The 72,089-nt window shown below is 37.0% G+C and overlaps 4 protein-coding genes and 1 long non-coding RNA gene across 5 annotated transcripts; all 5 read right to left on the reverse strand.

Moving 5' to 3' along the window:
• Positions 1-9,974: 9,974 nt before the first annotated feature.
• LOC112420143 (ATP-dependent DNA helicase pif1-like) lies at positions 9,975-12,249 on the reverse strand. Its single transcript, XM_039831974.1, has 2 exons — positions 11,775-12,249; positions 9,975-11,638 (listed from the first exon to the last, which is right to left on the reverse strand). Exons 1-2 carry the CDS (start codon positions 12,247-12,249, stop codon positions 9,975-9,977), a joined length of 2,139 nt encoding a protein of 712 aa, XP_039687908.1.
• Positions 12,250-14,814: 2,565 nt separating this feature from the next.
• On the reverse strand, positions 14,815-15,240 carry LOC120579440 (uncharacterized). The gene is made up of 3 exons (XR_005645270.1): positions 15,199-15,240; positions 14,947-15,069; positions 14,815-14,856 (listed from the first exon to the last, which is right to left on the reverse strand). It is a non-coding gene; the product is annotated as an uncharacterized lncRNA (long non-coding RNA).
• Positions 15,241-20,959: 5,719 nt separating this feature from the next.
• Positions 20,960-21,603, reverse strand: LOC120579550 (uncharacterized). Its single transcript, XM_039831975.1, has 2 exons — positions 21,303-21,603; positions 20,960-21,214 (listed from the first exon to the last, which is right to left on the reverse strand). The coding sequence occupies exons 1-2, from the start codon at positions 21,528-21,530 to the stop codon at positions 20,960-20,962; spliced, it is 483 nt and encodes a 160-aa protein (XP_039687909.1). The 5' UTR covers positions 21,531-21,603.
• Positions 21,604-23,086: 1,483 nt separating this feature from the next.
• Positions 23,087-23,730, reverse strand: LOC25490648 (uncharacterized). Its single transcript, XM_013604268.3, has 2 exons — positions 23,430-23,730; positions 23,087-23,341 (listed from the first exon to the last, which is right to left on the reverse strand). Exons 1-2 carry the CDS (start codon positions 23,655-23,657, stop codon positions 23,087-23,089), a joined length of 483 nt encoding a protein of 160 aa, XP_013459722.2. The 5' UTR covers positions 23,658-23,730.
• A 1,483-nt stretch (positions 23,731-25,213) lies between these two features.
• On the reverse strand, positions 25,214-25,857 carry LOC120579551 (uncharacterized). Its single transcript, XM_039831976.1, has 2 exons — positions 25,557-25,857; positions 25,214-25,468 (listed from the first exon to the last, which is right to left on the reverse strand). Exons 1-2 carry the CDS (start codon positions 25,782-25,784, stop codon positions 25,214-25,216), a joined length of 483 nt encoding a protein of 160 aa, XP_039687910.1. The 5' UTR covers positions 25,785-25,857.
• Between the last annotated feature and the right edge of the window lie 46,232 nt (positions 25,858-72,089).

Here is a 72,089-nt window from a genome sequence, read left to right on the forward strand (position 1 = left end):
TTCTTGTGATTATTTTGTCAATTCTATCATTGATTTATGAATATGTGATAAATGCCATTTGACACGTTAATGTGAGGTGCTCATGCCTACAATTCTATGTTTACTTTGCTGTTTTAGATTGATTCATGAAACCTTGATTGTATGAGCAATGTATGCATATTCTAAAAAAGTAATAAAATGATAATTCTATCTCAAAATTGGTATGGAGCTAAGCTTGTTTGTTTCTAATGATCCCATGTTTATAGCTTGAGATAAAAGAAACTATTTCAGACTTGCTATAGCATGAGAATTAGAAGCTACAAATGCCTTGGGTTTCATATCAAAATTTTAGGTTTATTACCATTTTATTACTATCTTTATGGCATTTTATGCGTTCTTGCCTCTTGCTACTCTTTATGCTTTATTTCACTAACAAGTTTATTTCCATGTTTCATGCATCTCATTTAGCATTCCCTCCACTTTTTAGCCTAGCATTTATTTTTTGCAAGTTTTAATTCATTTGGTAATGTAATTTGTTATCATTGGTTTGTAGCTTGGCAAAGAGGCCATAGAATGTATTTAGGCAATTTTTGTAATATGGACTATGGACACTATGACGCACCGACACGCACACACTCACCTTAGATGTATGCATAGGATTGTATGGTTAGATAAGCGCTTAGGTTTTAAACACTTAGAGAAAATCCATCTTTTTTTCAAAAAAAAAACAATTGAACTTCACTTCAAAAATTTTCATAATAAATATGAAGTCAACACTTCATTTTTTTTCCTTTCTTTTTTCTTAAGAAAAATTCAATTCATCTTAATCATTTAGACTTTCTTTTCAATCACTAATCAAACCTCACTTTTTTGCTAAATCTCATGCTCATGAAGCCTCCCAATCTCCTTCTTCAAAACCATTTTCAAAACTAAAAATCAAACAATTAAAACGAAAAAGCAAGTCTTTTTAGCAAGAACTACGCCGGTTTTGATCCCGTAAAACGGTACGTAGGCAATGAGCCAAAACTCATCCAAGCCGAAATAAAATCAAATTCTACTTCTTCTCACCCCCATTCTTAACTAATCACGCCTTCCTTTTTTACAAATAAGCAATAAAACTAAAGCGTAGAAATAAACTTAGGAAAGCGGTTCTTATGGAATACCATAATCGCTCCGGGTGCCTAACACCTTCCCGTAGCGAAAACGACCCCCGAATCTAGAACTTTTTAAGGGTTTTTCTCCTTTTACCCTTTCCAAGAAAAAAGAGAGATATCAACGGTCGAAAGGTTCAAGTCCAATTAATGGCTTGGCACCCCAAAACCATGATAACAGCTTGGTTTAATTAGGATTATGTCATTCAGACTTATCCAACAATCCCAAGACAAGGAGAAGTCTACTCACTAATGTTCATCGTAGACAAGGAGAAGAAGAGAGAAAGCATAAAAGTAAATAACAAGAAAGTAAAAGAACTTTTATTAGAAAGACAATTGTCACATATTGCATTCCAAGAAAAGATGAATATTTGTGATGGATAGCTACTCTATTTATAGCATACATCCGACTTAAAATCTAAGCAATTACATTACTAGAATGTTCCACAAGAAACTGCGGGCTAAAATAGAGTAGCTTAAAATTTAAGCAAAAGCACCAAAATTGACTCTAGAGGGTGGCACGGCCGTTCCAATGCTAGCACGGGCCGTGCCAAGCTTCTGACTTTGGGGAAACATATTTTTGTCTCTGAATCTTCGTAATTTCGTACTAAATCAGCTCCAAGTCCCTTTCTTTTGCTCCAAGACTCAATCCATCCAATATTCGTTCTTGAAAGATAATAAAATGCAATTTGTAGTAAACTAACTCAAAAAGGAAATAATACTAATATAAAATAAAATAAAATCTATTTAAAACTAAACTAAATAACATATAAAAATAGATATTAAATGACTCATCAAACTCCCCCACACTTGAATCTTTGCTTGTCCTCAAGCAAAATGCATAAACATGGTAGCATAAAACAACATTATCATATGACAATTAAATCAAAGCACATGTCTCCTCAAAGGCTTTTATTTCAAAGAGTACACTAATCCCAAACTCAAGCATTACTTGTAATCCTTTTTCAACTCAACAATCAAGTCTTAAGTAAGTGTGTGTGTGTAGTCCAACCCTTCTCTTGCTCCTGTAAAAGATAGATATAATAAGGAATATGTTCTAATCCTAGTACTAAATCAACCAAGAAAAATTCTTTCTTCATTTCATATAAGAGTTTTTGTGACCTTTTGATCTTTTGCCAATTACATATTTTGGGTACTTTATTTAAGCAACAACACCTTCACGTAGGAGGTTGGAGGGCCTACCCCCTTCCCCAATCTAGATTCAATGGTGCCCCTTAAAACATCATCTTCACGTAGGAAGTCGGAGGGCCTACCCCCTTCCCCAATCTAGATTCAATGATGCCTTTTAAAGTTTCTCAAGATAACATTACCTTCACGTAGGAAGTCGGAGGGCCTACCTCCTTCCCCAATCTAGATTTAATAATGCAACCTTGAAATAAATTTTAGCTTGGCTTTTTATAAACTCCTTTATACTAACTTATACTATTTTTACTTTGAGAATTTTTAAAGGTTAACGTACCACTAAAATTAGAACGCATTTCCTTAGAATACCTATTCATACATTTACTCAAGGGAAGCAACTTGTGCATATCTCATTGGAGGTTTTATTCACTTTAAAACAAGATGTGGGTATATTAGGAGAACTTAAAACACAAGAGTTTACTTTCATGTACAAGAATTAACCAATTAAGAGGAGACAATAAAAAATTTATTTCATGATATTTTTCAATAAAAATAAGCTACTTAACCATGCCTTTCACAATAAAACAGAACAAAAGAATAAAGTTCAAGGGAGTTTGGAAACACTACGACTAAAGACACTTTATTAGGCTCCCCCCACACTTAGGAGAAGCATTGTCCTCAATGATTCAAAATAAGAGAAATAAAGAAGAAGAAGAAGAAGAAGAAGAAGAAGAAGAAGAAGAAGAAGAAGAAGAAGAAGAAGAAGAAGGAGGAGGAGGAGTAAGAGAAGAGAGGAAGAGGAAAGCTCACATTTTTCATTGAGGTCTATAGGGAGGACCTCGGAGGTGAAAATGGTGCATCATATTCCGAAGCATTTGATGCTCGGTGCTTATCCTCTCGACCTCGATGTGCATCCATGCCCATCTTGCATTTTCATTGGTTTCTCCGGCATCATGGTCATGGTGCTCCTCATCATGGTGCAATTGTTCACCTTCCTCTTCTTGGTGCAAATGTGCATCTTCCTCGCCTTCATCATCGTGTTCTTCATGTACCTGTAGATCATCATTAACATACAACAAATTTTCTTCCACCTCGGTGTTAGTCCGAGATGGGTTAGAAAGTATAATCAAAATAGGCACATTGAGTTTGAGTGTGTAGGACATGGGTGGACGGGGCTTAATGAAGTTCATAAAGATAAGGGTCTCTATGTTAACCCTATTGTTTCCCTCAATTTTGTTAATCCCTTGGTCCTCACCAACTCGCAATTGCCTAGCTATGTATGTGATGATACCACCCACAACTATCTCTCCCCTACTATCAGACCTATTACCGACATGGGAAAGGTAATCAAGCAAGTAAAAGCATGTGTTAACGGGGTGGTTGTTAAGCATGGCCCATGACATGAAGAGTTCATCCGTCCTAGTGTTCCCCAATTCGGTCCTACCCCAAATAGTGCAAGTCATTACCCTTTGAAGGTACCTAAGCACCGAGTTGTGAATATTGCTTAGCTTTGTTTGAACGTGTGTTAAATTGCCTAAGGTCGGTGATATGTTCCCAAAAGGTGGCGGGTTGATAGTCCACCGACTTAAGACTTTGATCCCAAGAGTCGTGGATGAACTCCGCGTTACCGAAGCCTATCTCATCACAAAAGTGTTGAAGAGACATCTCGTAATCAATGTTCATAAGCCGGAAAGAGTTCTATGATTAGGGTTATCAAAATTCATCCTATCCTTTGTAAAAACAATTGAACTTAAAAACTCATAGGTGAAATTTTCATAACCCCGCATAGGTCGTAACTTAGCAACCCACCCTAATCGTCCTAGAAATTTAAACACATTGTCTCTAAGGCCTAATGTAACCAAGTCATAATTATCAAGGTACCTGCAAGGATGTAAAAGGTTTAGAGATGAGATTTTTATACCTATCCCTTTGCTTGTTGTCCTTGAATATTATGCCACGATTCTTTGCCGGGACTTGCTTCTTTGGGGGAGGTCCTCTTGAAGATGTTGCCACTTCTTTTGAAAGCCATAGCCTTGACCTTGGTTGGACTTGGTGTGGTTTTGGTGAAGGTTGGGTTTAGTGAATGTTTTTGGTGGAAGAGGTTGGTTTAGTGATGGGGAGAAGGTTTAAGTGAGTTTTAGGGATTGAGTTGTGGAAATTGGTGATGAATTTGTGGGTTTTGGGTGAGGTTAATGTGGGCTATGAATTTGGATGATTTTTGGATTGGGTGGATGAAAGTTGTTTTTGAAAGAAAGGTTGTGGTTGGAATGGTTTTCGTGGTTATGAAGGTTTTAGAGAGAAGATGGAAGGATGAGAGATGTTTGGTTTGGTGAATGAGGGAAGAAAAATGAGGTTTAACATTACCTGGGGTCGGGCACGGCGTGCTGAGCTTGGCACGGGCTGTGCTAAGTTCCTGGGTTTGGCTTGGTTTTCGAGAGGCAAGGTCTGGCACGCCCGTGCCAGTGTGAGCACGGGCCGTGCCAATGTTCTGGGCTCCGGGGCTTCAAAATTTTTCATTTTCTTGAATCGTTCTTGGACAATTGCCTAAAAAATAACCTAAAACAACAAAAAACAAATAAAACAAAAGCAATTAAATGCGTGGGTTGCCTCCCACGAAGCGCTCGTTTAAAGTCATTAGCTTGACGATCAAAGGGTTTCTCTATCCTATACCCAATCTTTCACAAAGGGACAGTGGCATCAAACTGACATTCTCCCCCAAATCACACATTGCTCTTTCTATAATCTCGGATCCTATGACAAATGGTTTGGAAAAACTCTTTGGATCCTTAAGTTTAGATGGCAATTTGTCTTAAATGATTTCAATAAGTTTCCTAAACTGCTCATCTAGTTTGGACTCATCAAACCCTTGTGGAAAAGGAATTTTTGACTCATATTTAGGCTTTTCACTCTCCATCACAACTTTCTCACTTTGTGGCTTTTCACTCTCTACCTCAACTTCATTAGTCTTGGTTTCCACAACGGGGTCCTTTAATTGTTTACCATCCCTAAGTGTAACATCATTCGGTTGACCCTTTGGGTTAGCCTTAGGTTGGCTCGGAAGGATTCCGGAGGTTTGGGAGGGAGATGCTACTTGAGGGATTTGAATCTCTAGAATTTTGTTGTGAGTACAAAGAGAATCTGCTTTTGAGGAAAGCCTATCGAGAGAGTCCTTCAAATTTCTAGCTTGGATTTCAAATACTTTGTTATCTAATACAAGATTTTCTAGCAAAAGTTCCAAGTTGGATCTTTTAGGGACTCCTTGGTTATTTTCAAAACCAGGTGGTGTTGTTTGTTGTCCAAAAAGATTTTGAGGGGTTTGAAAAAATTGATCGTTCCTAAACCCTTGATTATAATGAACATAGTTTACTTGCTCAGGACTTCTAACGACACTACCTAGTTGACCAGTATGACCAAATATTCCATAACAAGGAGGCAAAACAGGGGAAGGAGTCCAAGGATAATAGTTTTGAGTCATGCCGAGATCAGAACAGTTAAGGATAAAAAAAAATAAATAAATAAATAAAAATAAAATAAGGAGAAAGGGAGGGAGAGAGGGAGAGAGAGATATATATAAATAAAAAATAAAAAAATAAAAAAATAAAAAAAGATAAGAAAAGGAAATAAAATGTTATATATATATATATATATATATATATATATATATATATATATTTATATATATATTAGACTAACCACTATTAAAAAGTTAATCAAATTACAATAACTTCCCGGCAGCGGTGCCAAAAACTTGATGGGATAAAACCGCAAGTCCACGGTTCTATTGAAGTAGTAAAATAAGAGTATCGTTCCGACAGGGAGTTATGAATTCAATTATCTTTTAACAATGATTAGAATTAAAGTATAGAAAGTAGAAAGTTGTATTTTTGTATATTTAAAATAAAATTATAATAAAAGATAAAAGCCTTGGGATTATTGGTTCATCCTAACGACAAGCCCTTCTCAAACCAAACTATTAAACTTATAACCTTATGTTAGACCTAACTTCTAAAGACAGTTTCTCTTTTGTTTCTCTAGCAATCAAGCCTATTTCGCTAACTTGATTACTATTAGATTTTGGTCCTAAGTTGCAACCAAGCCTAAAAGTAAACAACAAGAAAGTAAAAGAACTTTTATTAGAAAGACAATTGTCACATATTGCATTCCAAGAAAAGATGAATATTTGTGATGGATAGCTACTCTATTTATAGCATACATTCGACTTAAAATCTAAGCAATTACATTACTAGAATGTTCCATAAGAAACTGCGGGCTAAAATAGAGTAGCTTAAAATCTAAGCAAAAGCAGCAAAAGTGACTCTGGAGGGTGGCACGGCCGTGCCAATGCTAGCACGGCCCGTGCCAAGCTTCTGACTTTGGGGAGACATATTTTTGTCTCTGAATCTTCGTATTTTCGTACTAAATCAGCTCCAAGTCCCTTTCTTTTGCTCCAAGACTCAATCCATCCAATATTCGTTCCTGAAATATAATAAAATGCAATTTGTAGTAAACTAACTCAAAAAGAAAATAATACTAATATAAAATAAAATAATATCTATTTAAAACTAAACTAAATAACATATAAAAATAGATATTAAATGACTCATCACTGTTCCATCCTTTTTTCGTCTTCGAATTTGGCATCGGGATAATGGTGGGCCGAGTTTGTATGGGTTTAGATGTGTGCTCTGGTGGGTTGTGAGTTGAGTGGTGCCTTATTGATCTGTGTCGAGAGTCTGATGGACCGATCAATTATGATTCGAGATCGGAGCTAGTTTTTTTAACGCAAATTCTTTTAGGCTTTTTTGGTGGCTCCTTCGACACATCGGAAGTTGAGTGGTGGGCGAATCTTATCGTTTGTCGCAACAATTCATTGTCGCAACAATCCATTGATGGTGATGGAAAATTGACTATTGTTAATTTTTCGCTGGGTGTTTTAGTGTATTTTTATTTTTATTTTGGTGTATTACTTGGGATCTAATCCCCTATTTATATATAATATATTTTTCCATTAAAAAAAATATATCCTTATTGTTAGGACTTTTTGTTGAGCTAAGGGGACCATGGGACTATAGGTCCCAAGCGGTTTCTCAGGCGTTCGGATCCTCTCCATTTCCCAAGGAAATGTGGATCGACATTTCGTTGCATTGCGGAACGATATGTGGCGTAAGTTGTAACCAACGGCAGAGATTTATTCTTTCTTTAAAACCAATTAAATTAATCTATACCTATTAATAAAGGCAATACTTTTCTTTTGGTGTAGCCTTTTTTTTAAAATATTAAAATGCCCCTTTTAATTATGGTTTTCTATACCTTTAACTTCTCACCACACACTCAATCAGTTTAATTCAAGTTACTTCCCATTAGGGTTGGGAATAAGTCAGGCCGGCCTACAAGGGCCTATGGCCTGGCCTGGTCTGGCCTGTTTATTAAAAATGCTCGGCTTAGGCTTTTTAAAAAGCCTATTTAAGTAAATAGGTCAGGCTTAGGCTATCAAAAAAGCTTATGAAGCCTAATAGGCCGGCCTATTTATGCATGTTAGGCTTCATAGTGAACTTTTTAAATAACTTTAAAGCTTTATAGTGAAATAGGCTTTTAAGGTCTTATAGTAGTGATAAAATGGAATGTTTAGGGACTTTAATAGTAAGTAGGTCTGTAAATAGGCTTTCAGGCCAGACCAAAAAAAATAGGCCTATGAAAGGCCATAGGCCTGCAAAAAATTTCGTAGGCCAGACTCAGGCATACCAAAGCCTGGCCTGGCCTATTCCCAACCCTACTTCCCATTAATTTCTCATCTCACACGTCCTCTACAAACATTCATTAATTCTACCATTTTTTTTCCATTAACATGTTCTTTCCATTTATATTCTTGATCTTCCACACGCGTTCTCACTCAAATTAGTGATGAGTCAATAATGAGTTATTTTAATATAATATTTAAGTCCGTTTTATTTATATTTAATTGGCTTTTATTCTTTATTTCATTTTGGTTTTTACTACTTTTGCTTATATGTTTTCATCTTCCACATTTTTGTGGTGGTGATGGTGACTAAGCTGTAGGGATAAACATAATACTTTAGCAGTTTCTACTCTTTCTCTTAATCAATTGATCGGTTTCATTGAAGCAAAAAACATTGAGCGACTTCATTATTTTTTTGTCAAGAAATAAAAATCAGACGAGGAGAGCAGGGAGATGACAATTGCAATGCAATTTATCATTTTTGCAACTTTTTAAATGCAAGTCTTATTTTCAATTTCATTGAATCAATGATCATGGTTCAAGGTTGCCTTTTCTTCTTTCAGGGGCAGTTTTGGATGAAGAGTAGACGGTGGAGGAGGTGTCGAGAGGGGAAGAGGTGAAATGGGTCTTAAAGTTTGAAGGCAAATGTTGATTATTTATTTATTTATTTATTAGAAAATGAACAAAGTTAATTAAGATGAAGTCGTTTTGGTCATTGGAATCATGTACTACCTAGGACAATGAAGTGGTGCAATGGAAATATATTTAGCATTAATGGGCAACAACTATTACTTGCGTTGGAAACAAACAATATGGTGGGAGGCAACAATTCAAAATCAATGGTTAGATGTTTTGATTGAAATCAATGGTCAACATTAATTGGTGCCTAAATCATTAGGTTTAGGGTTGGAGTGTTTGCTAGGATTAGATATAGAGATACTAGACGTCTACCCGTGCTGCCGCACGGGTCAGATAAAGTTAAAAATATAACTTGAAACAATATAAAATTGTCAATGTGGTGATTGTTTGATTTTGCTAAAATGCACTTGAATTGATGAATACATGTTAGTACATATCAGTAATATTTGGTTGACTACGCCACTGTTTTTCTAATGTAACTCATTGTGGAAGATCCATAATTAAATATAATAACCTCGGTAACCTGCAGCGGCAATTAATAATCCTAAAGATGTGTATGTGACAATATAGCATAAGAACTAAGAATCACAATTTAATTCCATATAGTTGGAATACCATTATAAAACGATTTGGAGGAAATATAATTGATGTGAAAGCAAGGTGAATTAACATTGAAGATAATAGAATTAGTTAAATTAGTAATTGTTTACCAACGAAATTACAAAGACCGAATCATCAAATAATGCAGTAATAGTCCAATCCATATAAAATTGCAACATATATAGTAAGTTCATCAGTATACATAAAAGCAACTTAAAACTTGCCACTAAATCCACGAAGTCGTGGACAATTGTGAACACGCAACGGCCGACGAAATTGTCATTTAAAAAATATGAAAAAGATAGCAAAAAGTTAAATAGGGTGAACAGTTTTTCAATTGAAATGGATTGAAAAACCCAGCATTAAGTTATCACCAAAAAGTACCTTGCAAAGCTATGAAAAAAATGCAATCAATTTTCACCTGCAAACAAATGATTTAAATGTGATTAGTGGTTATGGTGTCTACATGAGCACAACTAAATAATCATTTATATGCTTTATTATAATATTTCAGTATTTACCTTGAACTCAACATTAACTTGACATATGTGTATAAGAGAAGGGGTAAAATGGGAAGCAAAGAGGAGAAATAATGCCCTGGACAAAACCACAAACAACCTAATATATCAGCTGCAAGTGTGAGAGAAAAAAAAGAATGTTAATTTCTATTACTTATTAGATTAGCAGCTACCTGTTCATGTGTAAAGTTATCGTCTGGTTCATCATTACAAATTGCGAAAGACTTCCTTATACACCACATTTGATGTAGTGCTCATACAATTGCCATCTTCATCTGTGCATAATATCTTCAATCCTTTTCTTGATGTAACTCTTGACACCGCAACATATAGTTGTCCGTGGGAAAAAACCGGTTGAGGAAGGTATACTCCAACTTCTTTCAATGATTGCCCTTGACTTTTGTTGATCGTCATTGCAAATGAAACCGATATAGGGAACTGTCGACGCTGAAACTTAAATGGAATTCTTGTATCCGATGGACTCAACGACAATCTCGGTATATAAACTATATCTCCAATGTTGCTGCCTGTTATTACCTTGCCCTCAAGCACATATCTGCCCATCTTCGTTATTATTAATCGAGTACCGTTGCATAGACCAGCCGTAGCGTCTAAATTGCGTAGAAGCATGACAGGAACGCCAACCTTCAATTTTATCTTGTGGTTAGGGATACCTGAGGCATTAATTGTGTTCAAAAACTCAGGTGTGTGTATGTCATCCGGCCTGGTAGCTGATGCATTTTTACCAAGGGGACTATCGCAACTCAAATAGGTTTTTTCTTCTCTAGGTATAAGAGACATTACATACTCATTTATTTCTTCAACCGTGACATTTTTTGGAGTTAGTATAGCTCTATTTTGGAAAAACGAATGATCATACATGTTATCTAGCAACGATGGATAAATGTGATCAACAATGGCAGCAATATGATCTCCTGAACTATGTATAAGTAGGTCTTCTGGAATTTGTATCTGAATATTTTCATCGTTCTCTTCTCCAATAGTACCATCTCCGATGCCTAAAACCCACTCACTAAACTCTTTCCTCTCTTGAATATCAGAATTTGAAGAACCATGTAAAAGGCGCATGTTGGTTGACAATGTTAACACCTCGCAGAAACGCCACAAATGTGAAGAATTTATTGATGAGTTACACACCTCTTGTCTATTGGCTTTCGCTATCACTGGAAGAACTTGTCTGAAATCACCACCTAGCACGACAACTTTGCCACCGAACGGGATATCCGTCCTTCCATTATTTTGAACACGAAGAATATCCCTCAAACTTCGGTCAAGTGCTTCAAAACAGTGTTTATGCATCATTGGCGCTTCATCCCAAATAATTAGGCTTGCCTTACATATCAACTCAGCCAACGGGCTTTTAGGATGTATGCCGCAAGTTGAAATTTCATCAACGATTATAGGAATACCAAACCTAGAATGTGCTGTTCTTCCTCCAGGTATAAGTAGGGTTGCGATACCGCTGGACGCAACTGTCAATACAATTTCTTTCCTTGACCGAATGGCAGATGACAATGCTCTCCATATAAATGTTTTTCCGGTACCGCCGTAACCGTATAGGAAGAAAATTGCAGGCTGTTTGGCATCAACCCTCGCCATTATTTTGTCATACACCTGTTTTTGTTCAAATGTCATTGTGGACATTAACCGCTCGTTCTCTTGTTCAAGAATATGTTGGTTATAATTCATCTCGTCATATATCAACCTATTACGTGACTCATGGATAAGGGACACATCAGTCACAGGCATAGTTGGGTAATCATCCTTCATTTTCTTGCCGTGACTCTGCAACAATCTCTCGATCTCTGCAAGCGTATAGCTTTTTAATTGATCGTCGTCCAATACTAAATCTGCATGTAATAGATAATATAGAAAATGGTCATAGAGTTTTCTTATAACATAATGTCACCCTACTGACATCAGTTGGTCCATAACATAAAATAAGGGAAAAAACAATAATAATAATTCAATAATAAATGTGTTTACCTGGCACACGCAATGCCAATCTTTGACGATGCAACATATCATCACTCAAATGCAGCCAAGTCTTCTCCCAAACAACTTCTGGTCGAGAAAATTGGTTTGATACTAACAACATGACAAATAGACGACGCATATATTCGGCAGTCCCCCAAAAAGATACTTGGTTGATAGCATTTATGAATTCATTGTCATCGTCTAACAGGCCCAAAGCAAAGCATGCCTCCTTGAAACTGTTGTATTTAACTCCTCCAACTGTTTTGATATCATCGTAAGAAACAGGACCTTTTACATAATTCAGCAGGGTCCTTAGATAAAATTTCTCACCGCTTCCAGGCGGCACAAAATGAATTCGACCAATAGAAAGCCCTCGTTGCCTTGGTGTCCATCTATGCTCTGTTTGCTTCCAAACAAACTTTAATGGAAACTCGCCATATGTTAGATCCTTAGCCTCGGGATACTTTTGGTTGCCTCCATCCATGCACGAAACTTAGTGTCACGAATGTGTGGTTTTTTTACTACATTTTCCAAGTCCTCATGATCTTCGAAAACAACTGGTTCCTCGCCTTCCAAGTGGAAATTTAAGCGCTCAACCGATGGTTCTCTATAATTAATATCAAAGGAAAAAATCCGCCACACCGCTTCACATGCCGAGAGGTACCTACAATCGTAGTACATCTTTATTTCGTCGTAACATTCATTACCGCCTTGGTAAAATGTTGCAGTTACCCGATCGTGTCCTTTGTTAACGTACTTGAACAGATATTTTATAGACCGGGACTGATTACACCATTCAACGTTTATATGTGCATTATACTTTAACAGTAATTTACGGTTGTAGGGCACAACATATCTGTTATCTACAAAAGATTCACCTTTCTTTAATGATACACCATTGTTCCTTCTTCTATACACAGGGTAACCGTCTGAATCAATCACCGTTATGTCAACAAATTTTTTCGGGAAATATTTAGTGCACTTACCATTCAGCATACATGGCGAATTATTATTCTGCTTTCCGCAAGGTCCATGTATCATGAGAGATGTAACAATGCTATAGAGTTGAGGATCCTGGTCTTTATTAGGGATCTCTGCCGATATAATCTTATCAATGTTGTTAGGATGAAGAATCCGAAATTCTGGCCGTAGAAAAACCAAGATGTGAGCGTGCGGGAGACCTCGTTTTTGGAACTCAATAGTATAAATGACTGAAAAGGACAAAAATAAATGTGATCAGGTATATATTAATCATATAAATAAATAGAACATTTTAAAATGCAATAACAATTAACATTGTGAGTTCCATTAAAAAAATGTGATTTTTTTTTTGTGGTAACATCTTTTCTCGGATGTTGAATTGTGATTACATTCAAAATATAGAAGATATATGATATTTGTACTACAAAAACGCAAAACCACATTAAAAAAAAAAAAATTACCTGCTTTAACCTTCCCAAAAATTTTGCCCTTTTTAATCTCCTTTATTAGATGATCAAGCTTTATTTTGAAAATACGACTGACTAAATCTGGTCGATCCTCTGGCTTGAGATTATGTTTCTTTAGAAAATCAACTAACTCCGTCCACTTATGGTTACATGTGAAAGTTATAAACAAATCAGGATAGCCCACCCATCCACATATTGCCATGGCATCCTGGTAATTTTGTATCATATATCGTGCCCCTCCGACAAACGAAGAAGGCAACACCACTCGCTTTCCTGCACTGGCCGGATCTGTTTCTCCTCTAAGAACTGCTTCTCTCAAACCCTTGTACATGTCAGCTCTGACTTCTTTCTGATGATCTCTGTACCACTTTAATCGCCATGACTCTATCATACTATACCCGTCACAACAAAACTGTTGCAACAAACGTCTAGAAAACAACAATTGTGAATGTTGAATATCTCTCTGCTGGATCTTATATGCGAACCACTCTTTCATTGAAACGTATGTTCGATTAATAGGCTTCTTCTTAGGTCTGTCGCTAAACCTGATATCCCTACGAAAACCATCTTCACCTCTTGAAAATATCAAAGGATACTGCAATGGCAAGTAAGATGTTTCAAATACTGATATACGCTTAAGCAAACCTGATCGTTCTTCGACCACAACGTCTCGTTCGAAATCAGCGGCATCGTAATCCCCAACAACCAAAGCTGCCACCTCGGAAGCGGTGGGCAAATTGTAACGTCTACCATCGTAACCCCTCTTGCCGAGAATTCGCAGCTTTATGGTCGGAGCATTGTTTTCCAATAACTTATCACGGACCATCCTATAAGATTGGACATATGAATTTGATCGGTCGAGGATATGTCGTATCTCTTTGACTAAATCTCTTTTTAATGAGTTTTTATCATCTTCCATGCTGCATTAAAATAACGAAAATGTTAGTAGGAGCAAAATAAAATATAACAATGTCTTGTAGCATGACAAACACGTGTTAACCAAACATAAAATCCTGTAGTAAGTTACCTAACACACGACATTCTATTCTGAATCTCATTATCTGTATCGTAGATATACAGCTGAGCAAACTTTGGTTGGTCACCGTCTTTTGGGAGCAAACTTCCGATACGGTGGTAGTTCTCTCCATTTAGGACGAATACAGGCGGAGCTTTACCATTATTCCTTGTTGTATCTATAGTCCCCCCCATAGAAGTAAATGCAAACATGGAATTGAATGATCGTATATTTTCTAGGAAAAACTTGCTTTTTCTGTCATTGTTATGATATAAATCATACAGTGGTTGAGGCAGTCTTTTAAACGGTGCAATTTCTATCCTTCCCTGCATACAGCACATTGTAAACTCCGGATTTGATGTATCACGTTGCTTGTTTACCCTCTCTTCGTACCACATTAATGCCCCACAAAATTCGCATGTAAAACGCGGCTCTCCAATTTGAAAGTACACTACAAATGGTACAGCAACTTTTAATAGAATGATAACAAAACAATGTCAAATTTATAGAGGTCCCCTTGGAAAGAATAAGCTTGTACTAATGAACAACTCTATATAATGTGTTTCCCAATTACACTTACATGTATCGTCTGCATCAGCTTCTGCATCCATGATGTCGACATCATCCGCTGGTTAAACATTCATTAAGTTATTATTCGTTAGTAGTAATTCGTTAGAAGTCCTGCCATTGAGAATAGCAAACAATATAGAGAAAATACCAATATCATTGAAAGGGATGTCGTCGCGTTCATAGTTCTCATCGCAGTCTTCGTCACAATCTTGATTCCCATATTCATTGAAATCACGATTAAAAGCTATGGATGTGCTTCCTAGATATTTGTCTGTGATAGAAATGGTTATATTGGAAACAAAAATGTCAGAACAAAATTCACAAAAAGTATGCTATAAACACTTCGATAATAAGGTAGTTTAACTTATTAAATTTGAGGTTGAAGGTGTAAATTAATTACCACAATCATTGTCAGGTATCTCAAATATTTTGCCATTCTCATTGCATTTTGTTTCCATTGGATGTATTCCAAAGTTGTTGATTGTATCCTGTAGGGAAACTGCTATATGAAAAAAATGTGCATCAGAGTAATTTCAACGCCTAAACCAATGTACTCTATAAGAAGTAATCTGTTTATTATCCAATATGTTGGATATTAACTGAAAGATGATTCTCAGATATTGACATGTAACCATACCGTGTGTGTTGTTTGGAACATCAGGATCTTCCCCATTTTCGCTGCATTCCATCTGGAGTATTTCTTTTTTCTTTTGTGCTCCATAAATATCATTAGATACATTTGAACTTGGTAAATGCCTGAGTGTGTATTTTCCAGATTTGACAGGTGCTAGTCTTCGAATTGTAGATTGTCCCATCAAATGTGGTTTATTAGATGAAGCAACAACTGTAATCGATAGGAGAAAAGATTTCACATTACAAATTAGCTCTTACACACGCATAATAATAAAGCAAAGAGTTCAGAATGATCACCGTTAGTAATGTCAGACAATGGATTATTGAGAACCTTTTGCCTTTTCTTAGGCACCAATTCGCCAGCATCTCTTTCAGACATGATTGCAGAGTCATATGTTGTTGAGGTCATTCAATGGGAAGTAATATCAGGTTAAATGGTAAATATGTATAAACCAGAAGTTTTACTGCATAATTCAACTGGAAAGATTATAGCAGATTTGTCCCAATGTATTGAGAAACGCAAAAGACAACATGAAAAAAGGCATAATCTGGTTGATTTTGCTTGTAATTGATAACCACAACAATAAATGACAGGTTGGCAGTGGGAAACTCAATAGACGCCTAATTATCTAATAACAATGATGTTATTTTCTATGGTAAAAACTCAAGAGTCTGCTTCATAATGCTTGCACATGACATCATAGACCAATCCGGTATTTATTTATTTTGTAGAAATCATAACAAATTAGACCTTAAAAAAAGGAAGAGCATGCATCTTCAATTCTAATTAGTCGTGGAAATTATATGGTTACCATATATATTGTTTTGTTTTTTCTTCCTTAAAAAAATATAAAATTGTGAATGCCCGTGGTCAATCAATTGTGTAGCCCATAAAATTAGGAAACAATATATTAAATTGTTATTTTATTGAAAGTATAACAAATTAGACCTTAAAAAAAGGAAGAGCATGCTTCTTAGTTCTAATTATTAGTGGAAATTAACTATTTTTTTTTTTTTTGAGCAAGGTAACTAATTGTTGTGAACCGCCTAATTAGCATAAAAGCATGCATACGTACATTCATTTTTTGACTCCCCAATTAGTGATAATTTTTTATTTTTAAGAGGACTCCCCAATTAGTTCTATATTAATTGAAGGATTATTTTTATATATTGACATTTAGTGAATTTGGTAACAAAAAAAAAAATTAAACACTAAAAATGGTAATCAATTTATGCACCACTGTAATTACGTCCAAAATTTTCCATGTTTATTCCTATTTTTATGGTATTATGGTATAATTGGTTGTATTTTGACTTAAATAATAATTTCAGATTTTGACTTAAACAAAGTTTAAAGCAACCATATCAATTGTTTTTCTTTGCTACTTATTTGCACGGGTAGACTCAAAGAAAATATAAAGAATTTTAATTTTATTGGGTAAGATTGCTCAACTGATTTAAAACAAAAATACATACTACTTCGTCCAACATTTTTATTCTCTCGGTTTTTAAGCTACTAATCAGTTACGATTCCATGTGCAACATTATTTGAAAATTATAGAGCATAGGTAAATTACGATTCCATGTACTCATAGGACTTCTATAATTTTCATTCTCTTAATACTTCATATATGTTCCCCTAGGACTTAACATACAGACAAAGGTTTCAATTATAGAAGCATGGCATACATAGCAGAATCTCATATAGCAAAGTGCTAAAGAAACGTAAAACTGAATAACCTGGTTTGATTTAAGTACATAAACATATGAGTTGTTGCATTGGCATCACTCACAAAAATCAAAGTTGAAGGCAACAATTACCTTCAAACATAATCAGAAGCTAAATGGAAATAAAAATGTGACAGACATAATTGAAATGCGATATTTGAATAGATCCACAACAAACCAAATTCATAAAACATAAAGATAAAAAGGCCATATATGGCACCAGTACTTGATTCGAACAACATGAGACTTAAAAAAGGGAATTGAGCAAAAAGAAACTAATTAAATTAAATTGATCCAGAATGACGACAAAATCTGGATTCAATTAAACAGTACATAATCAGTTAAACTGTCACGTTCCTCATCAAGCCGCTTTCTCAATCTTAACACTTTTGAGCTTACGTGGTTTGTTGATTGACCTTTCTCCAAGAATATCAATTCCCACCTCAACAGATACATCAGCATCAGCAGATCTTTTTTCTCCAGACTTGCTACATGGTGTTTTCTCACATTCTTTCTGGTCTAGCTCAGTTTTGTTTGAGTCACCACCTTCAATCATCTTAACCTGTTTGCTCAAAACATTAAGAGATTCATTGATGAGTTAATCGTCACTATGCAAAAAAGAAGGACCATGATAAAAAACACAGCATGGGTTAAGAGTGTATACATTTTCGGACAGAACAGCAGCCTGGGTTAATGCAACATCTTCACCGCAATCTTCATCATCATCAATGGTTATCTGCACTTGAACAATGCTATGAGAAATACAGGTTTACCAATAAAACACATTAAAAGGGAAATTTCTTTTTTATAGAAAGAAAGTATACCTTGAGATTATGACGCTTAGAAAACTGGCTTATTAGATCAGGATCATCTGTTGTCCTCTTCACACCATAATTACGCCAGCTATGTATTTAACGAGTTGAAGAAATAATTACTTACTACTTACCTAGGAACAGCATTCCTGCTCTGGTTACACCTTGGGCAAAACATTCTTCCAGCAATAATTTTGATCCTACCAGCACATTTAGTACATGCATCATAATACCAGCTATATTCTGCTTCAATATCAATTATAGAGGCAAGCACTATTACCACACATTGCTGCTCACAAACAATAAAACAGCCAATGAATTATACAGAGTAAACAATCAGAATTGTGTATTTATAGATGGTGGAAATTAAAATAAATAAGCAGATTGTGTATTATACATAAGACGACTCGATTAAGTCCTCGATAGTCATCATTCTTGACTGAAGCATATCTTCAGCTAATGGAACAATCATTGATCCGGTAATTTGACTTACACCCTGTGTAACCTCAACATCAGCACCATCAATCCTGATAATTCACAAATAAAGTATAAATGCACATACAATTTGCAGTGATGATTAAATTGATAAATATTTTACATCAACAATATTAGATCCTTACTTAGAAAGAAATTCTTTAACAACAGGATGATCATCATCCAAAATTAGTTTCGTTCCATAAAAAGCATTTGAAATACCCATTGTGGTATAATATTTTTTAAGCTTGCATAAATGGATTACAACAATGACTGGAGAATTCGGATCATGGACGGTGAGATATGCATCCATCCTAATAGCGTAGGTGTCCCACAAAGAACAGTGGATCCTATTGCCCCTGAATGTTTGACATATACATTTGTTTATATATTTAGGAGCGCATTTAATCTATGAAACAAAATTTAAGTGTGAAAATATATATTAGAAATGGACATAGATATATACACTTACTCAGGATCCTCCAAAGTTATGTCAAGTACCATGGATTTTTTTCCAAGAACTTCCTTCTCCTTCAAGGAATCTCTCTCCACCACACGTCCTATGACATCTGAACATAAGCATTAGAGCATTAGATAAACAGTCAAAGGTAAAGATACATACACTTTTTTTTATCATATGTAGGGAGGCCATATTTCCCTACCAACATGTCTATCTTCCTTGGTTGATTCAAGTATCTCCTTGAAAGGCACAAATTCAAAATGGTACGCAGGTATTGTGTTGCAATCAATCTTTGTGAATTTTGTTTGATCTATCATATTCAATTTCCACCTGTGGCCAGTGCATCTATACCTAATCTCATTGTGAGCAACCAACACATTCTGAATCTCATATGCTTCCCCATCTTGAACCAATGATCGTATCTTAGGAATGAGGGTTTTCTTGGCGGTTGCTTGAATCTTTCCAAGCTGCATGTTTCAACAAACAATAAGTTACATGCCCAAATTAATTTTTATACGAATTTCTATTGTAGATATAAATTTTTCATCATAGTTTACCTTTTCATCAATTAGAAGCAAATGAATGAAGTTGTCCTCAGTTGGCCTTGAAAAATCTGGAACCGTCCAAAGGTTGATAACACGCACATGAAGCTTGATGTTAATTTTTCCAGCAACAATTGAGGATACCGGAGTGATGATAGGAGCCATTGTTAAACAGTCTGTCAAACTTGAGATTAGAAACTGCTACTTTGTAATTGTAAAAGTAATACGTGTATGTCAAAGAAAGGAATGAATCCTTTATATATAGAAAATGCAAGCACTGGAAACAACACACTACATTTAATGCGACCTTAAAACTTCTCATAGATTATCCCCATTCCACACAAAACAGTTAATGTAAAATAGGCACAGATACACAGGAAAGAAATTTTTTTGCACGACATCCAAAATTATTGTTGTGGCTTATGATATCCTCAATGCTTTCCATAATAAATATTGTCTGCATTTACATTTTCATGATCACGTTTAAAACAATTTGTGTTGGAAACAGTTTGAATGAGTACTAACTCTGCCTGCTGAATAGAAAAGATTATTGTTGTGGCTTATGATATCCTCAATGCTTTCCATAATAAATATTGGCTGCATATACATTTTCATGATCACGTTTAAAACAATTTGTGTTGAAAACAGTTTGAATGAGCACTAACTCTGCCTACTGCATAGGAAAGATTAATTTCGCAATTTTTTTTTTTAAGGAAGAAAAAACAAAACAATATATATGGTAATGGTAATCATTTAATTTCTTGACCAAAAAAAAAATCATTTAATTTCCACTGATAATTAGAACTGAAGAAGCATGCTCTTCCTATTTTTAAGGTCTAATTTGTTATACTTTCAATAAAATAAAAATTTAATATATTGTTTCCTATTTTTTTGGGCTACACAATTGATTGACCACGGCCATTCACAATTTTATATTTTTTTAAGGAAGAAAAAACAAAACAATATATATGGTAATCATATAATTTCCACGACTAATTAGAACTGAAGATGCATGATCTTCCTTTTTTGAAGGTCTAATTTGTTATGATTTCTACAAAATAACTATATTAATATATTGTTTCCTTTTTTTTTTTGGCTACACAATTAATTGACCACGGCCATTCAGGAAGCAAATCCAATCCTGCATATTTTGTATAATTTCTTTCTTTTTTTTTTTAACTGAAAGAATACTCTTGCTTATTTTTCTTTTTTCTATTTTCCAGATTTGGTCAATTGATTTACAACAAAAACAAAAACCGATAAACAACATATCAACTATAAGGAGCAAATCTTAAATTGCCAAAACACAATGAAAACATAATCTCCATATGACATTAAATTAAAGCAGATGTTCAAGAACTACAATAAAGCCAAATCTCATGGCATAGTACAAAAAACTAATAACTGAACGAAAAGGGCTAGCAACCGTTAAGAAACACTAATGTTTTACAAAACTCAAACAAAAACTGCCAAAGTTAACTGTATCTCCCAAGCACCGTCTTCACTGTAACACTAATGACGAATAACCTTAAAATATAATTTCTGGTTGCTCCCATCAGCAGGTGCACCAAGCTTAACAATGCAGCCTATACCAAGTCCGCGTGCATCCACCATCCGCTTCCATCCACCACCTATCTTAAAGTGTTTATAAGGCCTGGTACCGTAAACCACCGTGCACATCCATTTGTTCCCACACTCGTCCACCAAATTGATTGAAGTAGTACCCTTGCACAAAGTCAGCTTGCAAAACCCGAAAAAAGCAAGAACCTAAAAATAATACAAATAATTTTAGTTTTCACAATATGACCATAGAGGCTATTTAACATCAGGCAAAAAGGAAGGTTAATGCACCCACCATCCAGCCAGAATCCAACTCAGTAGCAGACAACTTCTTCTCATATGAATATAGGAAGCTAATATCAGAATGCACATAAGCAGTTGGAACAGCATCCATCATTTGGAAAGGCAGCCATGAACGATCAATAACGAAGTTCATTGGTGGATTAAATATGGGACTTTGTATCTTGTCCCCAACCCTATCCTCCAAGCTTATCTCAAACCTGCCATTTCCAACAAATACCATTGTTACCCAAGCACCAAGTTTGATTTTGTAGAAATCACGCAGTGCACACCATCCCCTTGTAAGGTATATGCCACTGGTGTAGTTCATTTGAATTTGTTAGCCTCACCAGTCAGAGAAAGGTATAATACAATTAATTGTGGATGGGAAGTTCAATAATAATTTTAAACCAATGTCCTTTAATCAAGGTAGTCTAGGAGGGATAAAATGATCTAACGGCTGATGTGCTAATCTTCCTAACTAAAATGATCTAACGGTCACGATAAAATGGAGCCAAAAAAGTAGGGTTAGAGGTTGGGAATTAGGGTTTGCATGTTTGCAAACATTAGAAACAACACAACAGTTAATGCGACCTTAAAACTTCTCATAGATTATCCCCATTCCACACAAAACAGTTAATGTAAAATAGGCACAGATACACAGGAAAGAAATTTTTTGCACGACATCCAAAATTATTGTTGTGGCTTATGATATCCTTAATGCTTTCCATAATAAATATTGTCTGCATTTACATTTTCATGATCACGTTTAAAACAATTTGTGTTGGAAACAGTTTGAATGAGTACTAACTCTGCCTGCTGAATAGAAAAGATTATTGTTGTGGCTTATGATATCCTCAATGCTTTCCATAATAAATATTGGCTGCATATACATTTTCATGATCACGTTTAAAATAATTTGTGTTGAAAACAGTTTGAATGAGCACTAACTCTGCCTACTGCATAGGAAAGATTAATTTCACAATTTTTTTTTTTAAGGAAGAAAAAACAAAACAATATATATGGTAATGGTAATCATTTAATTTCTTGACCAAAAAAAAAATCATTTAATTTCCACTGATAATTAGAACTGGAGAAGCATGCTCTTCCTATTTTTAAGGTCTAATTTGTTATACTTTCAATAAAATAAAAATTTAATATATTGTTTCCTATTTTTTTGGGCTACACAATTGATTGACCACGGCCATTCACAATTTTATATTTTTTTAAGGAAGAAAAAACAAAACAATATATATGGTAATCATATAATTTCCACGACTAATTAGAACTGAAGATGCATGATCTTCCTTTTTTGAAGGTCTAATTTGTTATGATTTCTACAAAATAACTATATTAATATATTGTTTCCTTTTTTTTTTTTGGCTACACAATTAATTGACCACGGCCATTCAGGAAGCAAATCCAATCCTGCATATTTTGTATAATTTCTTTCTTTTTTTTTTTTAACTGAAAGAATACTCTTGCTTATTTTTCTTTTTTCTATTTTCCAGATTTGGTCAATTGATTTACAACAAAAACAAAAACCGATAAACAACATATCAACTATAAGGAGCAAATCTTAAATTGCCAAAACACAATGAAAACATAATCTCCATATGACATTAAATTAAAGCAGATGTTCAAGAACTACAATAAAGCCAAATCTCATGGCATAGTACAAAAAACTAATAACTGAACGAAAAGGGCTAGCAACCGTTAAGAAACACTAATGTTTTACAAAACTCAAACAAAAACTGCCAAAGTTAACTGTATCTCCCAAGCACCGTCTTCACTGTAACACTAATGACGAATAACCTTAAAATATAATTTCTGGTTGCTCCCATCAGCAGGTGCACCAAGCTTAACAATGCAGCCTATACCAAGTCCGCGTGCATCCACCATCCGCTTCCATCCACCACCTATCTTAAAGTGTTTATAAGGCCTGGTACCGTAAACCACCGTGCACATCCATTTGTTCCCACACTCGTCCACCAAATTGATTGAAGTAGTACCCTTGCACAAAGTCAGCTTGCAAAACCCGAAAAAAGCAAGAACCTAAAAATAATACAAATAATTTTAGTTTTCACAATATGACCATAGAGGCTATTTAACATCAGGCAAAAAGGAAGGTTAATGCACCCACCATCCAGCCAGAATCCAACTCAGTAGCAGACAACTTCTTCTCATATGAATATAGGAAGCTAATATCAGAATGCACATAAGCAGTTGGAACAGCATCCATCATTTGGAAAGGCAGCCATGAACGATCAATAACGAAGTTCATTGGTGGATTAAATATGGGACTTTGTATCTTGTCCCCAACCCTATCCTCCAAGCTTATCTCAAACCTGCCATTTCCAACAAATACCATTGTTACCCAAGCACCAAGTTTGATTTTGTAGAAATCACGCAGTGCACACCATCCCCTTGTAAGGTATATGCCACTGGTGTAGTTCATTTGAATTTGTTAGCCTCACCAGTCAGAGAAAGGTATAATACAATTAATTGTGGATGGGAAGTTCAATAATAATTTTAAACCAATGTCCTTTAATCAAGGTAGTCTAGGAGGGATAAAATGATCTAACGGCTGATGTGCTAATCTTCCTAACTAAAATGATCTAACGGTCACGATAAAATGGAGCCAAAAAAGTAGGGTTAGAGGTTGGGAATTAGGGTTTGCATGTTTGCAAACATTAGAAACAACACAACAGTTAATGCGACCTTAAAACTTCTCATAGATTATCCCCATTCCACACAAAACAGTTAATGTAAAATAGGCACAGATACACAGGAAAGAAATTTTTTTGCACGACATCCAAAATTATTGTTGTGGCTTATGATATCCTTAATGCTTTCCATAATAAATATTGTCTGCATTTACATTTTCATGATCACGTTTAAAACAATTTGTGTTGGAAACAGTTTGAATGAGTACTAACTCTGCCTGCTGAATAGAAAAGATTATTGTTGTGGCTTATGATATCCTCAATGCTTTCCATAATAAATATTGGCTGCATATACATTTTCATGATCACGTTTAAAATAATTTGTGTTGAAAACAGTTTGAATGAGCACTAACTCTGCCTACTGCATAGGAAAGATTAATTTCACAATTTTTTTTTTTAAGGAAGAAAAAACAAAACAATATATATGGTAATGGTAATCATTTAATTTCTTGACCAAAAAAAAAATCATTTAATTTCCACTGATAATTAGAACTGGAGAAGCATGCTCTTCCTATTTTTAAGGTCTAATTTGTTATACTTTCAATAAAATAAAAATTTAATATATTGTTTCCTATTTTTTTGGGCTACACAATTGATTGACCACGGCCATTCACAATTTTATATTTTTTTAAGGAAGAAAAAACAAAACAATATATATGGTAATCATATAATTTCCACGACTAATTAGAACTGAAGATGCATGATCTTCCTTTTTTGAAGGTCTAATTTGTTATGATTTCTACAAAATAACTATATTAATATATTGTTTCCTTTTTTTTTTTGGCTACACAATTAATTGACCACGGCCATTCAGGAAGCAAATCCAATCCTGCATATTTTGTATAATTTCTTTCTTTTTTTTTTTTAACTGAAAGAATACTCTTGCTTATTTTTCTTTTTTCTATTTTCCAGATTTGGTCAATTGATTTACAACAAAAACAAAAACCGATAAACAACATATCAACTATAAGGAGCAAATCTTAAATTGCCAAAACACAATGAAAACATAATCTCCATATGACATTAAATTAAAGCAGATGTTCAAGAACTACAATAAAGCCAAATCTCATGGCATAGTACAAAAAACTAATAACTGAACGAAAAGGGCTAGCAACCGTTAAGAAACACTAATGTTTTACAAAACTCAAACAAAAACTGCCAAAGTTAACTGTATCTCCCAAGCACCGTCTTCACTGTAACACTAATGACGAATAACCTTAAAATATAATTTCTGGTTGCTCCCATCAGCAGGTGCACCAAGCTTAACAATGCAGCCTATACCAAGTCCGCGTGCATCCACCATCCGCTTCCATCCACCACCTATCTTAAAGTGTTTATAAGGCCTGGTACCGTAAACCACCGTGCACATCCATTTGTTCCCACACTCGTCCACCAAATTGATTGAAGTAGTACCCTTGCACAAAGTCAGCTTGCAAAACCCGAAAAAAGCAAGAACCTAAAAATAATACAAATAATTTTAGTTTTCACAATATGACCATAGAGGCTATTTAACATCAGGCAAAAAGGAAGGTTAATGCACCCACCATCCAGCCAGAATCCAACTCAGTAGCAGACAACTTCTTCTCATATGAATATAGGAAGCTAATATCAGAATGCACATAAGCAGTTGGAACAGCATCCATCATTTGGAAAGGCAGCCATGAACGATCAATAACGAAGTTCATTGGTGGATTAAATATGGGACTTTGTATCTTGTCCCCAACCCTATCCTCCAAGCTTATCTCAAACCTGCCATTTCCAACAAATACCATTGTTACCCAAGCACCAAGTTTGATTTTGTAGAAATCACGCAGTGCACACCATCCCCTTGTAAGGTATATGCCACTGGTGTAGTTCATTTGAATTTGTTAGCCTCACCAGTCAGAGAAAGGTATAATACAATTAATTGTGGATGGGAAGTTCAATAATAATTTTAAACCAATGTCCTTTAATCAAGGTAGTCTAGGAGGGATAAAATGATCTAACGGCTGATGTGCTAATCTTCCTAACTAAAATGATCTAACGGTCACGATAAAATGGAGCCAAAAAAGTAGGGTTAGAGGTTGGGAATTAGGGTTTGCATGTTTGCAAACATTAGATATAAAGGATGAGATTGAATGGCACTAGATCTCTCACCCGTGCTGCTGCACGGGACATATATAGTTCAAGAAACTACTTGAAATTCATTAAAATATTCTGTTGCGATACATTACGAAGATTATTTCTTCAACTCGTTAAATACATATGCGCGTTAATTTGTTATATTAATTAAGCCTTTTCCCTTTCCGTAATTTGTAGCTAAGGAACCATATCAAAATCTTTAGGGGGCGTTTGTTTTTGGGAAACACAAATTATTCCTAGGAATAACATACCCGAGAATGAAAATATGAAAATTTGATTCTTGGGTATTTGTTAAAAAAAGTGTTTGGTAAATAACTTGACATTCCTGGAAAAATTGGAAGTTACAATTTTTTTTAAAAATTTATGCATAATATCATGGGAATGCACATTTCCATCCCTTTACATGGGAATAAATTCATGGGAATAATGGAAGTTATGGGAAGTTACTCCATTCCCAGGAACCTTTATACCCAGGAATATTTTTTTCCTCAACCTCATAACAACATGGGTATAATCATTCCCTAGCCATGTATTCCCGGGAATGTCATTCTTAACCTTGAAACAAACACCAGTGTTTATTGCACCTTGAAACATACTACTCCCTCCATTCCTTTTCTTTTGATGTTTTAGAACTTCAACTATATTCCAAAACTTTTGATGTTTTAGTGAATTTATTATTGTTTTCTCAAGTTTACCCTTGTTGGAAAACACAATAAACTATTAAAGTAGTTGTGACTTTTGGTTTATCACATGTGAATTTAATGATAAATAAGGACATTTAAGTAAAAAACGCACAAATGTTTATATACTTTAATTACTCCTTAAAACTTGTGTCAAGAGCTAAAACATCAAAAGAAAAGGAATGGAGGGAGTAATGGTTTGTAGATTTTGCTTAAACAACGCTATTGAAATGAAAAGGCAATTACATTTGTTCCAAATCTCAAAAAGTGGATTAGGAAGTAATAACAACAGATAAATTATTGAATACTGCTTTATTATGCAAATCAACCTTGAAAGTTATCAAGCAGAATATCAGTTTTCATGTTTTAGTTATGTGTCAACATGGTTCCATTAGGAAACAGCAAGTTATAGTTCAACGCACTAATATACATATACCATGGCCCGACTGGTATGAGTTTCAGCTGAACTTATACAGCAACATGACAGAAATATAACAAAAATTATACTGTAACATGACAGAAGCCATTCAGAGAAGAATGAACCACCATGGTTAAGAGAGAAAAAGCTCCAAATGAAGAAAACTTGTAACTGATTTTCATTAACTTGTAAAGGTTCATTACATTCAGTTATATACACATTAGTGCCAGCTCATCACTATTCTAACTAACTAGATGCAAATGAAATTACAGTTAGAAATGAAATGCAAATGCAAATACTTCTAATTAGTTAACTTGCTCTTTTTCTTCATATGTTGATAGCCATTCCACGCATATATAAGAAATTATACGGCAGCTGATGTATAAGAAAACACAAAACATGTCTTCAAGGAGAAAATAGAATGCAAACCTTAATAATCATGTACTATTTCAATGTTTAAATAGCTGCTACCAAAAAAGGTTCAATACATAATACAGATTAATAGTCATAAAATATAAGACTTTCAACGAGATAATGAATCTTATATATGTTAGTAATTATCTAAAGTATAAGACTTTATCTTTAGCAAAAGCAGCCTAAGTTTGGAATAGTTTTTGCTGGATGCTGTAATAGGAAAATTGCTGACCGATTAATCACTACTTGATCATTTTTTATACTTTTTGCAGAAATCTTAACTTATACATATTTAAGGTTCTCCACAAATTTGATTGTTTTCTCCGTGATCCAAGTCATTTCACTGTCTATAGAGCCAATAGCTTGTCACCAAGGTGGAAATTTTATACCTTCCTTCCTTCATGCTTTATATGAAAATGGCATGTTTAGGACTGGAATTCTAATTTCACATAAATAGAGAGCATTACACAGACACATCCATTATTCCTGCCTCAAAATAGACATGAAACCCAACCTAATTGCAACAAAAAACATTGCAAAATTGGACATCGCTTACTATTGAAAACCAGCAAAATACTGCACCAGAAAAGCATAAAAGTCAAGCTGAAGAACCAACTCTCAAACAAAATAGACAACAACTACATTAGACAAAATGGAACGATGCACTATCTGCAGTCAAACCAGCAAAAGGAATGACGTGTAACAGATACTAAATTAGACAAAATGGTAGATGCACTATCTGCATAGCATGGAATCTCTCTCATACTCACTTTCAGTGCAGTCAAACAACACCATAAAGCAATCAAATTTGATATCATACAATTTCACAATTGTCAAAATCAAAGAAAAATAAACTATTTAGTTGTTCTCAAATTCAGAGAATGATTTCATCCCATATGATAAGCACATCCGAGAATTACCTCAATGGAGTGAATCATCACTAAGATGCTTTCCAAGGTGTAGAAGAACCTATATGGTAACAACTATGCACACAAAGCAGACATAGAAACTGTGTGAATGCAATGAAAGGCGTAGAAACAGTCATGAAAAATTTGTCGATGCACTGTGAATCAGCCTTCACAGATCAGTATTAATCTGATCTGGCCTGAACACAGCTTGCACAGACTGCATAATTTGCAGCAGTTGCACTTACATGTTGCAAGCAATACACCAAATGTGATAGTGCAGTAGTAGCACTTACATACAGCAGCAGAACTTCGTTTCACTAATCCGTTTATCATCTTTAATACTTTCTGCTGCAACGGACCGGTAATTTCCAAAGCCCTCCTCCTTCAGTACTCCTAAACGTGCTAGTGCATCTACTACTGAAAACAAATCCAATTCCCATACATCAAATGGATAAATGCAAGGCCAGGGGCAAGTAAGAACAAAATAGCAATCATCCAAACTCACATAAATCCATAAACTACAATAAAGAAGATAACATAAGCACCATCTCCATGTTAAGCTATAAATGCTACCGCTTTTATATATGTCAAGTGCATTTTACATTATCCACCAAACAGAACTATCGTTCACAAAATTATAACTACGGTGCAGAAAATACAATAATGTGTAATATATGATATTAATATACACTTCAGTGTTCAAACTAAAATAACCCAGAAACTTCTTTTCAATTTTTGTTGTTGTTGTGATTCCTAAGTAGTAACCTAGTAAATAACATATCAAACCATCGAACTATGAATTTGCAGGAGTATAGCCAAATAGGGAGAGTTTGAAGTTGATGGGATGACTGAGCAATGGTTTTATTTTTGCGGCTGATCGAACCTTCCTCACATTTGATCAGTGTTCCAAAGAAAACAAAATCTTCTTTGTCTGAATCCATTTTATTTTCCGTCCATCGGTGAAATGAAAATGTAATTAAAGTCAAGTGACCAAATAAGTTCTAGAAGAAAGCTAACTTACCTTTCATTCTAAAGAAAGCAATATAAACAGAGAAAATGCAGGACCATAAGCATGAAAAGTAAAAGTACTTAAATAATGCAAATATATTATTTACAGCCACAAAAGGAATTCAAGATCTTAAACATTTTTAGCAGCAAATATAATTCAATTATTCGTCCAACCAAACATAAACGCAGAAAATCTATCTAGTTGATTAATAAAAAAAAATAAAAAATCTTGGCTTACCCTACTTCTAGTAAAGCATGTATCTCTTGCTAACATATGATCTGTTTCAGAGTACTTGGACAGATACAAAAACAAAAACAAAAAGTTATAGTTAGCTTAATTAATACAATGTGCAAAACAAATGGTATACAAAATTGATACAAATCTTTCAAGAAGAAACTTTCATATTCAAATAAATTAATGGATACACAACCAAGTTATACTTACCTATCTCATATGTAATAAGAATCTTCATTATGAAATCACATAATTAAAAAAAATGGGGTTATAAACAATTCCTTACATGCAAATCCTTTGAGAAACCACAGAACATTGCATTGACATATACGATTGGTCTTCTACATTGAACAATCACCCTTTTGGCGCTGTCTTCGGATTTTTCTTTCAAGAGATTCAGTCAACTATCACATCATCGTTTCCGACGCTAGTTTCAAAGGATGGTTGCCGGTGAGTATTTGAGTGTCAATATCTCACCATTCGATCATGCGACCTCCCTTAGATGAAATTGAAGAAAGAAAAAGATGATTAAACGATTGAAGAAAAAGGGAAATCTGAAACCAAATTGGTTTGGCCTTGGGGAGGGCAGCAAGGTCGTGGAGAGAGAGAGAGAGAGAGAGAACTGGCCGTGGCAGTAGCAATTGATGTTATGAGTTTCTTGTAATGATATGATGCCACAGACGGTGGCGGTCTAGTCGAAGACGGTGAGGGATGAGAGGAGAAATACGGCGGTGAAAGTAGAAAAGACATGGAAGGGAGTGGAATTTTCTTCATTGCGTGGAGAGAAAGTGAGAGAGATAGGTTGCAATGAAGCTATGCATAGAAGAGAGATTCGTAGTAGCCAGTAGGAGTGTCTTAGAATCCAGAAAGTTGTACAGGGAAAGAAGAAAGGTACCTTGTATAAATCAATTTGTATTTGTTGCTGCATTGGAAAACAAAAAACGGATGGAAACAGAAAACTTAATGCAGAAGAGATAGGAAGGAAATTGAAATTGAAATTTGAAAGAGGGAGGGCGCCAATCTTCCTAATTAGATTGATCTAACGGTCAGGATAAAATGGAGCCAAAAAGTAGGTTTAGAGGTTGGCAATTAGGGTTTGCTTGTCTATAGAGCCAATAGCTTGTCACCAAGGTGGAAATTTTATACCTTCCTTCCTTCATGCTTTATATGAAAATGGCATGTTTAGGACTGGAATTCTAATTTCACATAAATAGAGAGCATTACACAGACACATCCATTATTCCTGCCTCAAAATAGACATGAAACCCAACCTAATTGCAACAAAAAACATTGCAAAATTGGACATCGCTTACTATTGAAAACCAGCAAAATACTGCACCAGAAAAGCATAAAAGTCAAGCTGAAGAACCAACTCTCAAACAAAATAGACAACAACTACATTAGACAAAATGGAACGATGCACTATCTGCAGTCAAACCAGCAAAAGGAATGACGTGTAACAGATACTAAATTAGACAAAATGGTAGATGCACTATCTGCATAGCATGGAATCTCTCTCATACTCACTTTCAGTGCAGTCAAACAACACCATAAAGCAATCAAATTTGATATCATACAATTTCACAATTGTCAAAATCAAAGAAAAATAAACTATTTAGTTGTTCTCAAATTCAGAGAATGATTTCATCCCATATGATAAGCACATCCGAGAATTACCTCAATGGAGTGAATCGTCACTAAGATGCTTTCCAAGGTGTAGAAGAACCTATATGGTAACAACTATGCACACAAAGCAGACATAGAAACTGTGTGAATGCAATGAAAGGCGTAGAAACAGTCATGAAAAATTTGTCGATGCACTGTGAATCAGCCTTCACAGATCAGTATTAATCTGATCTGGCCGGAACACAGCTTGCACAGACTGCATAATTTGCAGCAGTTGCACTTACATGTTGCAAGCAATACACCAAATGTGATAGTGCAGTAGTAGCACTTACATACAGCAGCAGAACTTCGTTTCACTAATCCGTTTATCATCTTTAATACTTTCTGCTGCAACGGACCGGTAATTTCCAAAGCCCTCCTCCTTCAGTACTCCTAAACGTGCTAGTGCATCTACTACTGAAAACAAATCCAATTCCCATACATCAAATGGATAAGTGCAAGGCCAGGGGCAAGTAGGAACAAAATAGCAATCATCCAAACTCACATAAATCCATAAACTACAATAAAGAAGATAACATAAGCACCATCTCCATGTTAAGCTATAAATGCTACCGCTTTTATATATGTCAAGTGCATTTTACATTATCCACCAAACAGAACTATCGTTCACAAAATTATAACTACGGTGCAGAAAATACAATAATGTGTAATATATGATATTAATATACACTTCAGTGTTCAAACTAAAATAACCCAGAAACTTCTTTTCAATTTTTGTTGTTGTTGTGATTCCTAAGCAGTAACCTAGTAAATACTATATCTAACCATCGAACTATGAATTTGCAGGAGTATAGCCAAATAGGGAGAGTTTGAAGTTGATGGGATGACTGAGCAATGGTTTTATTTTTGCGGCTGATCGAACCTTCCTCACATTTGATCAGTGTTCCAAAGAAAACAAAATCTTCTTTGTCTGAATCCATTTTATTTTCCGTCCATCGGTGAAATGAAAATGTAATTAAAGTCAAGTGACCAAATAAGTTCTAGAAGAAAGCTAACTTACCTTTCATTCTAAAGAAAGCAATATAAACAGAGAAAATGCAGGACCATAAGCATGAAAAGTAAAAGTACTTAAATAATGCAAATATATTATTTACAGCCACAAAAGGAATTCAAGATCTTAAACATTTTTAGCAGCAAATATAATTCAATTATTCGTCCAACCAAACATAAACGCAGAAAATCTATCTAGTTGATTAATAAAAAAAAATAAAAAATCTTGGCTTACCCTACTTCTAGTAAAGCATGTATCTCTTGCTAACATATGATCTGTTTCAGAGTACTTGGACAGATACAAAAACAAAAACAAAAAGTTATAGTTAGCTTAATTAATACAATGTGCAAAACAAATGGTATACAAAATTGATACAAATCTTTCAAGAAGAAACTTTCATATTCAAATAAATTAATGGATACACAACCAAGTTATACTTACCTATCTCATATGTAATAAGAATCTTCATTATGAAATCACATAATTAAAAAAAAAATGGGGTTATAAACATTTCCTTACATGCAAATCCTTTGAGAAACCACAGAACATTGCATTGACATATACGATTGGTCTTCTACATTGAACAATCACCCTTCTGGCGCTGTCTTCAGATTTTTCTTTCAAGAGATTCAGTCAACTATCACATCATCGTTTCCGACGCTAGTTTCAAAGGATGGTTGCCGGTGAGTATCTGAGTGTCAATATCTCACCATTCGATCATGCGACCTCCCTTAGATGAAATTGAAGAAAGAAAAAGATGATTAAACGATTGAAGAAAAAGGGAAATCTGAAACCAAATTGGTTTGGCCATGGGGAGGGCAGCAAGGTCGTGGAGAGAGAGAGAGAGAGAGAACTGGCCGTGGCAGTAGCAATTGATGTTATGAGTTTCTTGTAATGATATGATGCCACAAACGGTGGCGGTCTAGTCGAAGACGGTGAGGGATGAGAGGAGAAATACGGCGGTGAAAGTAGAAAAGACATGGAAGGGAGTGGAATTTTCTTCATTGCGTGGAGAGAAAGTGAGAAAGATAGGTTGCAATGAAGCTATGCATAGAAGAGAGATTCGTAGTAGCCAGTAGGAGTGTCTTAGAATTCCAAAAGTTGTACAGTGAAAGAAGAAAGGTACCTTGTATAAATCAATTTGTATTTGTTGCTGCATTGGAAAACAAAAAACGGATGGACAGATACAAAAACAAAAACAAAAAGTTATAGTTAGCTTAATTAATACAATGTGCAAAACAAATGGTATACAAAATTGATACAAATCTTTCAAGAAGAAACTTTCATATTCAAATAAATTAATGGATACACAACCAAGTTATACTTACCTATCTCATATGTAATAAGAATCTTCATTATGAAATCACATAATTAAAAAAAAAATGGGGTTATAAACATTTCCTTACATGCAAATCCTTTGAGAAACCACAGAACATTGCATTGACATATACGATTGGTCTTCTACATTGAACAATCACCCTTCTGGCGCTGTCTTCAGATTTTTCTTTCAAGAGATTCAGTCAACTATCACATCATCGTTTCCGACGCTAGTTTCAAAGGATGGTTGCCGGTGAGTATCTGAGTGTCAATATCTCACCATTCGATCATGCGACCTCCCTTAGATGAAATTGAAGAAAGAAAAAGATGATTAAACGATTGAAGAAAAAGGGAAATCTGAAACCAAATTGGTTTGGCCATGGGGAGGGCAGCAAGGTCGTGGAGAGAGAGAGAGAGAGAGAACTGGCCGTGGCAGTAGCAATTGATGTTATGAGTTTCTTGTAATGATATGATGCCACAAACGGTGGCGGTCTAGTCGAAGACGGTGAGGGATGAGAGGAGAAATACGGCGGTGAAAGTAGAAAAGACATGGAAGGGAGTGGAATTTTCTTCATTGCGTGGAGAGAAAGTGAGAAAGATAGGTTGCAATGAAGCTATGCATAGAAGAGAGATTCGTAGTAGCCAGTAGGAGTGTCTTAGAATTCCGAAAGTTGTACAGTGAAAGAAGAAAGGTACCTTGTATAAATCAATTTGTATTTGTTGCTGCATTGGAAAACAAAAAACGGATGGAAACAGAAAACTTAATGCAGAAGAGATAGGAAGGAAATTGAAATTGAAATTTGAAAGAGGGAGGGCGCCAATCTTCCTAATTAGATTGATCTAACGGTCAGGATAAAATGGAGCCAAAAAGTAGGTTTAGAGGTTGGCAATTAGGGTTTGCTTGTTTGCTAGGATTAGATATAAAGGATAACTCTGATTTGTATTTTACTTCTTATTGGTGCTGCTGGGAAATCTGCACATTTCAAATAAAAATAAGACCATTCTTTTGATTCATTTTTATATTTATTTCTATCTAATGGATACATCATTGAATTCGTATCAATCCCACAATGCACTTGCGCAGCTATAGTCATAATGATCTTCCTATTCAACTACTTTAACCATTTCCTAAAACCTTCTAGCATTTTCAGGAATGGAACCTTCGAGGATTTGTTCATTTTATATTGGTATGATTTCTCAAATACTTTCCCTTCTTTTCTACTAGGTTTCAAATAGAAAAATACTATTTTTGTCGATTTATATTTAATCTAGGTTAAATCCATTAACAACCAACTTCCTGGAACGTCGAGCTGATTCCAATTCTGTCTGTTAGGGCTAAGGTTGTTCAAGCATTCAATTGGGCTTTCCCCCTTTCCCGCCTATCTCTCCCATAAGAAAGGTCTCATTCTGCTTTACTTTAAAGAGCCTCGAGGACTTGTAGTACAACAGTAGGGTGCTTTGTTTAAGAAACATTCATGTACCTAACATATAAGATCCGAATTGCAAAAAGAAATCTATCTAGTAATGACTAAGGGTGCAGGGGTACTAAGGCTTTGTGTGCGAGTTTTTGAGGGGATGGAAAGGAAAGGCTAAGGAGGGGAAGGGAAGGAAAGAGAGGGAAGGGAGAAAGGAGGGAAAACCTTCACCTTGTTTGCGAGTTAAAAAAACCAACAAGGAAATGAGATGGAAGGCTTATGTTATAATTTTACTATTTTTTTTCTCTTAAAATCAATATATTGTGTAATACTTTGTAATTTATCTTCTAATTTGTTCAAAACAACTTTTCTCATAAAAAACAAATTATTACGATCTATTTTTAAAAAACAGCTTATTTATATCAAAAAGCTTATTACGATCTCTTTTTAAAAAATAGCTTATGCAAAACAATTTATTTATACAAAATAACTTATTACAATCTCTTTTAAAAAAGCAGTTTATTCAAAACAACTTATTACAATCTCTTATTCAAAATACAGCTTATTCAAAACAGCTTATTTATACAAAACAACTTATTACGATCTCTTTACAAAAAAACAGCTTATTCAAACCAGTTTATTTATGCAAAACAACTTATTACGACCTCTTTTTGAAAAATAGCTTATTATGATCTCCTTTTCAAAAATAGCCTATTTAAAGCAGCTTATTCAAAACAACTTATTTACACAAAACAACTTATTAGTATCTCCTTTCTAAACACAACTTATTTATACAAAATAACTTATTACAATCTCTTTTTTAAAAACAACTTATTCAAATCAACTTATTTATACAAAACAACTTATGACAATCTCTTTTTCAAAAATAGCTTATTTAAAACAGCTTATTTATGCAAAACAACTTATTACGACCTCTTTTCAAACAGCAGCTTATTTATGCAAAACAACTTATTACGACCTCTATTTAAAAAATAGCTTATTTAAAACATCTTATTTATCCAAAACAGCTTATTAAGATCTCTTTTTCAAAAAACAACTTACTCAAAAAACAGCTTGTTACGATCTTTTATTTATACAACTTATTTTTCAAAAAACTGCTTATTTAAAACAACTTATTTAAATTTGTTTTGAATAAATAAGTTGTTTAGATTAATTTTTTTTTGAAAAAGAGATCAGAATAAGCTGTTTTGAATAAATAAGTTAGGGTTAATTAAGTTTTTGGTCCCTATAAATATTTGCAGTTTTGTTTTTAGTCCCTATAAAAATAAATCAAACTTTTTAGTCCCTACAAAAATTTTCTGTTAGTGTTTTTAGTCCCTGTTAAATTAAAATTTGTTTAATTATGCTTAAACTTCTAAATTTTTGAAAGATTTTTTACATACATGTTCATAACATCGTAAGACACTCTTTTGTAATTTTTTTTTTGTTTTTTAACATGTAATAAATTAAATATGAATTTTTCTAAAAGTCAAATTTTCAAGATTATATTAACGAAAATTTGGACCTAATAATAAAATTTTAAGTTAGTTTTTTGCGGATGAACTTTGTATAATATTCTAAGTAAGTATGTAAAAAATATGTTACAAATTTAAAAGTTTAAGCACAATTAAGCAAATTTTAATTTTACAAGGACTAAAAGTATGTGTTGGTCCCTTTTAAATTGAAATTTGTTTAATTATACTTAAAATTTTATATTTTTAAATGATTTTTAACAGACATGTTAAGAACATTATAATAATGTCTTTTATAAAAAATTAGAATTTTTTTAACATGTAATGAATTAAATATAATTTTTTTAGCCAAAAATTTAAGTTAAAACTAACGAAAATTTGGACCTAAAAATAAAATTTTGAGCTAATTTATTCTGGCAGAACCTTTTATAATGTTTTGAACAAGTATGTAAAAAATCATTAAAAAATTTAAAATTTTAAGTATAATTAAACAAATTTTAATTTAACAGGGACTAAAAACACTAACGGAAAATTTTGTGGGACTAAAAAGTGTGATTTATTTTTATAGGGACTAAAAACAAAACTGCAGATATTTATAGGGACCAAAAACTTAATTAACCCAATAAGTTATTTTGAATAAGCTGCTTTTGAAAAAGAGATCGTAATAAGTTGTTTTGTATAAATAAGATATTTTGAATAAGTTGTTTTTTGAAAACAGGCCGTAATAAGTTGTTTTGTATAAATAAGTTATTTTGAATATGTTGTTTCAAATAAGCTGTTTTTGAAAAAGATATCGTAATAAGTTTTTTTTGTATAAATAAGCTATTTTGAATAAGTTGTTTTTTGAATAGAGATCACAATAAGTTCTTTTGTAAAAATAAGTTGTTTTTTGAAAAGAGATCGTAATAAATTGTTTTGTATAAATAAGTTATTTTTAATAAGCTATTTTTTGAAAAGAGATCGTAATAAGTTGCTTTTTATAAGATAAGTTGTTTTGAATGAATCGTTGTTTTGCATAAATAAGTTGTTTTGAATAAGTTGTGTTTGAAAAAACGATCGTTATAAGATTTTTTTGGATAAGTAAGTTGTTTTGAATAAGTTGTATTTGAAAAAGAGATCGTAATAAGCTGTTTTGTATAAACCAGCTGTTTTGTAGAAGTTGTTTTTGAAAAAGAGATTGTAATAATTCGGTCATGTCTAAAATTGGAATTTTGAATTATTATGACGGCAAAATTGTCAATTTGTATGTTTAGCCCCCAAAACCCCTCAATTTCGGGGAACTTTAAAATTGGACAAATGAAACCCTTCAAAACCCGCTGAAACCTTTCCCTTGTTTTTTTAAAGCTCCCAAACAAGGGTTTACCTCTCCATAAGCCTTTCCTTCCCCTACCCTCATCTCCAAAACCCAACTCGCAAACAAAGCCAAGGTGAATGTTATTGTCCTCAAACGTTATAAGCCATGCCTTTCTATGTTCATAGCTATTATAAGAAAGGGTAGATGAGCGCCAAGAGTCTGCATAGGATATCTTTGGACCACACTATACTAGTAGCTCCCTTCCCTTGAACCTGAAATGGTCGAGAGAGATGAGCATGCATCATATTTGATAACCTTCGAACTGAAACTCCCAACTAGACATGGAATTCCAGAACCTAAACATCTCAATGGAGAGCTCTGTGATTGGTTCAATTCAAGGGAAGGTCCACCAATAATAGGGAACTATAATATAGAATGATATCTACGTTGTTTACGACATGTGATTAAAAAAAAAAGAGGTCATATCGAACTATAATTTTTGTTTCATTCATTCACATTCCCTCGACGAACCATATAGCCAAGAGAAACCATGAACCATACTAGAAGAGCTTGCCCCACACGTGAGTAAATATTTCATAATAACCTCATTATACTGTACATCTTTTTTGGTATATCCAGATAGTAGATAAGAGCATAAACTGAAACATTCTAGAGCTACTGCCTCTCTCTTCCAGGCGTGTATTGCCGAAACGAAGGTTTAGCTTCAGTTGTGCTACTCTAGACCTACTGAAGACAGGTGCTGCATGTGAAGGTGAAAAACACAAGAGGGGGGGGGGGGGGGGGTTGAATTGTGTTTTCTTTTTCTCTCAAAAATTACTTCTTCTGATAAAACTTCAAAAGCAGTTTGAGTGCTTCTGATGAAATGATCAGAATCAGATTGCAGCGGAAAAGAACAGAGCAGAGAAAAGAAAGACAAAGACACAAGCAGTTATCCTGGTTCCTTCCACAACACGGAAGTAGTCCAGTCCCCCTTGCACTTCCAAGGAGATTTCACTATAATCACAAAGATTACAAATGCTCAATACTTTCTAAGTATGAGACTTCACAAAAATGCTCAAGCACACACGCAAGAGTCTTCCAATGCTCAAGCACTAAGCAAGAGACTTCTAATGCTCAAGCACGCAGGCAAGAGGCTTCTGATCAAACAAAAATACAGAGAATTGAGTTTGACTTGAACACTTGATATACAATCAGTGGTGTTCACAATACAATACAATAAAGACTCTAAACTTTGAATTTCTAAGATGTATCAAATCAGTGCAGAAATTCAGTGTGCTTTGTAGAATCAATTTGACAGAGTTTTGGCGCTTTTGAACTTATATATCTCTATCTCTTATCTTCAAGTCTTCACTCCTTTATATAGAGGTGTGAAAGAGACGTTGAGATAATCAGCACGTCTAAAGAGTCGTTTGAAATCCTTTGATCATCCACCAGTAATCCTTTGCCTGATTTGGGTGTAGTCCTTTGAAGAATAAGTTTCAAATTCATTCCCATCTTGAAGGTACAAATTCTGCAGGCATGGCTGTTGTCTTGTCTTGTAGCGTAGAGAGAAAACAGAGTAGTGGAGGTAGTGATTGTACACTTGTACTTTGTCAACTCTATTAACGAGAGACAAGTGCTCAGTGCTATCCATATATCCGTTGATACCTCCCTTTCAATTCTTCGTTCTTCTTGGATAAGACTGAATTGAGAATCAGCTACTTTGAATCTTCAGTTTGATTAAAGGATCAAACGTAGCTTCTGGTGAAGACATTGCTTCTGATGAAAACCTTTGCTTCTGATGACCTTCTGCTTCTGATGACGTCATCACTTCAGAAGCACTTCAGCTTCAGGAGCAGTTTTCTTTAGATGCTCAGAATTTCTTTTTCTTTCCATTGTTCTTCCAAGACCTATTGAAATAACTTGAGTAGCCTTTGGTCCTGTACACTTGAACAATTATTAGTAATAACCAATTGACAATTTTTAATACCTTGTTATCATCAAAACTCAATAAGGTTCATTGTGAAACACATTTTGTTCCAACAATCTCCCCCTTTTTGATGATGACAAACAATAGTATTTAAAATGTTCAATTGTTGTTGATCTAATTAATAAGTTGACCACTGGGATAGAGGTTTGTAAGCTCCCCCTGAGTCTAATAGATCTTTAAGCTGAGGTTTGTAAGCTCCCCCTGAGTTCTATTCTTATTAATTAAATTTCAATAAAATACTCATAAAAATAAATAATATCAGAAGTATTTAAAAAAGTTTAGAAGTGGTTATAGTGGGGCTCAGTGCCTTAAAATACTATACATTTACTCCCCCTTTTATCATCAACAAAAAGAATAAAAACAAAAGAAAGAGTATCAGAGCAATAAACATATAAACCTTAAAATACAGTGTATCAGAGCAAACAGCATTGAAATGCAGCAAATATTATCAGAGTATAAAGCTTGTAAGACATATGATTCAGAAGCAAATGATAATATTTATATATATAGAAAAGTTAAGATACAAAAGCAAGGCAACTAAAGTACTTAGAACAAAGATTAAAACAAGCAAAGAAAATTGAGTGTGCAACTAAGGTTGGGCTTGCTTGTACATCTGTTCCAAGAGATACTTAATTTGCTCATCCTTCTTCTTAAGTAGCTCATCCTTTTCTCTCATTCTTCTTTTAAATCCAGCATGAATTCTTGCAGCCCTTGTGATGTACTCTTCTTCTGGATAGAAAGGAGTGATGTCCAGCAGAGGCACATAGTTCAGCTCTTTCACTTTAGCTGCTTCATGCATATCATCCAACATCTTTTTCAGCATTGCAGAGTGAGATGAGACACACTTAGTGCTTAGCTGATCCAGCAGCTCATCAAAACTCTTCTTCAGATCCATCCACTGATCAAGATAGTGAATAGGAGGTACAGGAACTGTTCTGCGAAGAATCAGTGTCTGAATCTCATCACTAAGCCTGATTAGCTGTTCATCTATATACTCAGATTCTAGGATGGTGTCTAGGATTGGTGTTTGAGATGTAGAAGGTTTATTTGAGGCTGTTTGATGGTCAGAAGAGGTTAGGTCAATTATTGGTGGTTCTGGTTGTTGTTGTTGTTCTGTTGTTTGATGGTCAGAGGCTGTTTGTTGTTGGTCAGAGTCATGATGTTCATGAACAGACTGTTCAGAAGCACCAAGCTCTTGGTCAGAAGCAACTTGTTTAGAAGCAGTTTGTTCCTGAACAGTTTGCTCAGGGATGGTTTGGGGTTCTGTTGTTTAAGTTTCTGATTGTTGGTTTTCCAAAACAGTCTTTTCAGGGACTGTCTTAGAGGCCTTTGTAGGTGTAGGTTGCATTTCACCACCTAAATGTTTTTCTAAGTTGTGAAGGGTTGAGGATTCTTGTTGTTGGGGGATTTCTGAAGTAGTTGCTTCTGAAACTACTTCAGAGGCTCTTTGTGGAGTTTGGTCATTTTGTGGGTTTGATTGGTTAGGTTCTTGGTTGGGTTCAGGGTGTTGTACACTAACAGCTTCTGAAATGACTGGATACAAAGGATGAGAAGTAGGCAAGTTGAATTTTTCACATAGTTTAATTCTGTTCTTAGAAAATTGAATTTGTGTTTGCTCATAGTCAAAAGTTCCAAACTCTGTTAGTTTTGTGGGTTTGATATTTAGAAGTTTTTCTATGTGTTGACTAAGGGGTTGGTCATCTGATTCAGTGGATGGTGATGAGGGTGAAGAAGGAAGGTCAGGAATCTGAGTACTGATGTCAGTTTTTAGTGATGTACCTGAAGAGTGAGCTTCTGGAAGATCTGCTTTTGAAGCTTGAGAAGCTGGTTCTGAAGAAGTAGCTCCTGAAGCTTGCTTGTCTTTCAAAGCTTGAGAAAGCAGCTTCACTCCCTCCTGAACAGTTTCCTTTTCAACCTCAGCAGCCAACGCAGCAAACTCAGCAGCCTTCTCAGGAGCTAGCTTGTACCCTGTAGCCTTAAGTTGTTCCTCTCTTTTCTTCTGCTGTCTCTGCTCCTTCATCTTAGCCATCCCAGTTCTAGTATAATTCTTAGCATATAGCCATTATTCTGCTGAAGGAACATACTTTGGCATAACACTAGGCTTATTCTTAGCCTGTTTAGCACATGGCTCTTCTTCTGGCTGTTCAGCTTGATCTTCTTTGCTACCTTCAGCAGTCTTTAGATCTCTTGTTCTCTTGTCTCTGATAGTTTGAAGAGCAGCTTCTCTTTTCTTCTTAGGACTTAGAGGTTTTTCAGAATCAGCTTGTTCAGAAGCAAGCTGTTCTGCTGATTCTTAAGCACTCCTTTTCCTTTTCCTGATGAGTGGGACTTCATCCAAGTTCTCCACTTCCTCTTGAATAGTGGACATTGCTGATTTTTCCTTCTTAGCTTTTTGATGCTTCTAAGCACCCTTCTCAGTAGCATCATCAGCAAGATACTCTTCCTTGGTGATCTGCTTCTTCTTTGACTTTCTGCCTTTGGCCACAGGCAAATCACCACCATACATCTCCTCAGGGACATCTTTCAAGCTAATCTTCTTCTTGTAAGTTTTGTAGAAGTTCAAGATGTAAGCCCTTTGCACATCCAGGGGATCCTTCTTGCAGATAGGGATGTGATGAGTGACTAGATCAGATATGGCATCAGATTCATGCATATCAGAATCTAGTTTCTTGTAAGCATTTGTTGGAATCAATTTCATCTTCACAAGAGTTGATCCATTGATTATCTTTCCAGTGACTGCTCCCAGCTTCTGGTTATCATAAATGCCAACATCCTTCAAGGCACTTAGTATTCCTCCTTCTTGAAAAATTACAGAGAGCAGCCTTCCATAAGGAACAAACTTCCTGTTCTCCATCTGACTCTTCTTTAGTTCCTTGATCATGTACTTGAACATGTACTTAGGAACATTCATCGTGGTCTCTTGAGTGATGGTGTGATGCAGGAAAACCTTGTGTCCAAGTGAAGGTTGATCACTTCCTCCACCTTTGGGAAAGATGTTCTCATTTTGGATTTTCAGAAGCATCTTCTTCTCCATGCTTAAGGTGCTGTATGATTGAGCAACCTTAGACCCATAAATGGTTTCATTAACAATTTCCTTCCAAGAGCTGGTTCTTGGATTAGGAATCTCTTCTCCAAACTATTTGCCAGAGGTATCCCTTCCCATGGCTTGAGCAATAATCTGCTCATTTATGGTTACAGGAATACCCATGACATTTGATCTTATCTCTGTACCAGTGAAGGAGAGTAGACCCATTTCTTCTCTGGTTTTTCCCTTCAGAGTAGGATCAACCAGAATCAATTGAGCTTCTTCCTGTCTAGCAGCATCAATGTCAAAGATTGAAGCCCTTACCCAGAATTGTCTGACCAGAACTTCATACGTTGGACCATTGAGAAGACTGAAATAACTCATTAACTTTTGTTTCTTGTAGAACCTTACTAGGTCGCATCCATGGTGGGTTAAGGAGGCGAAATCCACTGGATTTTCTGCTTGAATGATTAACTCCCATTCTTCAATAGACATGGTTCTTCCTTTTATCTCATACGTAGGAGTATCTATTTCCATATTTGAAGATGAACCACCAGCAGAACTTGAGCTTTCCATTGATTCGAAGGAGTTTTAGGGTTCTAAGGTGTTTTGAGAGGGAGAGTGAATGCGCTTACTTCGCAGAGGGTTGAGAAGAAATAAAACATCATTGCCCTTTTTGTTATACTCCAATACAAATAGACCAAGTCAGAGACTCTTCAGAAAACTAACTTTTGGGTAATGGGACAGCTGTTACAAAAAGTAACTGCCAACGTTCCCACTAACCTTGCTATTCAGAAGCAAAGAATACCGCTTCTGAAGTCTTAGTGCTGACGTCATCTTCAGAAGCACATTTTCCTCAGAACCTCAGTTAAGAGCTTCTGATGGACCAGATGCTTCTGAATAGACTTCAGAACCAAACTTCTTATTCATAGGCAAGCAATTTTTTAATCAGACACAAAATGCATGTTCAAATTTTTCTTTATAAAATCAAATCTTTCAACAGATAAAGGTTTTGTAAATATATCAGCCCATTGATGTTCAGTATCAATGAATTGTATATCTAAAATCCCTTTTTGAACATAGTCTCTGATAAAATGGTGTTTGATCTCAATATGCTTGGCTCTTGAATGTAGAATTGGATTCTTTGACAAACAAATAGCAGCAGTATTATCACAAAAGATGGGAATACTGTTAGCATTAATCTGATAGTCTTCCAACTGATGTTTCATCCAAAGTAGTTGTGTGCAACAACTTGCAGCTGAAATGTATTCTGCTTCTGCTGTAGACATAGCAATAGTTGCTTGTCTTTTGCTTGCCCAGGATATCAGATTCTCTCCCAGGAATTGACAATTTCCACTGGTTGATTTTCTTTCAATCCTGTCACCAGCATAATCAGCATCACAGAATCCAATCAACTTATAATCTAGGGATTTCCTATACAGGAGTCCAAGATTAGTTGTTCCTTTCAGATACCTGAAGATTCTCTTAACTGCAGTTAAATGAGATTCTCTAGGATCTGATTGAAATCTTGCACACAAGCATACACTGAATAAAATATCAGGTCTAGATGCAGTGAGGTATAACAGAGAACCAATCATACCTCTGTATAGCTTCTGGTCTACTACTGTTCCAGTATCTTCTTTGCTTAAGGTGCATGTTGGATGCATTGGAGTGTTCATCACTTTACAATCTTCTAGCTTGAACTTCTTCAGAAGCTCCTTTGTATATTTTGTTTGATGAACATATACTCCTTCTTTACTTTGGTTGATTTGAATTCCAAGAAAGAACTTCAATTCTCCCATCATACTCATTTCAAATTCATCCTGCATTAACTTACAAAATTCTTTGCAAAGAGATGCATTAGTAGAACCAAATATTATATCATCAACATATATTTGTACAATCAAAATGTCATTCTTAAGAGTCCTTCTGAAGAGTGTTGTGTCAACTTGTCCTCTTTCAAAATCATTTTTAATTAAGAAATTACTTAGTCTATCATACCAAGCTCTGGGAGCTTGTTTCAAGCCATATAGTGATTTCTTAAGTTTATAGACATGGTCAGGATGCTTAATATCCTCAAACCCAGGAGGTTGTTTGACATATACTTCTTCTTCAATGACACCATTAAGAAAAGCACTTTTGACATCCATTTGATACAATATTATGCCATGATTAATTGCATAGGATAGAAGTAACCTGATTGCTTCCAATCTTGCAACTGGAGCAAATGTTTCAGTGTAATCAATGCCTTCTTGTTGACTGTAGCCTTGAGCAACAAGTCTGGCTTTGTTTCTGGTTACTTCTCCTTGTTCATTCAGCTTGTTTCTGAATACCCATTTTGTTCCAATAATGTTCTTCTGAAAAGGTTTGGGTACCAGATCCCACACATCATTCCTTTGAAACTGATTTAGCTCTTCTTGCATAGCTAATATCCATCCATCATCTGAGAGAGCTTCTTCAACAATTTTAGGCTCAATTATTGAAAGCAATCCTATTAATGACTCTTCTTGTCTGAAATGTGATCTTGTTCTTCTAGGACTATCTTTGCTTCCAATGATTAGCTCCTCAGGATGTGAAGATTTGTGCTTGAATTTAGGTTGAATAACCTGCTGAGTGTTATCTTGAATATCCTCAGAAGCATTTTCATTCTGTACTACTGGACTAGGTTCTGCTTCTGAATTAGACTCAGCTTCTGGAGTGATTTCAGCTTCTGGACTAGATTCAACTTCTGAATACTTTTCAGAATCAGAAGGTTGATCAGATTCTGATGCATCTTCAGAATCAGTTGTACCTGCATTACTTTCACTTTGCTCTGGAGTTTTACTTCCAAGCTCTCTATCATCAAATTTTACGTGCATAGATTCTTCAACACAATGTGTTTCTGAATTATACACTCTGTACGCCTTTGACCTTTCAGAGTAACCTAAAAAGATTCCTCTTTGAGCCTTGGCATCAAATTTCTTCAGATAGTCTTTAGTGTTTAAGATGTAACAAGTACATCCAAACTGATGAAAGTAAGAGATATTGGGTCTTCTTCCTTTAAAGAGTTCATATGCTGTTTTCTCCAACATAGGTCTGATATAGATCCTATATTGAATATAACATGAAGTATTAACTGCTTCTGCCCAGAAATGTTTAGCTAAATTGTTTTCATGGATCATGGTTCTGGCCATTTCTTGTAAGGTTCTGTTCTTTCTCTCTACAACCCCATTTTGTTGTGGAGTTCTAGGAGAAGAAAATTCATGGAGAATCCCATGTTTTTCACAAAAAAGTTCAAATGGCTCATTTTCAAATTCTCCACCATGATCACTTCCGAGTTTCAAAATTTTCAATTCTTTTTCAGATTGTATTTGAGTGCAGAAACTGCTAAACACTTCACATGCATAGTCTTTACTTTTAATTAATTTTACCCAAGTCCATCTGCTGTAATCATCAACAATGACTAATCCATATTTACTTCCATATAAAGATGCAGTATTAACTGGACCAAAAAGATCAATATGGAGTAATTCTAAGGGTCTGGAGGTTGATACAATGTCTTTAGATTTGAAAGAACTTTTCACAATTTTCCCTTTCTGACATGCACCACAAAGTGCATCTGAATGATAATCAATGTTAGGCAATCCTTTGACCAGTTGTAACTTGCTAATTTTAGAAATTAATCTCCAATTAGCATGTCCCAACCTTTTATGCCATACCCATTTTTTATCATTCATTGACAGAAGGCAAACTACCTTCTGATCAGCCAGATCAGAGAAATTAATTTTGTAGACATTCTCAACTCTCTTTCCCTTGAATGTAATGGATTTGTCATCCTTGTTGACTAGTGTGCAGTTGGTCTTACTGAACATTACATCATACTCATTGTCACAAAATTGACTAATGCTCAATAGGTTATGCTTCAGACCATCTACTAGCCACACATTATTAATTGAGATGGAGGAATTACCAATAGTACCTGTACCAATGATTTTTCCAGTTTGGTTGCCACCAAACTTCACTTCTCCTCCATCTTTCATTGTAAGGGTAAGGAACAAAGCTTTCTCTCCAGTCATGTGCCTTGAACATCCGCTGTCTAGGTACCATGACCTTTGTTTCTCTCTTGCCCTTAGGCACACCTGCAGTTTTAGCCAATTCAGATTTAGGTACCCATATCTTCATGGGTCCTTTTGGGTTAGTTCTGGAGGCTTTACTTTTCCTCCCTTGTACCTTAGGGTGAATGCTGAGAGGCTTCTGATCATTCAGTACTTTAGGTTTGACACCTTTTGGTATTGTTTTCTCAGAAGCAGTAACTGCTTTATTCTTCTGATCCTTTTGTTTTGGGATTTTAGATTCTGGTTTAATCAGATTCCGATGAACAGGTTCTGATCTTTTCAGAATTTTAATCTTTTGACTCTTAGGATCAGATTTTGTCATAACCTTGGTCTTGAGGTTTTCTGGCTTTGATGTGATCTTAGCCTGTGAACCAGAAGCTTCAGGTTCTGACTGAACAGCAGTTACAGCATTTGTACCTTCAGGCACAAAGGTGGATTTCAATCCATCTTTGATACAATCACAGTAGCTCTTGAGACTGTATTCTTTGGATTTCTCCCCAGAATATCCAATCCCTTTGCCATTGTTCTTGTATGTGCTGTAGATCATAGAAGCAACTTTGCTTCTATCTATTCCAGCCATAATAAAATCATCCAAGGCAATCTCATGTTTATTGCCTGAACCTTTATCACATTTTTCTTGTAGCTTCTGACAAAGAATCTTGAGTCTATCTTCATATGTTGTTGATATGAGGTTAAACCCTTTGAGTTCCTCTTCAGAAGCTTTCAGTTCCAATAGAGTTGTCTTTTGTTGTTTCATCAAATCAACATATTTTTCTTTTAAATCTGTCAACTCATTGGTTCTGTGTTCAAACAGTGATAAAAGTTCATTTAGAGAATCAACAAGTTCTTGTCTAGGAATTTTGGAATATACCTCATTTTCATCTTCTGAATCTGATTCAGCTTCTGATACTGCTTCTGATGATACTGTTGCCACTAACCCCATGGCTGCCTTAGCATCATCATCAGCTTCTTCTTTATCAGAACCAGATTCACTATCCAAATCTTCCCAGGTCGCCATCAAGCTCTTTTTGATTTGCTTTCTGAATTTACTGGAGCTGAAGCTTGATTTCTTGGATTTACCTTTAAACTTCTCCTTCTGAAGATCAGGGCAATCAGCAATGAAATGACCAGGCTTCTTACAATTGAAGCATCCCTTCTGATCTTCTTTCTTGGAGTTCTTGTAGCTACCTCTCTTGCTCAAAAATTTCTTCTACTTCCTTGCCAGATACTCAAGCTTGTTGGACAGCATAGCCATCTTTACAGATTGATCTTCATCAGAATCTCCATCAGGTGATTCTTCTTCAGATTCACTGGCTTTGTAGGCTTTGGAAGATTTTGAAGTCTTTCCTTTAGATGGTAAAGCAATGGATTTACTCTTCTTAGAGGTTTCATGCTCATTTAAACTCATTTCATGCACTTTGAGTGAGCTAACAAGATCTTCAACACTTAAAGTATTTAGATCCTTAGCTTCCTCAATAGCAGTTACTTTGGGTCTCCATCTTGAAGGCAAGCTTCTCAAAATCTTACTAACACAAGAAGGGGGGGGGGGGGGGGGGGTTGAATTGTGTTTTCTTTTTCTCTCAAAAATTACTTCTTCTGATAAAACTTCAGAAGCAGTTTGAGTGCTTCTGATGAAATGATCAGAATCAGATTGCAGCGGAAAAGAACAGAGCAGAGAAAAGAAAGACAAAGACACAAGCAGTTATCCTAGTTCCTTCCACAACACGGAAGTAGTCCAGTCCCCCTTGCACTTCCAAGGAGATTTCACTATAATCACAAAGATTACAAATGCTCAATACTTTCTAAGTATGAGACTTCACAAAAATGCTCAAGCACACACGCAAGAGTCTTCCAATGCTCAAGCACTAAGCAAGAGACTTCTAATGCTCAAGCACGCAGGCAAGAGGCTTCTGATCAAACAAAAATACAGAGAATTGAGTTTGACTTGAACACTTGATATACAATCAGTGGTGTTCACAATACAATACAATAAAGACTCTAGACTTTGAATTTCTAAGATGTATCAAATCAGTGCAGAAATTCAGTGTGCTTTGTAGAATCAATTTGACAGAGTTTTGGCGCTTTTGAACTTATATATCTCTATCTCTTATCTTCAAGTCTTCACTCCTTTATATAGAGGTGTGAAAGAGACGTTGAGATAATCAGCACGTCTAAAGAGTCGTTTGAAATCCTTTGATCATCCACCAGTAATCCTTTGCCTGATTTGGGTGTAGTCCTTTGAAGAATAAGCTTCAAATTCATTCCCATCTTGAAGGTACAAATTCTGCAGGCATGGCTGTTGTCTTGTCTTGTAGCGTAGACAGAAAACAGAGTAGTGGAGGTAGTGGTTGTACACTTGTACTTTGTCAACTCTATTAACGAGAGACAAGTGCTCAGTGCTATCCATATATCCGTTGATACCTCCCTTTCAATTCTTCGTTCTTCTTGGATAAGACTGAATTGAGAATCAGCTACTTTGAATCTTCAGTTTGATTAAAGGATCAAACGTAGCTTCTGGTGAAGACATTGCTTCTGATGAAAACCTTTGCTTCTGATGACCTTCTGCTTCTGATGACGTCATCACTTCAGAAGCACTTCAGCTTCAGGAGCAGTTTTCTTCAGATGCTCAGAATTTCTTTTTCTTTCCATTGTTTTTCCAAGACCTATTGAAATAACTTGAGTAGCCTTTGGTCCTGTACACTTGAACAATTATTAGTAATAACCAATTGACAATTTTTAATACCTTGTTATCATCAAAACTCAATAAGGTTCATTGTGAAACACATTTTGTTCCAACAGCATGCGCACCGTATGCCATCCTCAACCTTCTTCATTTTCGATGACAAATAAATAAATAAAACACTACAAGAAACAATGAAGTTAGCTAGGAAACATTTCCTAGGAATAGAAGCCAAATTCCTAGGTAAGCAGGCTTTCCTAGAAAGTTTCCGAGGAATCATTTCCTAGGTATATTTAAAGTTGTGCCTAGGAAATTTCCGAGGATTCTCCGAGGAAGTTGTTAGCTAGGAAAACACCTAGGAAAATTTCCTAGGAAACGTCCCTGCAAAAAACTGCAAAAACCTGCCACCACTGTCATTGTTCTGCCACCACTGTCCATGTGAAAATTAAAAATAAAAAATAGTTTAAAATATTTTGAAACAATTAAAAATAAAATTCGAAATTCAATTTAAAATATAAAAATTGGCAATTTTTTTTTATTTGAACCAAAAAAATGTGAAAAATTCAGGATATTTAATTTTTGTTTCCTAGGAAATATTCCTCGGAAAACTGCTAAAAAATAAAAATAAAACCAAAATATACACAAATATTCCCCTAAAATTATGTTAATTAAATAATAATTTTAAATATTATTTTACATTTCAAATACTCAAATAAACGGAAAATATATTCATCGACGAGAGGGTGTAAGACACACCCGCAACTCGCGGAAGAAAGTACAAAAAGGACCGTATATAAGCGGTACACCAAAACCCAAAAAACAAGACCCAATAATGATGCGAGGAATATACACAAAGGGCCACAATAGCATATCCCTGCATCAAAATCGAACAAAAAGGGCCACCAGCCAAAACAGAACCTAATAACAGCCACTGTAGCATCAACAAGCTAAAACAAAAGAACATAGCTGCTGCAATATCAAACTGCAGCATTCACATGGTCCATAAAACAAGCCTAAAACTATCTAAAGCATCATATTTAAACAAAGTAGTCAAAATATTTTTCTCATCTGAAGCATCATATTTAATTGGTGTCATCACTTTCATCCTCCTCAATGTTGGGATTGTGTGACTCATCTGAACCATTTTCTTCAACACCAACTCGCCTTGATGTGCTTGCGATCAATTCCTCAAATCGTCGATCAACGCTTTCTTGAAATGCTCTATATTGCTCAGCGTCCCGTTCCATCTTGTCCCGCAACTCTTGCTCCATTAGCTTACGAGCCTGCAACTCCTGTGTCAAATGTTCTATCTGGGCAATCACATGAGGAGGCAATGTTTCCTGGTTACTTGAAGACCCTTCTCCAAATGAAGGCTCATTGATTACAGATCCATGCTCCATGAGGGGAGCATTCCGACCAAGACCATACCACTTATGCTTTGTCCCGGGTCCTGATACCTTCCTCCAAAGTTCCAGCTTGATCGCATCAGACAATTCTTCATAGGTCGAATATTCTCGTGACTCTTCCAAGAATATTCGTACCTCCTCCCGAAAAGCTACCTGTATACATAAATAATAAACGGAAATTGCTTAATAACTCTTAACTGCAAAACCAAACAGCACAAACACTCCAAACCAGAACAGCCACAATAGACAACAGTACTAGTATTCCAAATTAGAAAATAACACCATATTGATAACTGTTATACCCTGTTTTTGGACCTAAAAATACTGGACCCAATTTCATTTCAAAACTTTGTCAATTGTCAAATTTGAACTGCACAGTTCAAATTGTCTCTGCCTCGCAGTATTTTCAATCGCAATTTTACCTATGTTTTTCTTGCATAAAACTTTCAAAATGTCTTTACTTGTCTTGTAAGTCATTCAAAAGTGTCTCTGAATCATTACATTGCTTTTTCTACAGTTTATTTCAAAATTTGCAAAAAGTCGTACAGAAGGGTATTTTGGTCACTTCCTGCAGTGGGACCCATTTTCATCCTTGCGACTGTCTCTGAGTCTTTTCAGATTGATTTTTAACATTTCATCAGTAAATCTTGTTAAATTCATTTCAAACTTGCATCTGAGTCAGCGTCAGGTCAATTTGAGTCTGTTTAGGTCAATTTTAGCCCTAGGGGCATTTTGGTCATTTCACACAAAATTTTGGCATAGAGAGGTTACTTTGAAGTACCTCATTTAGGCCATTGGTTCGTTTTAGTCCGTTTTGTCAATTTTATTTGTGTTTCGCTTTACGTTTGGTCAAATTACCAATTTGATTTTTATTTTTCTTTTTATTTTATTTTTGCATTTTTGGTCCTCGGAGAGGTCCAAAATTGCATTTCAGTCCAGTTTCTTTTTCAATTTACATTTCAGTCCTTTTTTGATTAAGTGCAGTTTAGCCCTTAAAAGTTTTGTTTTTGCAGAAAGGTCCAGATTTCTTTTTTTGTCCAAGGCCGTGCCATTCTTTTTTTCAGGTCCAGGTGTCACTTTCTCATTTGTTCAGATGCACACATGTCAAGCTATAAAAGGTGTACAGTGCCACACAGACCCATAATCACACGCCAACTCACAAACAAAAATCCAACTTTCTCTTTCTCAGCAATTGAATCAAAACAGAAAAATTTCTCAGAATTTCTCAAGAACACCAAGAACAAAAACCTTAACCGTTTTTCCAGAAACCCTAATTTTCATCAGAATCAACATTTTTTAGATCAATTCTCAGAGATTCTGTGGAATCTTCATCACAGAATTGACCGTTTCTCTGCAATTCCAAACGCGAGCTCGCATTGAAGCAAACTCAAGCGTTGATCGCAGAGGAAGAAGAAGAAGGAAAGAAGCAAGGTGTACAACGAAGAAGATGAAGATTCAAGGCTAACAAGAACCACACTGATTTATTTTCAGTCTCCAGAAACGAAATCAGATCAAAACAGAAGCAAGATTTGAAGATTTTCCGAAGAAATCAACAATCTCCATACAAACTCAGGTAAACACGTGAATCTTCATCATTCTCATCATCAAAGCCAATAACAAACTCAGAGAAGATGTAGATCTGTGAAGTTGAAAACATTTAAGCCAAAAATCTAAAAAAAAATTCAAAGAAAAACCGTAACACCAAAAGCACAGATCTACATCATCCAGGCCGTTAATCTCTTCATCTTTTCGTAAAAAAGGATCATCAGTACGTGAATCAACAGAATCTTAAAAAGATTCAAAGAATTTTATCAAAAAAAAGCAAACCCTAATTTTACGAAAAACGTAAGTGAGAAGACCAGATTCACGTTGATTCACGTAGTGTTTGTAAAAGCCAAGGCCAGAATCGTAATCGCAGTGAAAAGACGAAGAGAATGATATGATTTTCATCAAATTCTGGGTTGAAAGCTCGCCGGAACCCTGGGGAGCTCACCGGAGAAGATGAAGGTTCCGGCGAGCCTACGGTGGCTCCAGCCAGACCTTCATCTCTCATGGTGGCTCAACCCAAAATCTGGTGAGCTCATGCTAGAGAGAAGACAGAGCAATTGTGGTATAGAGAGAGAAAGACAAGGGGAAAGTGAAACCCTAGGTCTGTCTCACCTCTTTTATAGAGGTTTTATCCTCTAAGCCCAATGGGCTTACGCTGTTGGGCCTAGGGTATCAGCTTTCCCTTGGCTTCTCTTGCTATACGCGCCCCCCCCTTTGCTTCCTGCACCCCTGCTTGCTCCAAATTTTACCATGAAATCCGAGGAAATTACCACGTAATTTTTACTACTTTCTTGATAATTTTTAGTGGTATTTTGCTTGGAAAAGACTGGTAAAAACATATGTGTTGTTTTGTTAGCGTATTTTACTATTTTAGTTGTTTTCTTCTCGTATTTTCTCCGTCATTTCATGTGCATAATGTTCGTGTTCGTCATGTTTGATTTGCATGCTATTCCATGTGAATTTTGCTACTGTTTGCTATGCATATGTCACTGTTTTGATGTGTTGAGTTTTATTCTTGCATCATGCGCATTATTCATCACATGTTTCTGGCTTATTTTCATCGTCACTTTACCGTCTTATGCCATACTTTCTTCCATCGCTTTATGCCATATTCCTTTTTTACCATTTTCTACTAACATTTCCTTTCATGTTGATCACTTCATAGCACTTCATTATCTTCACTATTGTCTCCGTTAGTTTAGTTTTCTTTTTTTTACAAATTGTAATTCATTCGGTGATGTAATATTTTACCATTGGTTTGTAGCTTGGCAAAGAGGCCATAGAATGTATTTAGGCAATGTTGTAATATGGACTATGGACACTATGACGCACCGGCACGCACACACTCACCTTAGATGTATGCATAGGATTGTATGGTTAGATAAGCGTTTAGGTTTAAATACTTAGAAAAAAATCAACTTTTTCCAAGACATGCAAATAACCTCACTTGAAAACCTTTTTTTGAAAATGAAAAGGAGTCAAAACTCCTTATTTCCCCTTTTATTTTCTTAAGTAAAACTTTTAATGAATCTTAATCCTCCTTGGACTTTATTTTTGCAAAATAACTAATTCCACCTCACACTTTCCAAATCTTATGCCCTTGAGGCCTCTCATCTCTATTCTTCAAAATCTCTTTTCAAACTTAAAATCAACCAACAAAAAAACAAAAAAACCATTTTTGAGAATGAACTACGAACGGTTTTGATCCCTTAAAAGGGTACGTAGGCAATGAGTCAAAACTCATCCAAGCCGAAATAAAAATCAAATTCTACTTCTTCTCACCCCCCATTCTTAACTAATCATACCTTCCTTTTTTCACAAATAAGCCATAAAACTAAAGCGTAGAAATAAACTTAGGAGAGCGGTTCTTATGGAATACCATAATCGCTCCGGGTGCCTAACACCTTCCCGTAGCGAAAACGACCCCCGAATTCGGAAACTCAAGGGTTTTTCTCCTTTTACCCTTCCCAAGAAAAAAGAGAGATATCAACGGTCAAAAGGTTCAAGTCCAATTAATGGCTTGGCACCCAAAAACCATGATAACAGAAATGGCGACTTCACTGGGGAATCTTCTTTTTAGCGGGTCGCGCCTAGTTTTCCTTAGTTTATATTTACGCTTTGTTTTATTGCTTACATATGTGAATACTTGTTTACTTTCATTTGACGCGTGGGGTGAGAATATCAAAAGTCCTAACCCGGGCTGAGTGAACTTATGTTTAGGTAGAGATATAATCGACAATTCGATCCGGGGGTTGCCTCGTGTATGGGATTATGCGATCAATCTCACATAGCTGAGGCATTTTGAAGGTGATATTGTCGGCGTGTGTTGTCATGCTTAGGCACTTCACTTTCAATTGTTCGACGAAGCTATGAACCGTAGTTACCAAACCCATCCTAGCCTTTTTAGGACGTAGTGCGGTGGCTAAATTGAGTGTTGTCTCAAACTTTAGTCGTCACGCGATACTACACTCAAACTAGACCTTCTCACAAATAATCATGGAACGGGTGTCGTCCTGTACTACCATGATATATGTGAGAGAGGTTGCAGTTTGGGAACTGTGTTAGAACCTTGGTTACTACTATCCAAAGCCTTAGTTCACCGGACGCCGTGTCCATCCGTGGCCCCGTTACTTTGAAACTCAACCCACTTTGTTCTTTAACAACACAATCATGCATACATGCATTCATGCATAAACATTTTTCATGCATTCATCGAAGGGTTTAAACAAATGAAAATTTTTGTAAATAATCACAGGTATGAAGAAGACTAAGTGCTACAAGTTCAAGGAAGTGGATTTGGTTAGTTTGAGAGAGTTGGCACTCAAGGTCAAGAGTCAAACAGGGTTCCGACTCCGATATGGGGGATTGCTTACTTTGCTCCGAACTGATGTGGACGAGAAGCTAGTGCACACTCTAGTGCAATTTTATGATCCAAGCTTCCGTTGCTTCACTTTCCCGGACTTCCAGTTGGTTCCTACTCTCGAGGCTTACTCCGATCTAGTGGGTTTACCTATAGCCGAGAAGACACCTTTCGCCGGTCCCGGGACTTCTCTTACTCCTCTGGTTATTGCTAAGGATCTCTACCTCAAGACTTCCGACGTCTCCAACCATCTTATTACCAAGTCCCACATCCGGGGGTTCACTTCGAAGTATCTTCTTGATCAGGCTAATCTCAGCACTACTCGTCAGGATACACTCGAGGCTATTCTTGCTTTGCTTATCTATGGGTTCGTTCTCTTTCCGAACCTCGACAACTTCGTGGACATGAATGCTATCGAGGTCTTCCATTCCAAGAACCCGGTTCCTACTTTGCTAGCGGATACCTACCACGCCATTCATGACAGGACTCTCAAGGGCCGTGGGTATATTCTTTGCTGCATATCTCTTTTGTATAGGTGGTTTATTTCGCACCTTCCGAGTTCCTTCCATGATAACTCGGAAAATTGGTCCTACTCTCAGCGGATTATGGCTCTCACTCCTAATGAGGTGGTCTGGATCACTCCCGCCGCTCAAGCCAAGGAAATTATCATGGGTTGTGGAGACTTTCTCAATGTACCTCTTCTTGGTACTCGTGGAGGAATTAACTACAACCCCGAGCTTGCTATGAGACAGTTTGGTTTCCCTATGAAGTCGAAGCCCATCAATCTTGCTACATCTCCAGAGTTCTTCTTCTACACGAATGCTCCTACCGGACAAAGGAAAGCTTTCATGGATGCTTGGTCTAAGGTCCGAAGGAAGAGTGTGAAGCATCTAGGTGTGAGATCTGGTGTTGCTCATGAGGCTTATACTCAGTGGGTGATAGACCGAGCTGAGGAGATTGGTATGCCTTATCCAGCTATGAGATACGTGTCTTCATCCACTCCATCTATACCTCTACCTTTACTCCCCGCGACTCAAGATATGTATCAGGAACATCTAGCTATGGAAAGTCATGAGAAGCAAGTGTGGAAAGCTCGGTACAATCAAGCCGAGAATCTAATCATGACTTTGGATGGTAGAGATGAGCAGAAGACTCATGAGAACCTGATGTTGAAGGAGGAACTAGCTAAGGCCCGGAGGGAATTGGAAGAGAAAGACGAGCTGCTTATGAGGGACTCCAAGAGAGCCAGAGGACGGCGAGACTTCTTCGCCAGATACTGTGATTCAGATTCTGAGTCCGATGATCCTCCGACTACTTCCTATACTTGAGGGCTTCATGTGTTTATTTCAAAGTCTTTCTTTTGAGAATACTATGTAGTTTTGATTATTTGCAAGATGTCTAATTTGTTTAAAAATCCTTCGATGAAAAAAAATAAGTCTTTCGCATTTGCATTTGCATATCATGCATCATATGCATCATGCATTGGTCACAAAGGCTTCCAAGTGCTCACTATCTCCTGGTTCCTCTGCCTCAGTGTGAAAAGTGGCTCGTGCTCAGAGAGTTTACGAACCTGATAGAACCGATCGAACCAGAGAATACAGAAGAAAGAAAAGGGCTATGGAAGAAGAGAACACGCAGCTCCGTACCGAATTGGCATCTTTAAGGGAGGAATTGGCCAAAGCTCATGATGCTATGACTGCTCTGTTGGCTGCTCAGGAACAACCAGTTCCTGTAGTTTCTACAGCTGCAAATGTGACTCCTACCGTAACAACTGATCCCCGCTCTATCATGCCATCCGGGTATCCTTACGGACTTCCGCTGTACTATACTGCTAATACAGGGGCAGGGACCTCTGGTACTACCAACAATGGCCCAATCCCAGGGGCAAACTTAACTCCTGTTAGTACCGCCTTGACTCAAGCTGCAACAACTGTTACCGAGCCCATTGTGAATGCGGTTGTTATCATGGTTTTTGGGTGCCAAGCCATTAATTGGACTTGAACCTTTCGACCGTTGATATCTCTCTTTTTTCTTGGGAAGGGTAAAAGGAGAAAAACCCTTGAGTTTCCGAATTCGGGGGTCGTTTTCGCTACGGGAAGGTGTTAGGCACCCGGAGCGATTATGGTATTCCATAAGAACCGCTCTCCTAAGTTGATTTCTACGCTTTATTTTTATTGCCTACTTATTGAAAGAAAAGAAGTTTTATTTGAGTGAAGAATGGGGGTGAGAAGAAGTAGAATTTGATTTTATTTCGGCTTGGAGGGGTTAAAGTCCCTTGCCTACGTACCGTTTTACGGGATCAAAACCGGCGTAGTTCTTGCTAAAAAAGACTTATTGTTTTTTTTGTTTTAATTGTTTGATTTTAAATTTTGAAAATGATTTTGAAGAAAAGGATTGAGAGGCTTCATGAGCATTAGAGTATGAAAAAGTGGGGGTTTGTTTAGTGATTTTGCAAAAAAGTCTAAATGATTAGATTTATTTGAGAATTTTATTAAGAAAATAAAAGGTGAAAAATTGTTGGAGTTTTGACTCCATTTTTATGAAAAATATTTGAAGCGAACTTGTTTGCATATTTTTTGGAAAAAATTGGATTTTCTCTAAGTGTTTAAACCTAAGCATTCATCTAACCATGCAATCCTAGCCATACATCTACACATGCAATCCTAGGCATACATCTAGGGTGAGTGTGTGCGTGCCGGTGCGCCATAGTGTCCATAGTCCATATTACAAAAATTGCCTAAATACATTCTATGGCCTCTTTGCCAAGCTACAAACCAATGATAACAAATTACATCACCGAATGGATTAAAATTTGCAAAAATAAATGCTAAGCTAAAGAAAGTGGAGGAGATAGTGAAATGCTATGAGTGAAGTCACATAAGCAACAAAATGTTAGTGAAACAAGGAAAAATATAATGGAAATGATGAAAAATGCACCAAATGAATATGCAATAAAAAGGGGTAAAAACATGAGAATTTATCAATCACAATATGTAAAAATGCATCAAGAACATATATGGAATTTTAATGAGCAAAAATTAAAGAACGAAGTAAAGGAAATAAATGCAAAAATAAGCAAATAAATTCTAATACTTAGAGGAAAAATTAAAATGATAGGGAAATATTTTTAGAAAATTTTTTAGAAGCATAAAACACCAAGAAAGTGTAAAAAAAGGTATTTAAAACACAATTAAAAAGCAATTAAAAAAAAAACTCAGCAGGATTTAATCTGGACCGTTGGATGAATCCAGAGGTCCAGATCAAGCCCTCAAGATCACATCACAGCCACTTGATCAAAGATCAAAGGGTCCAGAAAAAAGCATAAAAGATAGTGTAAAATGCAGGAAGCACAGTGACCGTTAGATCAAAGATCTAACGGTTCAAACAGAAGATATACCATATTTCACACAAAAAGTCATGCACAGGATTCAAAATCAAACACACAGCAGCCATCAGATCTTGGAACAATCCAGATCTGATGGTTCACAGAGCGAGGGAACATGGCAAGAGCACGCACGCGCGCGCGTGGGATCGGAGGGAGTATAAAAAGGATTTCTCTCACAAAAATCTCACAATTTCTTTTCTCTTCTCTCTCTAAGTTAAACTTAGAGAGAGAAGCTCTCCCTTCTCTCTAAAAAACCAGCCGATCGGAGAAGATGAGAGGTGGCGGCCGGAGCTTTTCCGGCGCGGTGGCGCCACCGCGTCGGAATTTTTTTATTATTTTTTTTTTCAAAATTTTTATACCAAAAGCTTCGTTTCCTCCTCCTCTACACAAATCCGGCACTAGTTTTAGCGAGAAAGGTTCGGTTCGGACTAGATCTACATTTTTCTTTAAAATTTTTTTTACACTTTTTTTGAAAAAAAACCACGGATCTATATATCCTTTTTGCTCTAGTGTCCGAATACGGCCTTAGAATTTTCAAAATCCGAACGTACAAGCCTAGATCTACCGATACATATCCGTAACAAACTTTTTCACATGTTTATTCAAGCACAAGAACGCGGAAATGGCCTAGAAAGCGAAGAAAACGCGTTACCTTCGTCGTGGAAATGAAAAAAAATCCGAGCCTCTTCTCTTCCTCCCCGCGCGCGCGCGTGTGGCTCCGGTGGTGCCGCTTTTGCTCGAAAATCCGGTACGTTTTTTGTGTTGATGTGATGTTTCGCGGTGGTTTCGAGTGAATCCGGTTCGGATTTGTTGATTTTGTGATGATTTGAGTTGGTTTTGAGTGAATCCGGTTCGGATTTGTTGATTTTGTGAAGATTTGTTCTTGGTGTTCTTGGAGAATTTTTGGTGATTTTTCTGTTTTGGATCTAACTGATTTTGGAGAGAGAAAGAAATTTCTGTTTTTGTGATGTGACTGATTCTCTTTTTTTTTTTATTTGGATCTGACACATCTATTTATAGCCTGCCATGTGTATTTGTGGGCCAATGAGAAAATGCCATCTGGACTGAGACTGAAGTGTGCGAAAATTTGGACCAAAATGCCCTTTGGGGCGTTTCTGCAAAAAAAATGATAATAAAAGGACTGAAATGCAATTTTTAGAAACTTTTGGACTTAAATGTAATTTTAAAAATAAAATTGGACTAAAAAACAAATTTGATAAAACGTAAAGCGAAACAAAAATAAAATTGACAAAACGGACTAAAACGAACCAATGGCCTAAATGAGGTACTTCAAAGTAACCTCTCTATGCCAAAATTTTGTGTGAAATGACCAAAATGCCCCTAGGGCTAAAAATGACCTAAACAGAATCAAATTGACTTGACACTGACTCGGATGCAAATTTGAAATGAATTTGATAAGGCTTACTGATGAAACGTTAAAAAACAATCTGAAAAGACTCGGAGACAGTCACAAGGATGAAAATGGGTCCCACTGCAGGAAATGACCAAAATACCCTTCTGTATGACTTTTTTGCAAATTTTGAAATAAACTGTAGAAAAAGCAATGTAATGATTCAGAGACACTTTTGAATGACTTACAAGACAAGTAAAGACATTTCGAAAGGTTTTATGCAAGAAAAACATAGGTAAAATTGTGATTGAAAATACTGCGAGGCAGAGACAATTTGAACTGTGCAGTTGAAATTTGATATTTGACAAGGTTTGAAATGAAATTGGACCCAGTATTTTTAGGTCCAAAAACAGGGTATAACAGCTGCCCCTATTTAAGTTTCTTTGTCTGGAGAGTCAAGAGACGGAGTCTTTGGCTTGACAGGACGAAGATACTTAAATATTAGCATTTGCACTGTGTTTGGACGTAAAAATACGCCTACCCATTTTCAAATGATATGCATGCCATGCATCATTTGGATTATGAATGCAAGACCTCATGGGGATTGGAATTAACAAAATATGTCGTATCCATTGCGGGATTGGTAGACATTGACAAAGATAGTGAATAGCAGAGTAACGGGAAACTGGAAACAAGTTGGACAGGTACAAGCTGCTCTTGGATTCGAACTAGCCACTTGACCGGGAATGAAACAAACAGACAACTGCGAGTTGTTCTTATGGATTCGAACTGGTCACTTCACAGGGGATAGAGGTTACTGGACAAACATGAGTTGTTCTTATGGATTCGAACTGGTAACTCACTTGGGGATATTGGAAAGTGCGAGTTGTTCTTATGGATTCGAACTGGTGACCCGACTGGAAGAAAGAGAAAATTGGCAAGTACGAGTTGTTCTTATGGATTCGAACTGGTGACTCGACTGAAAGCAAGGCAAATAGACAGGTGCGAGCTTGTTCTTGGATGCGAACTGGTTACTCCACCGGAGACAAACAGATAGATAGGTACAAGCTGCTCTTGGATTGAGCTAGTCACTTGACCAAACGGAAACATATTGACAGGTACAAGCTGCTCTTGGATTGAGCTGGGCACTCGACCGATAACATAAGCAAATTGATAGGTACAAGCTGTTCTTGGACTTGAACTAGCCACTTGACCAAACAGAAACATATTCACTGGGGATTAGTTTGTTTGACAAAATATAGATTGAGATTGACTTGACGTCGATTTGCTTTGAAAGGTAGAAATTGAGACTGATGTTGACATTGGAAATGCGATATGCATGGATGATATAACAGTTTCATTAAATGCATGGGTACGCAATATGCATGATTATGCATGTATGAATGCTTGTAATGCATGACTGTTGGCAGTTTGTAGGCACGGCTTCACGGGGAAGACAAGACATTAGAGTATTGGGCACGTAGTGGCTCGTGCTATATTACACATTCTTGGAAATCCTCTTTGGAGATGACGTCGTTGGGAGACGTGTCGGAACCATAGCTGAGGGCAGGTAGATATGCAACTTGCTGGAGATAGAATCTTGGAAGACCTGACTGGGGAAAATGCCGTTGTGCTGGGCATTTTAGCGCTGGGTATGTTGTAGACATTGCATCTGTGGTCAATGCTTTTTGCATGTTATATTCTTAATTTCATTCATTCATTTTTTGCATCCCATTTTTGCCTGGATCGCCCTTTCGGGTTTTCGATCCACCGGGGAAATAAATTCTTTTCAATGCCCCATTTTTGCCTGGACTGCCCTTTCGGGTTTTCAATCCAGCGGGGTGCTCATTCTTGCCTAAGCCGCCCTTCCGGGTTTTCAACTTAGCGAGCCTTTTCATTTTCATGCATTTTCATTCTGTTTTTTCATTCTTGCCATTGACCACAGACTATCCTGGAGGAGAACCTGCTTGTAACACCTATTGAAATAGACATCAACATACTCTCACTCATGCATGTTTCATTTGAATGTACCCTGTTGCTCAGGTTTGCTTTTCAAAATAGACAAAAAGTTTTCAATTTTCAAAATGTTTGTTTCAAGCGTTGTCATTATCAAAATAGAAAGAAAATGTTTTGTATATAGCTTTGAAAGTAGAAGAAAAAATAGAATTTTCAAACAAAAGCAAAGGCTCAAATTGATGTATAAGAGGGGTGGTCAGCCGAAGGCGTGACTCCACGGATTTACAAAGCTTGGAAAATGGTAATTTTATTGGTTGGTGGTACATTGAACACAGTGATCATGACATTTCCTAGAAACTTTGAATTCGCAAGCATTCGCTTTTGATGAAGATGGTCATTAACAGCTGCAGATGCCCCAAGGGGGACGGTGGTTGGCCAGATATAGTTACTTGCCTTTTGTTTCAATCTCATTTTTGCATGAACCGCCCTTCCGGGTTTTCGATTCATCGAGACGCTCATTCTTGCCTGAGTTGCGTACAATCTCAGCGAGCTTTTTCATATATATTTTTTTTGTCCCTTATTTTTGCCTGGACCGCCCTTTCGAGTTTTCGATCCACCGGGAAGCGCATTTTTGCCTAGGCCGCCCTTTCGGGTTTTCGACCTACCACGCTGTTCTTTTCACATTTCTAGGCAAAGTATTTCTTGACTATATCGGCATTCACTGGATTTGGAAGTTCTACACCATCCATGTGTGTAAGGATTAAAGCACCACCGGAGAAGGCCTTCTTGACAACATAAGGACCTTCATAGTTAGGCGTCCACTTACCCCTTGGGTCGGGTTGCTGGCTTATCCTCCTTTTCAATACAAGTTCCCCTACCTTGAATTCTCGAGGATGGACTTTCTTGTCAAAAGCAGTCTTCATTCTTGCTTGATATGACTGTCCACGATCCATGGCATCCATACGTTTTTCCTCAATCAAATTCAACTGATCATACCGGCTTTGGCACCATTCAGCCTCAGATAACTTTGCTTCCATTATCACACGGAGAGATGGGATCTCCACTTCCAAAGGAAGAACTGCTTCCATACCATATACAAGAGAGAAAGGGGTTGCCCCGGTTGAACTGCGCACGGTAGTACGGTAGCCATGCAGAGCATAGGGTAACATCTCATGCCAGTCCTTGTAAGTGGTTACCATCTTCTGGACAATTCTCTTGATATTCTTGTTGGCGGCCTCAACTGCACCATTCATCTGAGGTCTATAAGGAGAAGAGTTATGATGCTCAATCTTGAATTCTTCACAAAGAGCTTGCACCACGTTGTTGTTCAGGTTGGTACCATTGTCGGTAATAATCTTGCTGGGAACACCATATCGACAGATGATATTGTTCTTGATGAACTTAGCTACCACTTGCTTGGTCACGTTGGTATAAGATGCTGCTTCAACCCACTTGGTGAAGTAGTCAATTGCCACTAAGATGAAACGATGACCATTTGAAGCCTTCGGTTCAATTCTTCCAATCATATCGATGCCCCACATTGAGAACGGCCATGGGGATGACATAACATTGAGAGCGTGCGGAGGCACATGAATCTTGTCAGCATAGATTTGGCATTTGTGGCATTTTCTGGCGTACTGGTAACAATCATGCTCCATGGCCATCCAGTAGTAACCTGCTCGTAACAACTTTCTTGACATAGTATGCCCTGTAGCATGGCTCCCGAAGGTACCGTCATGTACATCATGCATTAACTGCTCTGCTTCATGTTCATCAACACATCTTAACAGTACCATGTCATAGTTCCTCTTGTACAGGATATCTCCATCTAACAGGAATCTACCGGCCAATCTTCTCAGGGTCTTCTTATCTTGTTTGGAAGCACCAGGCGGATACTCACGGCTCAGCAAGAACTGTTTGATGTCGTAGTACCAGGGTTTATAGTCAACCACATTTTCACCAGCCTGATCGATCACATCCCCAATAGCAAATACATGCGAAGGTCTTTCAAGGCGTTGCACTTTGATTATTGGCACATCATTCCAATGGTTTACTCGGAACATGGAAGATAGAGTAGCAAGAGCATCAGCCATTTGGTTCTCATCACGAGGAATATGGTGCAGCTCAACCTTTGTAAAATATGTCAGCAAACGTCTCGCATAATCACGATAAGGAATCAGCTTAGCATGGTGGGTTTCCCATTCACCCTTTATCTGATTGATGACGAGCGCAGAATCTCCATAGATGTCGAGGTGCTTGATTCTCATGTCAATTGCTTCCTCGATCCCAAAGATACATGCTTCATACTCAGCCATGTTGTTGGTACATTCGAACAGAATTCGAGCGGTGAAAGGAATGTGATGCCCCTGCGGGGATACAATGACTGCCCCAATTCCTTTACCATAAGCATTGACAGCACCATCAAAGACTAAACCCCACTTGCTATTGGGATCTGGACCTTCACCAATCAACGGTTCTTCGCAGTCTTTGGATTTCAAATACATGATCTCTTCATCGGGGAAATCGAATTCAATTGGTTGGTAATCATCAAGAGGTTGGCAAGCAAGGTGATCGGCAAGAATGCTACCTTTGATTGCCTTTTGAGTTTTGAACACAATATCATATTCAGACAAAAGCATCTGCCAGCGTGCAACCTTTCCAGTAACAGCAGCTTTCTCAAAGATATACTTGATCGGATCCATTCTGGATATCAACCAAGTTGTATGATTCACCAAATAATGACGCAGGCGTTTGGCAGCCCAAGCTAGAGCACAACAAGTCTTCTCAAGCATTGTATACCGAGTTTCACAATCGGTGAACTTCTTGCTCAGATAGTAGATAGCATGTTCTTTCTTTCCAGTCTCATCTTGTTGACCAAGCACGCATCCCACAGATTCATCAAACACTGACAAATACAAAATCAAAGGCCTTCCTTCCACGGGAGGGACAAGGATAGGTGGTTCCAGCAGGTAATTCTTGATGCTATCAAAAGCTTCCCGGCATTCATCATTCCATACAATAGGCTGATTCTTGCTCAAGCAGTCGAGTGATCTCATATGGTATATCATCATCCTCTTCATCTTCGGCTTCATACACAGGGAATTCAAAATTTGGAGGAACCGTAGGATTACTGTGTTCAACGGGTTTATTATGGTTCAACCTGCATATAATGATTGGATGATTTTAGAAAGAGTTTTTTTTCATGCAGATTTTTGAAATTAATAAGAAAATACAGACGTTTTGGTTTTTTCTGGCATTACCATTGTTTCCAAGGGAAAAAGCACTAAAAAAAAGTAGTCGTGGAAGAAACGACAAAATTTTATTAATCAACGGCAATGCCGAAACAAACATGCCCTTACAGAAAATATCACTCTCGCTTTGGGCAGAGCGAGAGGATCGTTATTTTGAAAACAAAGCATTAAAGCAACAAGACACATTACTCAGAAACATGCATGATTGAAGGAATGTCAATGGCATCCCAATCTCTCGCAATGCCTCCTGGTGTAACAAATACAGGCCTGAGACCAGATCCAGTGGCTTCTTCAGAGATAGCATTAACAAACCCAGCACTGTGGAAGACTCCCGAGGAAACCCTTGATGACGGGGAGAACCCGAGACCTTCTTTACGCTTGTTCTCACAGAGCTGTATCACCTTGCCCCAACCGGCAGTCTGACCTTCCTGGATAACCTTCTGAGCATCTTTCAATGAAGCCATAGCAGCCCCAGCTTTCTTAGGCTCTGCACCTTCAATGGTCAAACCTTGGAAAGCAGTCCCTTCAGCAGACCCTGCTTCAATACAAGAGAAAGAAGTCAGCTGGCTGACTAAATATGCTTCTTCTCCATGAACGGTAACAAGCTTTCCATTCCTTATGAACTTCAACTTCTGATGTAAGGTGGAGGTTACCGCACCCGCATCGTGTATCCACGGTCTTCCCAGCAAACAACTGTAGGATGCATTAATGTCCATCACTTGGAAGGTAATCAAGAAATTCTCAGGGCCAATGGTTATCGGCAAGTCTATCTCTCCCAGCACATTCTTTCGAGATCCATCAAAAGCTTTGACCAAGAAAGTACTTCTCCTCAAAGGGGTCCCACGGTAGCTCAACTGATCTAGAGTTGCCTTGGGCATTACATTGAGAGAGGAACCGGTATCCACCAACACATTTGATATCAAGTCTGATTTACAATTCACCGAGATGTGCAAAGCCAGATTGTGACTCTTTCCCACTTCCGGCAGCTCTTCTTCACTAAACCAGAGGTTGTTGCAAGCAGTAATATTTCCCACTATGCCACCGAAACGATCTATCGTAACTTCGTGGTCAACATACGCCTGCTCCAGCACTTTCAACAAGGTATTCCTGTGAGCCTCAGAGCTTAAGAGTAATGACAAGACAGATATCTTCGAAGGAGTCTGCAGCAACTGATCAACGATCTTGTAGTCGCTCCTCTTTATTATCCTCAGAATCTCATCTAAATTCGAATCCTCTATAGATTTGCCTGGCTGGTTCACATCTGTAGCAATGGGTGAAACAACGGTTGGAGTTGCTTCTTCAACTGGTGGAGTGATTGGCGTAGCTACCTTCTTCTGAAATAACGGCGGACGGACTTTCCCGCTTCTTAGCGCTGCAGAAGTCCCTTCGGCAATATTGCTTACTGTGGCAAAGGAGAGCAGAGGCACCTCTACTCCATTTTCTATCATAGTAGCATTGTATTTGTATGGAACTGCCTTGTCCGAAACATAAGGAGTTGGTCCTGGCAACCTTATCACCAAAGGCTCAGCATTCTTCTTCAGAGGTACACTCTTGACAGGCGGATCGTGAAAAACTGGCACAATCACGCAAACATCACTGACAGTCAGAAGATTATCATTCATCAAGCTTTGGATGTCGTCTTGAACAGTATGGCAACCCAAAGGATTACGGAGGCATCCCAGACACTTGGCATGATCATGGCTGAACAGAGAAGCTTTGCACAGTTTGATGTGTAGAGGTACCAGAGGAGTTGCGACGTTGCGGACATCAAGTCTAGGAGCTTCCTCACACACTTCGATCATATTCACAGCGGCATGATTTGGGAGAGGATTGTCGAGGACATGTGGAACATTATTCTCAAAAGTCAGCTTTCCCTGATCAACGAGCTTCTTCACGATATACTTCAAAGCATAACACCCCTCGACTTCATGACCTAGGGCACCTTGATGAAAATCACATTTGAGATCAGACCTGAACCTTGGAGGCAACGGATCAGGTGGGGGCTTACCCTGTCTAGTCGTACAATGCCCTCTTTGGAGTAAAGTTGGAAGCAACTCAGCATATAACATCGGTATAGAAGGAAAGTTGGTCTAGTATATTGCTGCTGCTGCTGTTGTTGTTGTTGTTGTTGAACCGGCAACTGTTGTTTCATCTGTTGGGCAATTGCATTGACGGGCACTTGAGGCTGGCCCGGTGGCAAAGGGTACTGATGATAAAACGGTGGGAAGAATGGATGCTGAGAGTACGGCATATATGGGTATGACGGAGGCATTTGGGCTGCATTGATAGGAGTAACGGTAGCCATGGATTGACCGACTCCAGCTGACACCATCCCCACTTCCGTTTCTTTCTTCTTATGGTGTCCATTACCATATCTCTTCGACGCATTCACAGAGGATTCAGCTTTCTCAAACACAATGATTCCATCCCTGACGGCTTCCTCAAGACGGGTTCCCATAGTGACCATCTCCGAAAAGTTGTTCGGGGCAGCGATGATCATCCTCTCAACATAATCTTTCTTCAAGGTCTTTAAGAATGTCTGGGTCATTTCTTCTTCATCTAAGGCAGGAGTGATACGGGCAGCTGCCCCTCTCCACCTTTGCGCATATTCCCGGAAACTTTCCTCCTTTTTCTGAGATAGGGACCTGAGAAACTCCCTATTCGGCTTCAATCGAGTGTTAAACCCGTAGTGGCTCTTGAAAGCAGTGGCTAGCTCATCAAAAGTATGGACATCATCTTTGCTCAGACTAGTATACCACTCCGCAGCGTCTTCCATCAGACTGTCTTGGAAGTAATGGATCATAAGGGAATCATTGTCCTTGTAGTTGCCCATCTTCCGGACATATTTGACAATATGATTTTGAGGACAAGTCAGCCCGTTATACTTGTCGAACTCCGGGACTTTGAACTTTTTAGGAACATCCACTTTCGATACTAAGCAGAGATCCTGGGTTTTGATGGAGTCTCCATTTCCCCTGTTGGCCTTAATTTCCCGTCGGAGCTCTTCGGCAAGTTCTGCCATTCTCTCTTCCATAGTTCCGGTTGTGGCAATACTCCCGTGGTGCGCATTAGCATGGACAAATAGAGGCACTGTATTCACAATGGGCTCGGTAACAGTTGTTGCAGCTTGAGTCAAGGCGGTACTAACAGGAGTTAAATTTGCCCCTGAGAATGAACCATTGTTGGTAGTACCAGAGGTCCCTGCCCCTGTATTAGCAGTATAGTACAGCGGAAGTCCGTAAGGATACCCGGATGGCATGATGAAGCGGGGATCAGTTGTTACGGTAGGAGTCACATTTGCAGCTGTAGAAACTACGGGAACTGGTTGTTCCTGAGCAGCCAACAGAGCAGTCATAGCATCATGAGCTTTGGCCAATTCCTCCTTTAAAGATGCCAATTCGGTACGAAGCTGCGTGTTCTCTTCTTCCATAGCCCTTTTCTTTCTTCTGTATTCTCTGGTTCGATCGGTTCTATCAGGTTCGTAGATCCTCTGAGCACGAGCCACTTTTCACACTGCGGCAGAGGAACCAGGAGATAGTGAGCACTTGGAAGCCTTTGTGACCAATGCATGATGCATATGATGCATGATATGCAAATGCAAATGCGAAAGACTTATTTTTTCATCGAAGGATTTTTAAACAAATTAGAAATCTTGCAAATAATCAAAACTACATAGCATTTTCAAAAGGAAGACTTTGAAGTTTCAACAAGATAAACAAATGAAGCTCTCAAGCATAGGAAGTAGTCGGAAGATCATCGGACTCGGAATCTGAACCACAGTATCTGGCAAAGAAGTCTCGTCGTCCTTTGGCTCTCTTGGAATCCCTCATAAGCAGCTCGTCTTTCTCTTCCAATTCCTTCCGGGCTTTAGCTAGCTCCTTCTTCAGCATCAGGTTCTCATGAGTCTTCTGCTCATCTCTACCATCCAAAGTCATGATTAGATTCTCAGCTTGATTGTACCGAGCTTTCCACACTTGCTTCTCACGACTCTCCATAGCTAGATGCTCCTGATACATATCCTGAGTCGTGGGGAGTAGAGGTAGAGGCATAGAAGGAGTGGATGCAGACACATATCTCATAGCTGGATAAGGCATACCAATCTCCTCAGCTCGATCTATCACCCACTGAGTATAAGCCTCATAAGCAACACCGGATCTCGCACCTAGATGCTTCACACTCTTCCTTCGAACCTTGGACCAAGCATCCATGAAAGCTTTCCTTTGTCCGGTAGGAGCATTCGTGTAGAAGAAGAACTCTGGAGATGTAGCAAGATGGATGGGCTTCGACTTCATAGGGAAACCAAACTGTCTCATAGCAAGCTCGGGGTTGTAGTTGATTCCTCCACGGGTACCAAGAAGAGGTACATTGAGAAAGTCTCCACAACCCATGATAATTTCCTTCACTTGAGCGGCAGGAGTGAGCCAGACGACCTCATTAGGAGTGAGGGCCATAATCCGCTGCGAGTAGGACCAGTTTTCCGAGTTGTCATGGAAGGAACTCGGAAGGTGCGAAATAAACCACCTGTACAAAAGAGATATGCAGCAAAGAATATACCCACGGCCCTTGAGAGTCCTGTCATGAATGGCGTGGTAGGTATCCGCTAGCAAAGTAGGAACCGGGTTCTTGGAATGGAAGACCTCGATAGCATTCATGTCCACGAAGTTGTCGAGGTTCGGAAAGAGAATGAGCCCGTAGATAAGCAAAGCAAGGATAGCCTCGAGTGTATCCTGACGAGTAGTACTGAGATTAGCTTGCTCAAGAAGATACTTCGAAGCGAACCCCCGGATGTGAGACTTGGTAATAAGATGGTTGGAGACGTCGGAAGTCTTGAGGTAGAGATCCTTAGCAATAACCAGAGGAGTAAGAGAAGTCCCGGGACCGGTGAAAGGCGTCTTCTCGGCTATAGGTAAACCCACTAGATTGGAGTAAGCCTCGAGAGTAGGAACCAACTGGAAGTCCGGGAAAGTGAAGCAACGGAAGCTTGGATCATAAAATTGCACTAGAGTGTGCACTAGCTTCTCGTCCACATCGGTTCGGAGCAAAGTAAGCAATCCCCCATACCGGAGTCGGAACCCTGTTTGACTCTTGACCTTGAGTGCCAACTCTCTCAAACTAACCAAATCCACCTCCTTGAACTTGTAGCACTTAGTCTTCTTCATACCTGTGGTTATTTACAAAAATTTCCATTTGTTTAAGCCCTTCGATGAATGCATGAAAAAATGTTTATGCATGAATGCATGTATGCATGATTGTTTAGTTACAAAGAACAAGGTGGGTTGAGATTCAAAGTAACAGGGCCACGGATGGACACGGCGTCCGGTGAACTAAGGCTTTGGATAGTAGTAACCAAGGTTCTAACACAGTTCCCAAACTGCAACCTCTCTCACATATATCATGGTAGTACAGGACGACACCCGTTCCATGATTATTTGTGAGAAGGTCTAGTTTGAGTGTAGTATCGCGTGACGACTAAAGTTTGAGACAACACTCAATTTAGCCACCGCACTACGTCCTAAAAAGGCTAGGATGGGTCTGGTAACTACGGTTCATAGCTTCGTCGAACAATTGAAAGTGAAGTGCCTAAGCATGACAACACACGCCGACAATATCACCTTCAAAATGCCTCAGCTATGTGAGATTGATCGCATAATCCAATACACGAGGCAACCCCCGGATCGAATTGTCGATTATATCTCTACCTAAACATAAGTTCACTCAGCCCGGGTTAGGACTTTTGATATTCTCACCCCACACGTCAAATGAAAATAAACAAGTATTCACATATGTAAGCAATAAAACAAAGCGTAAATATAAACTAAGGAAAACTAGGCGCGACCCGCTAAAAAGAGTCCCCAGTGAAGTCGCCATTTCTGTTATCATGGTTTTTGGGTGCCAAGCCATTAATTGGACTTGAACCTTTCGACCGTTGATATCTCTCTTTTTTCTTGGGAAGGGTAAAAGGAGAAAAACCCTTGAGTTTCCGAATTCGGGGGTCGTTTTCGCTACGGGAAGGTGTTAGGCACCTGGAGCGATTATGGTATTCCATAAGAACCGCTCTCCTAAGTTGATTTCTACGCTTTATTTTTATTGCCTACTTATTGAAAGAAAAGAAGTTTTATTTGAGTGAAGAATGGGGGTGAGAAGAAGTAGAATTTGATTTTATTTCGGCTTGGAGGGGTTAAAGTCCCTTGCCTACGTACCGTTTTACGGGATCAAAACCGGCGTAGTTCTTGCTAAAAAAGACTTATTGTTTTTTTTGTTTTAATTGTTTGATTTTAAATTTTGAAAATGATTTTGAAGAAAAGGATTGAGAGGCTTCATGAGCATTAGAGTATGAAAAAGTGGGGGTTTGTTTAGTGATTTTGCAAAAAAGTCTAAATGATTAGATTTATTTGAGAATTTTATTAAGAAAATAAAAGGTGAAAAATTGTTGGAGTTTTGACTCCATTTTTATGAAAAATATTTGAAGCGAACTTGTTTGCATATTTTTTGGAAAAAATTGGATTTTCTCTAAGTGTTTAAACCTAAGCATTCATCTAACCATGCAATCCTAGCCATACATCTACACATGC

Source organism: Medicago truncatula, chromosome 3, assembly GCF_003473485.1.
Source record: "Medicago truncatula cultivar Jemalong A17 chromosome 3, MtrunA17r5.0-ANR, whole genome shotgun sequence".
In the NCBI taxonomy this organism is placed as follows: Eukaryota; Viridiplantae; Streptophyta; class Magnoliopsida; order Fabales; family Fabaceae; genus Medicago; species Medicago truncatula.

Bases quoted from the DNA above. Each gene is read 5' to 3' on its own strand.
- LOC112420143 (XM_039831974.1), bottom strand. From the start codon at position 12,249: ATGGATGGAGGCAACCAAAAGTATCCCGAGGCTAAGGATCTAACATAT. The intron at 11,639-11,774 runs GTAAACACATTT...TATTACATGCAG, and splicing joins ATTGGCATTGCGTGTGCCAG to ATTTAGTATTGGACGACGAT.
- LOC120579550 (XM_039831975.1), bottom strand. From the start codon at position 21,530: ATGGTATTTGTTGGAAATGGCAGGTTTGAGATAAGCTTGGAGGATAGG. The intron at 21,215-21,302 runs GTGGGTGCATTA...TATTATTTTTAG, and splicing joins AGTTGGATTCTGGCTGGATG to GTTCTTGCTTTTTTCGGGTT.
- LOC25490648 (XM_013604268.3), bottom strand. From the start codon at position 23,657: ATGGTATTTGTTGGAAATGGCAGGTTTGAGATAAGCTTGGAGGATAGG. The intron at 23,342-23,429 runs GTGGGTGCATTA...TATTATTTTTAG, and splicing joins AGTTGGATTCTGGCTGGATG to GTTCTTGCTTTTTTCGGGTT.
- LOC120579551 (XM_039831976.1), bottom strand. From the start codon at position 25,784: ATGGTATTTGTTGGAAATGGCAGGTTTGAGATAAGCTTGGAGGATAGG. The intron at 25,469-25,556 runs GTGGGTGCATTA...TATTATTTTTAG, and splicing joins AGTTGGATTCTGGCTGGATG to GTTCTTGCTTTTTTCGGGTT.